The sequence below is a fragment of the Rosa chinensis genome, chromosome 6, assembly GCF_002994745.2.
Source record: "Rosa chinensis cultivar Old Blush chromosome 6, RchiOBHm-V2, whole genome shotgun sequence".
NCBI classification, from domain to species: Eukaryota; Viridiplantae; Streptophyta; class Magnoliopsida; order Rosales; family Rosaceae; genus Rosa; species Rosa chinensis.
This window is the reverse complement of record NC_037093.1, coordinates 48,252,160-48,319,922: the sequence shown is the minus strand read 5'-3', so window position 1 is coordinate 48,319,922 and position 67,763 is coordinate 48,252,160. Positions and strand designations below refer to the sequence as shown.

The 67,763-nt window shown below is 36.8% G+C and overlaps 8 protein-coding genes across 25 annotated transcripts; 5 read left to right on the top strand and 3 right to left on the bottom strand.

Annotated features, from left to right (window-relative positions):
* Window positions 1-8,835: 8,835 nt before the first annotated feature.
* LOC112170492 lies at window positions 8,836-16,950 on the top strand. 4 transcript variants are annotated; one of them, XM_024307799.2, is made up of 18 exons: window positions 8,836-9,013; window positions 9,262-9,352; window positions 9,551-9,656; window positions 9,939-10,027; window positions 10,192-10,345; window positions 10,519-10,657; window positions 10,829-10,922; window positions 11,323-11,460; window positions 12,311-12,411; window positions 12,810-12,923; window positions 13,020-13,243; window positions 13,954-14,012; window positions 14,082-14,267; window positions 14,356-14,479; window positions 14,844-14,899; window positions 15,390-15,535; window positions 15,681-15,851; window positions 16,419-16,950. In XM_024307799.2, the coding sequence occupies exons 2-18, from the start codon at window positions 9,292-9,294 to the stop codon at window positions 16,719-16,721; spliced, it is 2,265 nt and encodes a 754-aa protein (XP_024163567.1). In that variant the 5' UTR covers window positions 8,836-9,013; window positions 9,262-9,291; the 3' UTR covers window positions 16,722-16,950. The 4 variants fall into 4 exon arrangements, with proteins under 4 accessions (XP_024163567.1, XP_024163569.1, XP_024163570.1 ...); XM_024307801.2 differs by lacking the exon at window positions 8,836-9,013 and having other exon boundaries at window positions 9,317-9,352; window positions 9,551-9,634; XM_024307802.2 differs by lacking the exon at window positions 8,836-9,013 and having other exon boundaries at window positions 9,317-9,352; window positions 9,551-9,652; window positions 10,217-10,345.
* A 510-nt stretch (window positions 16,951-17,460) lies between these two features.
* LOC112170494 (probable serine/threonine-protein kinase PBL26) lies at window positions 17,461-19,960 on the top strand. The gene is made up of 5 exons (XM_024307805.2): window positions 17,461-17,931; window positions 18,219-18,430; window positions 18,543-18,732; window positions 18,919-19,310; window positions 19,417-19,960. Exons 1-5 carry the CDS (start codon window positions 17,805-17,807, stop codon window positions 19,792-19,794), a joined length of 1,299 nt encoding a protein of 432 aa, XP_024163573.1. The 5' UTR covers window positions 17,461-17,804; the 3' UTR covers window positions 19,795-19,960.
* A 1,048-nt stretch (window positions 19,961-21,008) lies between these two features.
* Window positions 21,009-24,832, top strand: LOC112170493 (uncharacterized vacuolar membrane protein YML018C). 2 transcript variants are annotated; one of them, XM_024307804.2, is made up of 4 exons: window positions 21,009-21,125; window positions 21,351-22,031; window positions 22,124-22,547; window positions 24,334-24,832. In XM_024307804.2, exons 2-4 carry the CDS (start codon window positions 21,465-21,467, stop codon window positions 24,654-24,656), a joined length of 1,314 nt encoding a protein of 437 aa, XP_024163572.1. In that variant the 5' UTR covers window positions 21,009-21,125; window positions 21,351-21,464; the 3' UTR covers window positions 24,657-24,832. The 2 variants fall into 2 exon arrangements, with proteins under 2 accessions (XP_024163572.1, XP_024163571.1); XM_024307803.2 differs by having other exon boundaries at window positions 21,041-21,247.
* Window positions 24,833-25,893: 1,061 nt separating this feature from the next.
* On the bottom strand, window positions 25,894-33,229 carry LOC112169634. 9 transcript variants are annotated; one of them, XR_005801229.1, is made up of 10 exons: window positions 32,788-33,204; window positions 32,577-32,630; window positions 31,398-31,448; window positions 31,022-31,078; window positions 30,849-30,908; window positions 29,641-29,688; window positions 28,766-28,944; window positions 28,083-28,299; window positions 26,905-26,983; window positions 26,674-26,698 (listed from the first exon to the last, which is right to left on the bottom strand). XR_005801229.1 is itself a non-coding variant. In XM_024306696.2 (9 exons), exons 1-9 carry the CDS (start codon window positions 32,843-32,845, stop codon window positions 26,448-26,450), a joined length of 570 nt encoding a protein of 189 aa, XP_024162464.1. In that variant the 5' UTR covers window positions 32,846-33,229; the 3' UTR covers window positions 25,894-26,447. The 9 variants fall into 9 exon arrangements, 4 of the variants coding, with proteins under 4 accessions (XP_024162464.1, XP_024162465.1, XP_040363755.1 ...); XM_024306696.2 differs by lacking the exons at window positions 28,083-28,299; window positions 28,766-28,944 and adding an exon at window positions 25,894-26,549 and having other exon boundaries at window positions 26,645-26,698; window positions 26,898-26,983; window positions 32,788-33,229; XM_024306697.2 differs by lacking the exons at window positions 28,083-28,299; window positions 28,766-28,944 and adding an exon at window positions 25,894-26,549 and having other exon boundaries at window positions 26,645-26,698; window positions 32,788-33,222.
* A 9,324-nt stretch (window positions 33,230-42,553) lies between these two features.
* Window positions 42,554-43,603, bottom strand: LOC112171471. Its single transcript, XM_024308652.1, has 4 exons — window positions 43,379-43,603; window positions 43,173-43,297; window positions 42,793-43,067; window positions 42,554-42,750 (listed from the first exon to the last, which is right to left on the bottom strand). The coding sequence occupies exons 1-4, from the start codon at window positions 43,601-43,603 to the stop codon at window positions 42,554-42,556; spliced, it is 822 nt and encodes a 273-aa protein (XP_024164420.1).
* A 5,087-nt stretch (window positions 43,604-48,690) lies between these two features.
* On the bottom strand, window positions 48,691-51,141 carry LOC112173890 (desumoylating isopeptidase 1). 2 transcript variants are annotated; one of them, XM_024311572.2, is made up of 5 exons: window positions 51,066-51,141; window positions 50,307-50,384; window positions 50,099-50,196; window positions 49,683-49,999; window positions 48,691-49,384 (listed from the first exon to the last, which is right to left on the bottom strand). In XM_024311572.2, exons 2-5 carry the CDS (start codon window positions 50,313-50,315, stop codon window positions 48,996-48,998), a joined length of 813 nt encoding a protein of 270 aa, XP_024167340.1. In that variant the 5' UTR covers window positions 50,316-50,384; window positions 51,066-51,141; the 3' UTR covers window positions 48,691-48,995. The 2 variants fall into 2 exon arrangements, with proteins under 2 accessions (XP_024167340.1, XP_024167341.1); XM_024311573.2 differs by lacking the exon at window positions 51,066-51,141 and adding an exon at window positions 50,798-51,041.
* A 1,748-nt stretch (window positions 51,142-52,889) lies between these two features.
* On the top strand, window positions 52,890-59,533 carry LOC112173453 (transcriptional corepressor LEUNIG_HOMOLOG). 4 transcript variants are annotated; one of them, XM_024311080.2, is made up of 20 exons: window positions 52,890-53,070; window positions 53,187-53,257; window positions 53,580-53,648; window positions 53,805-53,902; window positions 54,110-54,219; window positions 54,330-54,604; window positions 54,707-54,782; window positions 54,905-55,016; window positions 55,121-55,170; window positions 55,259-55,504; window positions 56,006-56,083; window positions 56,326-56,547; window positions 56,921-57,062; window positions 57,163-57,272; window positions 57,842-57,991; window positions 58,199-58,354; window positions 58,441-58,557; window positions 58,691-58,888; window positions 59,048-59,146; window positions 59,205-59,533. In XM_024311080.2, the coding sequence occupies exons 3-20, from the start codon at window positions 53,617-53,619 to the stop codon at window positions 59,247-59,249; spliced, it is 2,316 nt and encodes a 771-aa protein (XP_024166848.1). In that variant the 5' UTR covers window positions 52,890-53,070; window positions 53,187-53,257; window positions 53,580-53,616; the 3' UTR covers window positions 59,250-59,533. The 4 variants fall into 4 exon arrangements, with proteins under 4 accessions (XP_024166848.1, XP_024166846.1, XP_024166849.1 ...); XM_024311078.2 differs by having other exon boundaries at window positions 59,048-59,533; XM_024311081.2 differs by having other exon boundaries at window positions 52,890-53,075; window positions 59,048-59,533.
* Window positions 59,534-63,242: 3,709 nt separating this feature from the next.
* LOC112173625 (E3 ubiquitin-protein ligase PRT1) lies at window positions 63,243-66,426 on the top strand. 2 transcript variants are annotated; one of them, XM_024311310.2, is made up of 7 exons: window positions 63,247-63,445; window positions 63,537-63,565; window positions 63,660-63,839; window positions 64,041-64,388; window positions 64,495-64,683; window positions 65,126-65,205; window positions 65,871-66,426. In XM_024311310.2, the coding sequence occupies exons 1-7, from the start codon at window positions 63,372-63,374 to the stop codon at window positions 66,060-66,062; spliced, it is 1,092 nt and encodes a 363-aa protein (XP_024167078.1). In that variant the 5' UTR covers window positions 63,247-63,371; the 3' UTR covers window positions 66,063-66,426. The 2 variants fall into 2 exon arrangements, with proteins under 2 accessions (XP_040365676.1, XP_024167078.1); XM_040509742.1 differs by lacking the exon at window positions 64,495-64,683 and having other exon boundaries at window positions 63,243-63,445.
* The last annotated feature ends 1,337 nt before the right edge of the window (window positions 66,427-67,763 follow it).

The window sequence follows — 67,763 nt, the reverse complement described above, 5'->3', positions numbered from 1 at the left end:
ATCACATGCTAGTACATCTTAATTAAGTTTAACCCTAAAACCCATTTTTAATTATCTCATGTTTGCATTGACCGCTTATTTTGCAATCCAAAAACTATTTATTTGTCTACAAACCAAGCATGTGACATTAGTTTTATAGAGCATTTTTAGCAATACTAGCCATTTTCAATCAAAGTTTAGCTAAAATAGCTAAACAGTTATTTTAAATAGCTAATCAATTATAAAATACTTTTGCTCATTTATCTATATTTTAACTAGTTTTGAATTTATATTATTTATTAAATAAAGAAAATATTATTTTAATGTACGTATATTACACATATTAAATTCTTAAAAGAGTTGTTTTAAAATAACAAAAATAATAGAGGGTCTCTATACTCAGGAGGGAGATAGCTAAATGTTAAAATTGATTGAGAGCTATTTAGAGTATCTTTAGAGCATCTTTAGCAGACTCTCTATTGTGGCTCCTTAGCTATTTTGGAGAGCATGTTTAGCTTTTGATCTATTTTAGCAGCTGCACCAGACTCCTAAGTGGCTCTCTATTATAACTTTTAGCTATCTCGCTCCTAAATATAGAGAGCGGGATGAGGCTCTCTATAATTTAAAACATTCATTTTAAGTTATTTTATGTAATTTATAAATACATTAAAACTATTTAATATTCATTTAAAAAATAATATAAATTCAAAACTAGCTAAAATAGAGAGCATTGATACAGACGTAATTCTAAAGTGGCTAGCTAAAATGACTTTTTAGCTACTTTAGCTAAAATTTGACTTTAAAATGGCTAGCATTGCTAAAGATGCTCTTAGCAGACTCTGTATCTAGACTCCTTAGCTATTTTAGAGAGCATGTTTAGCTTTTAAAACCTCGCACATTAGCTAAACCTTGCACATCAGCTCTATTTGACATTCCTCATTAGTCTTAGTTATATATAGTCCATCGTCCTTAGCAGCTCAGTTGGACGTTTTAGGGTAGTAGTCTGGAACAAATAATGAACTGGCAGGCCAGAACACCACGTAGTTACCATGTTTGGCTTGGTTATCTGATTCCCAACTTAATTCACACAAGATTTATGCATCATACCAACTCCTAGCCTAATCCACGGTGTAAGCCTCCCCACCCTTGACCAACGTGACACCGAAATCAATTTGAGAACAATCTGTGCATTTGCAATGGACCTTCAATTTGTGCCCTCTACTGAACTCATTCTGAATGCGAACACTTATCAAAAACACCACAATGAAAGCAAAAACACATTGCGCCAAAACAAGTGTTGAAAGTGAAAGAAAGAAAGGGCGTGGTTGAAAAAGCAGATTCTCATGGTTATCAAAATATGAGTGTGTATGCTTCTAGTTTGAAACTTTATAGTCAGCATTCAATTGTGACATTAATATTGCATAATCTGAGGTCAGAGGATCAATCAAACACTTAAATTGCCAAACTTGTAAAGGTAATATATGCAGAAAAAAATAGAAATGAATCCTTTTATAGAAAGAGATAGATGTAGGAAAAAAAAAGATAATAAAATTAATTATAACAAATACTAAAAACTCATATAAAATTTACAATACCAAATCGTACTTTGTAACACTGTACGTCTGATAATTATTAATTGATTAAGGTGCATTTAACTGGAATCCGCCTCTTTTTTTTGGGGTCAGGTATCAGGCTAGAAATGCATTTCAGTAACCACAAGAAGAAAAATTGTTGCGTTATCTTCTTAACCCATAACTAAGACTAGGTTTGGGGTTTAGTAATATTCATTTTTCATTTTGTTGGAGAGCTTAAGGTTACTTTCTCTCAAGTGGTAGGAGAGAAAGCAATATATAACAGTTCGAGTTTTCTCAAATCCATTAAATAGATATAATTTGACACCTTCCATTTGTTGCATTTAGCCGATGTTTTAAGCAATATAGCCGAGCTTGTTACATTTGAACACAATGTTTTAGGCCAAACTTGTTCTTTTATTTCTTCATAAATATAGAAATTTTACTTCTTCCTTTACAATCGATCTTTAAACATATATTAAGACACAAGAAGTGCAAATTATAATACTACCACCCTTTCAATATCACCATCATGTTTCCCATGGATGAATACGCTCGTCACGATTCTCAGGAACGTTTTTGAGGTAAATCCCATCCTCTTTCGCAATCCAAAAGCATGTTTTCCAGTTGCATCTAGTCCGAAGCCACATATGTTTACTCTCCTTCCAAAACACATCAAACAAAGCGTGTTGTTTGTCTGCATGGAAGTTGCAAGTGAAACGCGTTGTCCCGGGCAAGTTGACATGGAAATGCCAGTTGAAGTCACCGCTAAGATAAAGAGTATGGGTGCCCAAATCGTCGAGGTCGGACCAACAGTAGACCAACAATGCTCTTTGTCTACTGAAACCATTAACGACGTGCACATGCCAGTTGGTGAAATCAAGACCGGGCTATTTGGCAAAGGATCCTGGGCATATACTCAGGGTTAAAGCTACACACAAATAGAAAACGACAATGCCTTTGAGAGCTCTCATTCTTGTTTCTGAGGAGCTAGCTAGCTGACTTGATAAGATATGAATTTGATTTCAATTCCATGATTTTTTTTTATAGGCAAATTCTGATGATGTATTATCTGGCGCCCAAGGAAAAACCTTATAGTACATTAATGTACCGATACATCAAATTCTGATGGTTTGGATTGTTTATAGTACATTAATGTACCGATACATCAAGTAAACTAGTTCAATACAGAGGTAGACTAGCTCAGTACATGGGTAGACATGCATGGAGTTAGTCTACCCTTGTACCGAGCTAGTCTACCTCTGTATTGAACCTAGTCTACTTGATGTATCGGTACATTAATGTACTGAAGTATTTTCCATTGTTTTTAATTAATGAAAGGTTATTAATGCTTTTCACTCCCTTAAAAGGAGATAATTGTTTAACAAGAAAAATCTAATCTAGTACACAAGAGAACATTGGTGTAATGTGTGATTTAGTTTTGACTAGCAACGGTGCCCCCGCTTTGCCACGAACTTTGTAGTTGCTAACAAATTACAACCATGAAATACATAACTGATATTGACTTCATTCTAAATGAAAGTGGGAAATAAAGGAATACAAAGTTGGCTATTCTCAAAAAAAGCACTGAAGGTTATATATATATACACACACATACAGTCTTTCTCTGCTAAAGAGGTCCTTAGATATTAATATCTAAGGATTTCTTTGATAGACCCACTTTTCGATTGCATATCCACATCTCGACTGTTTAATTTTTAGGTCCTAATGTATAGATCACTTATGCAAATTTTCAGCCAAATTGATGATCGTTAAGATATCAAACTAGATTAAATCAATGAACACACAAAATCTATTCAACCTGAACCATTCGTGTTCATAATTGTAAATTGCAGTTTTGAATGCTTTAATGATTATCAATTTGGCTGAAAATTTGCAGAGATGATCTGCTCATATATATACCTAAAAACTGAATGGTCGAGATATGGATATGAAATCGAAAAGTGGGTCTCTCAAGGAAATCTTTAGATATTAATATCTAAGGACCACCTTAGCAGAGAAGGTCCTTACACACACACACACACATATCCTATCCAGAGCAGAGCTCCGCTTTGAAATTAACTTGTGAAGTTCAAGTTTTCGGTCACTTTTCGGTCACATATCCACATCTCGACCGTTCAGTTTTTAGGTACTAATGTATAGATCATCTCTGCAAAGTTTCAGCCAAATTGATGATCGTTAAGATATCTAACTCGGTTAAACCAATGGAAGGACTGAATCTGTCAACCTAAAACAGACTAGCTTTAAATCAGTTATCAATGCCTTAACGATCATCATTTTGGCTGAAAATTTGCAGAGACGATCTATACACTAGTACCTAAAAACTGAACGGTCAAGATGTGGATATGCAACCGAAAAGTGACCCAAAACTCGAACTTCACAAGTTAATTTTCAAAGCGCAGCTCCGCTCTGGATAGGATCTGTATGTGTGTGTATATATATATATATATATATATATATATATATATATATATATATAGACACACACACACATACATATATCCACTTTTCGATCACATATCCACATCTCAACTATTCAGTTTTTAGGTTTATATGAGTGGATCAATTATGCAAATTTTCAGCCAAATTGATAATCGTTAAGACATTCAAAACTGTTATTTACAATTATAAACATGAACGATTCAAGTTGGACAAATTCGGTTCGTCCATTGATTTAATATAGTTTGATACCTTAACGATCATCAATTTGGCTGAAAATTTGCATAAGTGATCGATACATTAGGACCTAAAAACTGAACGGTTGAGATGCCAAAATGCAATCGAAAAGTGAGTCTCAAAAGGAATCCCTTAAAATGACCAACAAAAGAGATACCTTAGTGGAAAGGCCATATATATATATATATATATATATATATATATATATATATATATTGGTTCAAAGCACTGTTGAAATTGAATTAAAAGCTATGAATCTTAATGATAGTTATTTTACGTCCTGTATCTCAATTTATCAGTTTACTAGTCATTTGGATGGTAAACAACAATTACTTTTACTTTTTACTTTGTTTCGATATTTTTAGTGGCCCTAAATGTTGATTTTTGTTCGGGTCAAAATTTGAGAAAATTTTCTTCTGGAAAGTCGTAGAGGACGTTAAACTGAGTCCGTGCATATATGGTACGTAAAAATCGGAGTTTGTATGCGAAAGTTATGGATGAAATATGCAAAGTTATTGTTCATGGTAAGTTTCTATATAAATGGAAAGTTACTGTGGTAGGTTTACATTTCCAGAAACCTACCCACTCGGTAACTCTCTCTCTCTCTCTCTCTCTCTCTCTCCGTTCCCGAGCTTTCTCTCTCTTTCCTCTACAACTCCGGCGTTCTCCCAAGTCCGGCCACCTGGGAGCGAGCTGCGGCTATCATTCTCTTCCTCTCCTCTTCTTGGACTCGCCTACGGTGGTAGCTCGCCGAGTCTTAGCCGGAAAACGAAGAACCAAGCTCAACGCCGGTATCTTCCAATTCCGGCCACCTCCGGTGATAAACCTTAGTCCATTGGAAGCGCCTTGAGACGTAGATGATGCTCTCCAAGTATTTGGCAGCGATTTGAAGCGTGGAGGAAGAATCGAAGGTTTAAATTTTTATCTCATTGTTCATAATCTGGGTTTACTGTGTTCATAATTGTTGAGGTAGTTCTAGTTATTTTCTGGCTTGGCGGTAGTTGAGAGAAGTGTTTAGGAGGTTGAGATGGAGCTGCTGCCAAAATTTAGTGGCCATCAGAGGTGGTGGCCGGCGGCGCGTAGAACAGTGATTTAACTTCTATTTTTAGCTAGTAAAATCCTATATTTAATGTAGAGGTTATATATGTGAATTTGGTGAAGATTGGATAAGTTTTCAATAGATTATGAATTTTTGAAAATTTATAATTTCGATTATCAATTTTCGAGAATCCGACCGTCGGATATCTCTCGGTTCTACCTTGGAACCTTTAAATTAACGAATTGGCATTAGTGGTAAAATGTGGGTTGAATCCGAGAAGAAGTGGAAATATGATTTATGAGGATTTGATTTTGGGAATCATATTTAATTGTGGAATAGTTATTCACGGAATATAAATATGTACATGGCGACATACCGAGCTATTGCTCAACGAATGAACTCGTATGCGTGATCGCCTAAATAGTACTGTGAGTGGACTTTTATTTTCAAAGAATGATGCATGCATTTATTTGTTTTTCCGAAATAATAATTTGTTTATCTTTTTACTTTTTCGAGCATAAGATTTTACTTGGAATTATAATTTTGGCGTTATTTTTTTCCATATGAATTTTGAATACGAATTTTATTATGCTCCAATTTGGAGTTATGATTTATTTTTGGGAATATGATTTAATTTTCGGAGATTAATTATGATTTATCTCAATTTTGTTTCGGAAATGGATTTTGAGCCTTCGATAGTTTGTCTCCAATATATGTTTTCAATTGAACTCATGATTTATGTGATTCTTGACGAACCATTTTCCGAGATGATTTCTGGAATTTAGTAATATATTATATTCGTCGACTTTGAGATTTCTGCCATATTATCGTACTTGAGGTTTTTGGAAGGATTGTTATATTTATTATTTATCGCCTACGTGATTATGTTTTCGAGGATATTTTGGTGTGCGGGGTCATGTCACTAGAATATATTTATTTTCTAGTGAGAAATGTGGGGAAGCCTTATGGATTTATGGATTTACTAGTTTTCGATTGTTTTCCTCACCATACTCGGGTCGTTCGGTTAGTGTCTCCTCCTCACTTACTTTGTGTTTGTGAGTGGCAATCAAGGATTCTCCTCCTCACGTGAGTGGTAGTCCAGATTATTAGTTCTCCTCCTCACACAATCTATGTGTGAGTGGCAGTTGAGGGTAGGTAGAGCCTAAGGGGCTCCTTTACCCGTATGGTGATTCCTTCTTCCCCATATCCTATTATTACTTGACTAGCTGGGCTAGTCCGATTTCTCTTAACCAACAGGGCTGGTATGTTTTCACGAGATTTAGAATTTAAAGAAATTTGTTTTATAAACGTTGCATGCATCGAAGTTTTATAAGTTTAAATACATGGGAAAGTATTCAAGTTTGCTTCTTTTAAATTATCTTGATTATTTATTTTTGTCCACTCACACTAACGTGTTTTTCAATATTTTCCCCTGGGCCCTTCAGTTTCAAATGTCCAGTTTGCAAGCTAGATTAGTTGAGGTCGGACGTACATAGAGTTGATGCATAGTTGTCACTGCTTCTGCATTGTAGGATCTGTCGATCCTTCACCCTCTTTATTTTTATTTCTATTATACTTTTTGTTTTAGAATTGCTTTGATAACCTGTGGGATTAATATTATTAATGAAAAATTGAGAGTAAGGGCATCCAAATCCGCTTTTGTAATTGGGGCAGTACGTTCGTCACCCATGGATAATCGAGGTAAATAAGAGAGACATGAAAGACCTGCTCTGATACCACCTGACGCAGTCGGAAGTAACCCTAGGTTTACAAGCAATAAACCTAAAATAGAAATTCTAGAGTCCACCAGAGATAAAAGACAAAACTCTCAATTTTGATTGATAATATGATAAAAGATAGTTCTACAGCCATTTAAGGTTGCTTATATATGGGAAAAGAAACCCTAGGGAGACTAACATTGAAACTCTAAAGCCCACGGATTAAAACAAAACAAATCCAAAATAAACTAGAAAACCTAAAATAAAAAGAATGTAAAACTAGCATAAAAATATTAAATCACAAATCGGATAATTAAGACGATACATTTTGGCCTAAATCTGATAGGGCTCACTAAAGTGAGTCTTGAAGATCTCGTCGTTTCCATTCTGGAAAGGTATCATGCGTCTTAAACGGACATTCTGACCAAAAGTTGATCAAATCTGATTGTGAATCAAAACCTGTCTTTTTGTAGGAGTAACCAGAAAAGTCCAAAACCAAATCTTCTTGAATATTCCGGCGGCTAGTAATCTCATTACACATGAGTTACCTATTTTCCAATCACTCTTCTTGATTCTCCGCCGCTTATTTACTTTTATGGTTTTTCGGCTAAACTGAGTCCATTCTCGTCCTACATCAATTAAGTTGAGATTTGTGTATTGTGAATTGGAAGATGTTGTGATTTGAGGAGCATGGTTGCTCTAGGAGAAAAGGATGGATTGCTTAGAAGTGTGAATGTCTTTCCACAGGTTTTGGGTATGTAGTCCATTTTTAGGGGAAGTTCCGTCAAATTTTTGGTAGAATTTCTTCTAAGGTGGGCCTGGTAGAGCCATTTCGAATTTTAGGGTGAAATCCGGGGCGGATCCTGTCAAGTTAAGTATTCTACTTTTGGAAAGTATGAATGTTGTTTGGAGAAGCGCAAATAGCTTATTAGTCTGGGAAGCCTTCTCAGCTTGAGGGTATGATTTGCAAAAGCATTAAGAAAAGCTACATTGGCTTCAATCTAGACATATGCACACAACTAAGTGAAAAACGAAGATGAAAATAATACGAGTAGTGTGGTCTACAATGTTCAGAAGCTGGGAAAGAGGGATAAATCACTTATGCCATTCTAACAATTCAAAAGACCCCTGGCCCTTTTTGCAATGTTCAAGCAGTACTTAATGATGTCTTATAGTTTCTTAACTCGAAATCCATCTCCATCTATCTAGGTCTCATAAATATGAGAAGATATAACAATCTAAAGTCTTGTGACAATTTAGTTAAAGCAAGGGCGATGGCAGCATGTTAAAACTGTTTCCAATTAGTTGTCCATTTCAATTCCCAGAGCTAGCACACTAGCTCGAATATTGGTTAACCTAGCACCTTAGCTTGTTCTTCCAACCTCGCCCATCAAAGCTACATATAACCACAACCTTACCTATCCTTCTTAGGCAATACCACTTGCTGAGAACCTGAACTTGAGAGGCTCCTTGCCACTTGAGATGAGAAGGTAAAAGAAGCATTTCCTACCCTAACCTGCCCTTGACCATGCACAACATTCTATACATCTACATTTGATAACTACATGCATGATTGATTAACTTGTGTTATTGCGTACACTTGTACTTGATAACTACATAGCTAACTTGCGAGCTTCAATTCGCTCAATGCTACCGAAAAATTGAAAAATACGCCAACCAAAGAGAGCTTCTTGCTAGTTTAAGCAAATTGAACCAGTGACATATAATATTGAATGGAGATGGAGAATTGGAGATGGCGTAAGTAACTGAAAAGAAATAAATCAGGGTCTAAAAAGGAAAGAAGTTAAAAAAAATAGGGGTCTCAAAATAATTTTGCAAACACAATAGAATCTCATTATAACCCCAAAAATTGAATCCAACGCCTAAACCCGGAAAGCGTTAAACCCTAAACCCCAGAAGCAAAACCCGCCGGAAAAAAGCTTCGTTCTTCGCTCTTCAAATTTCTATCTGAAGTATCTGATCGTATAATCCAGGGCTTCAACAAGAGGGTAGCTTCTTCAATTCCAATTCCATTTCTTCAAAATTTGATAAACTATTCATTTTCCTTATCACATGTTCTTAGCTCAAATCCATCGAATTTTACTCTGCCATTTACTTTATCATACTCTAGAGGTTTCTGTAATGAGTGCGAAATGTTGGGTTTAGTTTAATTTTCAATTCTACCATGTTTTTTGGTTTCAGAACAAAGATATGCAATTTCTGAAATTTTGAACTCCATTCAATCTTTTTCTTTCAGAATTGAGACTTCACATGTTTGGGTAAGCAAATGGCTCTGAGATATCGGCGTTTCAGAGAAATCTCAAGACTTTTGCCGCAAATTCACTCCGGTAAGCTCACTCTTTGTCTTCTGTGAACTTGAGGTTGTTTAGCTCTAAGCTTGTTATAGCATAATGTTAAATGTGTTCAATTCCAGTTTGTTATTAAAGGAAAGTTATTTCAACCTGGAAGCAGTTAATCTTGTGATTAGAAGTAAATGAGTCCATTCGAGGTGTTGAAAGATCATATTGTTGATACCCTTTGTTCAGGTGATTGTTATATACAATGTAGATCAGCCACCAAATTAGCAGCATTGTCCATCATTCCTCATGTATATGCTTGGGAGAGAAATGGTACGAGGATGCCACAGAGTAGGTATCATGCGCCGCTTTAATTAATACCCATTTCTTTTTCACTTCATTTTAAATTATTAGTCCAATGTTTATGCGTATGTGTGATTCCGTTTTGTTGTACTGATGGAAGTTTTCATAGAGTTCACCATTGGTTTTGTTATGTCTTTATCTCGATGGTTATGGGCCCTTGTCCATTTGGTTTGATTGATATCTATGTGGGTCAAATTATTGCTTGCCTCAGTTCAAGTTTTTGTCTGTCGTTTTTGGCTCTCGTTGTCTTTGTAATTGGAGCTTTATCTTCTAGGTTCTCAACCACTTCAGAAATTTCATACAACTCTACCCAGGAGCTCGATCTTTTGTCCTTCATTAAATCGTCATTGGATGAGCGTGAAGGTACTCAAATTACTTGGACATTTCTTCTTTCTTTGCTAGGTGCTGGTGATTATATGGTTTCCTGGGTAGAAATTGTCATTTCTTGTTTAAGTAACTCCTTGTTTCATTATGCTGTTGTTATTGTTCTTTGTCCCTTATGTACTTTCTGTATTAATAATGTACAGGCCCATGCCATTGTTGGTTGAATAGGTCCAAAGGTAACAGAGATTTCCTTGGAAGAGATGGAACTTTCTTGGTTCTTGCTGGTTGGTGTGAAACTTTCTTAACAACTTGTGAATCTGTTGTGATGTTAGAAAAAGTGAAGTCACTTCAACACAGGTATCAAAATCTCAAAATATGATTAAAGTTTCTTCCACTTAGAACCTGATAGTTAGTTGGAATATGTTGTTATTCTTTGATATATGTTTCTCTTTGTTAATCTTGATGAGTTGGGTTGGGTGGGTATTCATACTAAAGCTCTCTCTCATATCTACCTGTGTGCTTTATTGTAGGTATCCTCAGCTCCATGTCATGGGTTTTCTGTCAGGCAGTTCAGTTAGTTTAGCAGCTGCTCGAAGCCACCTAATCCAATATGTAGTGAAGGAAAATGTCACTTTTCCTGTCATTTTGTCTAACAGGACCTTCCCTGAGGTAAGGTAAAGATCCTTGGTTCAGCTTGTGAAAAGACATAAAAAACTATATATCCATGACTTTTTAAATAGTCATTTACTTGATTACAGTCTTAAGCATCTGTAACAGAAGTAATTGGATCCTTTTTCTTAATGTTACTATATGAGTTATTAATTAATTTGATGTATTTAGATGGACAATGGGGCCTGCTACATTTTATTCAAAGATTTTGAAAGTCCAGTGTTTTACCATGAGAAGGACCTTGATCTCAGAATTCTTAACAAAGGTATGCATGTTATCCCTGCATGACATGGTTAGAAGTTGTTTGTAACAATTAATTTTCTTCCCAGCTGTCTATATCTCTATTGCTTCTACCTCTCTTCCCCTTCTTGATTAGACTCTGGAGGGAGATAGATCATCATTATTAACATTGTAAACAAATTGCCTATTTAAGATTTTCTTTTACCCTTTTATCATTGTTACCTGTTTCTTAGTAGGTTAGTCGACCAAATTCTTACACTTCAATGACTTTTACTTTCATTGATATATCTTGCATAATGGATACATACATATACATCTATAGTATCTGCACACCAGTAATTCCATATACCTATTCCATGTTTCATATGAACAAATTTGCATGGGTAGACTTATCTCTTGTTAAATTTTAATGCTCTTCTTTGCAGCTGTTGAGGAATTTCATGTGCAAGATGATGGGAGAGCCAGGTCCAGAGATAACTTGAAAAGCACTTGGGTGAAGCAATTTGAGATTATCAAGGAGCCATATGTCTATGCTGTGAGGAATTTACTCTTTAACTTCCCAGGTATAGGCTCCCTCTGCTTCATTGACTTGCTGCATAATATATGCATTGGTATTGTAGAAGTGGTCTGCTAGAATATTGTCCAAATTGCTTGATTTCTTTTAAAAATTTGCTATAGTATACTTTAAGTTTTTAACTAAGAGATGGTTTCTGAGGTTTTGATGACTTTGTAAATTCCTTTGTAGGATATACAAAAATAAAGGAAATTTTTCTAATCATCCTAAAGAATCTAATCTTCAACTGGGCCTTTGTTTTAAAGATCTTTCACTACTCGAATAACCTGTTGTTGATATATAAATATTTCTTCTCCATAAAGTCTTAGGAAAATGATTCTACTAATGAGTAGGTAGTCTTAGCCTTTTGATGTGTAATGTTTTGGAAAATAACTTACAAATGCATAATCTAAAGCTCTTGATCTGGAAAGTCAAAGTCCAGCGTCAATTGGCACCACGTCTATTCTGTACATTGTTTCATGAAGTACCATCGATAAGAGCCATTAGATTATTATAACTATGTTGATGCCTTGATGGAAATGCATGCGAGCCTCCCTAAAGTTCAGTCATTCCTGTGCTTAGTTGTATAAGCATCCATGTGAGTGTGCAAACACTAAAATACCTCCCTTCTACTACATTTTTTCACTTTTGAGAAAGAACATGTATGACTTGGAGTTCTGGAAATGCAGATGCGTGCTTGAGCAGAGTAATACAATTGCTGAAGATCTGATTAGAACAAATGGATTTGTATATGTTGCTTGTCATATGTATCTGCACCCATGCACATTTCTAGTATGATCACAAATTGCATTGTCTGATTGGGAATAGTAAATTAATTTTCTGAAAACTGTTGATTACAGGGTGTGTCTCTGCAGATGAAAGTGGGAACCGTCTCTTCCTTTCTGACAGCAGCCACCACCGGATTATTGTATTTGATGGAAACGGAAACATTCTGGACTGTGTATGTACGAAATTTTAGTAACTGATATGTGGTTTGCTTTTGTAAATATTCATAACTTCAGTATCAATTAATGTAAAGACTCAGTCAAAAGATTTGAGCAACTCTGAATTAAGAATCTATCACGAATATAAGCTTCTCATCTCTCAAGAATAAAAGAACGGTAGTTTTCCTTGTCCAAATTGAACTGATTGCCTTTGGGATCATATTTTGATTTCCTAGAATTGGCCTCATCTGGTTCTACTCGGACAGTAATGGCTAAGAAATATTCTTAGAACAGTTGGTTTCTTTCCATATAGGGTTAAATTGCCTCTTTATTGGTTTTCTGGCTATAGTGTCTTTGTTGATAATTTGAAGCAAATGTTCAAGCCTTGGTGTAAATTTACTCTGTTTCTGTGCAGATTGGTTCCTCCCCAGGTTTCGAAGATGGAAACTTTGAATCTGCCAAGATGGTGCGCCCTGCATCCTCAATTTATGATGCTGCTGAGGATTCCCTATATTTTGTTGATTCAGAGGTATGAATTGATTTGTGAATCATAATGTGTTTTATGACCCTGTCACCATAGGTTTTGACTTACCATTTTTATGTGTGCGGCTTTCTATCTACTAAGAATCATGCCATCAGGAAAGCTGATTTGGGTAAGCGGGTACTAGAAACTCTTTATCCGAATTATGACGCCAGTAAGAAAAGTAACTCAATTTGGACCAGAATCATGATCAAGCTGGGTTTGAGAAGCAATGATAAGCGGTCTGAAGAATTTGATATACAAGCCCTAATGTTTCCTTGGCACCTGATGAAATCCAGTGAAGATAGTTTTTTCATTATAAACCGAAGGTAAAACATACACCTGTATTCTTGTTATCTCTTCACAAAAATTGATGGTAGCTTATCTGTATTTGTTTTGACCAGTACTCCAGTTGAGTATTCCACTTATATGAGAAACTTTTCATGTCATATTAGGGACTCTATTTCAGTGCTTATGGTTAGTACCTTGGAGATGGATTAAGTAACTTATCATGCAAAACCTAAAGCACAAGCATATGCTCATGACCTGATAGTGAAACAGAGCTATTTCTCATTTGAACTTTCTGTAGTTATTAATGTGATTGATTGACTTGATGTGGATTATTTGAATTGACTTACCAAGCAAAACCTAAATACATGTGCTCCATATGTATGCCATGCCAGATAATGAAATGAAGCCATTTCTCATATCAACTTTATATAGGTATTGAGGTGATTGATTGACTTGATGTGGATTCATATGAATCAACTTACCATGCAAAACCTAAAGAACATGTGTAAAAACTGTATATATATGCCATGACCAGATAGTGAAATGAACACATTTCTCATTTCAACTTTATATAGGTATTGATGAGATTGATTGACTTGATGTGGATTATTTTGAATTTACCTACCATGCAAAACCTAAATCACTTGCATATGCTCATGAATATATGTAATGGCCTGTTAGTGAACAAAGCTATTTCTCATTTCAACTTTATATAGGTATTGATAAGATCAATTGACTTGATTTTCAGCTTTGAAACTTTATGGATTCTAAACTTGGCTTCAGGAGAGATAGAACAAGTTGTCAAAGGTATGGCATTTTACTGTTTGCTAATTTATTTTACTCCATGTAGCTGAGTGTAACATCAAGATGTAATAGGGTTCCCAAAGATTTTGGATGTCTGTGGGCCGCAGATCATGGAGAAAGTATCCCTGTTGAAACAGATGCCACATGATTGGTTGCAACAGCAGACTAATGCTGTCTGTTCACCAAAGAGGCTCCCATATGCTAGTCTTATATCTTCATTGACGACCTTGCAGAATCACGTTATCCTTTGTGACATGGGTATGTTTATGCCGTTTGCGAGTCATTCCTTGAATATTTTGTCTATAGAAGTCAATTACTCATTTCATTTCAATGCCTGTAATTGAAGTTGGACAGCAGATTTTGAAACTAAGTGAAGAATCTGGAGTATGTTCGGCGTTCCAATTTTCGAATTTTGGAATCCTTGGACTGCCGTATTGGCTGGCTTCCTCCTTGGAGAGAGTTTATGCAGCGTATGTTTACAAAAAAAAATATATGCTAATAGTTCCTCCTGTCTTTTCACCCCCTCCTCCCCTCTTTCTCCACTTGCAATTGCATATGCTACTTTTATTAAAAATATATGTGTGCATTCTCACTTCTACCTTTAACTTTTGTCTTTAGAATCTTTTATAATTTTGATATATCATTAGTTTTGACTTAGAAGCGCAAGTAATAAAAACATAGAAGAAGAATTAAAAAGGAGAATTGCAAGTGAAGAAACGGGAGTGCAAAAATCAGTTTCCTTATCTTATCATATCACTTTTTGGCTAATGTTACAACAGTTTCCCAATTTCTTTTCTATTAATTCATAATTTTATTTTGGGTCTCATTATACAGGGTTGGTGGGCATCAAAAAGAGATTGATCATCAGGAATGTTTCAGTTTGTTACCAGGTATTTTTCTTACTCTTTGAGACTTGAATATGCTTGGTTTGTGTAATCCTTCATATTTAATTCACTATTCAATGTGACATTATGCTTCTATTTTCTTCACTTTTTCGACTGGGACCTGGATTTTATTACCTTGCAATACTGTTTAAATAATTTCATACCTGAGTGAAAAAGTAATATTTGCCAAAAGTGTTCATTTCAATTTGGTCGAACGTTGCCCAAATTTCTTGACTTAGCTCCCTGTCTTATAATTGACTTCAAGTCAACACCCTAAGACTCAAAGAAAAAATTGATTTGAGCATGCACATGAACAGTGGTCTCCTGTCATTGCGAACAATATCCCTTGCCAATCTACTTCTCAAGTACAGTGTGCTGTTTATGTTAACTATGCTAAGACTGAAAGAAAAGATTGATATGCTGTTTCTGTTAGGTATGCAGCCAAGTCTATTAAAAAGCTTTCTTTGATCCTAGCATTTTTTCATCTGTGTAACAGGTAGAATTGGTATACAATTAAATGTTGAAATCCCTGTGGGTACTGAGCTTGTAGAACAGTTACAAGAGGGTTGTATATGGCGTCAGGCAAGGGGTGCTGCCACTGAAGTATTAGGGGCAGAGGATGCAGGAGGATCTTCAGAGAAGGTAGTGGCAGAGCTTAATAATAATCATTATTTTCATTTTTGGTGTGGTTGGGGGTGTTTGTTGCAGATTAGTTATCATGATTATACTAAGCATTCTACTTCTATGCTTTTAGTAACTTTAGATTTTTTCTGTTTGGTGTTTGCAGGTTGGTGCTGCCCAACAATGGTATGATGAATTGGATAATCTTGCATTTTCACTATCAACACCTGAATCAGAGTTGAATGTTGAAGATGATTGTACAACTTCCGACATAGGATTTCAAGATGAGAGAGTTCACATTGATTGTGCTGTCAATACAAGTCCCGGTACAAGTGAGGTGTGCACTTCCACTGCATATAACCTTCTATTTCACTATACTTTTCCTATTTGTTTTTGTTTTTGTTTTTATTTTTATTTTTATTTTTTTGTGGGTGGGGGCCGAGTTTCATATCTGAAAATGTTCTTAATTTGAGGTAAAATAGACGGTGAAAGTGCTCTCCTTTAGTTGTTATTTGTTAGTTTGATCACATTAAACTTTTCTGAATATTACATAAAGTACCTGGATATCCCTGTGTGGACAGGCACTTCTCCAGGGGTTTATCATTATCCAAACGTGTTGCTTACCTGCAAAAGTTTCTTATATCATGAAGATAACTGTCTTCGAAGTTTTCTTCTTACTAATACCTTCTTAAAGATGAATAAGACCCCATGATATATTTATATAGCAGTACAACTCTACTTGAAATTAAATTGCTTGCTGAGATCTAGAAATATTTGGAGCAAACTGCAAAGTATTGTGTAAAAACTCTGCAGTATTTACACGCTTCCCTGGTAGTATAACCGCATTTGTTCAGGCATAATGGTGCCAATTTTGCCATAATATCTTCATTTTGCCAACATGCAGGTCATTGTTTATGCAGCATTGTATTTAAAACTTCGAAAGCACGAATTATTAGAGGATGATCAGGAGAAATGTGCAGCAAGGATAGCAGCTATTTTGAACTCGGATAGGAGTGGAAAGATGGGAAGAGATTCATTCATCCAATTCTTGTTAAACTCAAATAGAGATTTGAGGGACCTCATCTTCATGAAACCTCTCCATGTGAGGGTGAAATTGGATTGCCTTGATCACCCAAAGGCAGCTAATGGAAAAGACATTATCCTAACAGACTCCAACATTGAGGTCAATGTAGTGCTCAGCTCATAATATTCGATTCATCGTGGATACTACCTTTGGAATTTATTTTGAAATATCAAGCAAGAGTGCCTTCGGTAGTTTGCACAGACGTGATATTTTATTTCTTTTAGTTGGCATCTTCAAGGCAGGCCAAGAAAAAGAAAACTAAATTGGAGTTTATAAATCTCTACTCTAGTCATGCATTGCTAAGAAAATATACATATTGTGCTTTAAAGCAATAATATGTCATTTTAAATTATAGATGTTAATTTAAAAATGTCTTTTTAAGTTGTTATGTGTAACTCTAAATAATGTAGATTCAATACTACTTAAAATAGAAAGTACCGGTGTAAAAGTATTTTGACTAAAATTAGACTAATTAATATTGCTAAAGATGCTCGTCTGATGTAGTTGCAAAAATTAATCAAAGAAACTAAACACTCTCTCTAAAATATCTATATATGATATATTTAGCTAACTCGGATTTTCTTTTCAATTCCGTGCTTTATGCAGAAAAGGAAAAGTGGTGAATGATTATTGGATTTATCAAAAATTATGATTTGATGTTTACTCTAAAAGTTGAGAATAGCATGTAGTACTTGAGCTCCACAATTTTCTCTTCAATTTAAGACAATTTGACAACCTCTTTCTCTCCATGCTTTGCGGACACACCAAAAGATGTTAACCCATTTTGGTTTCTTGCTGACCTACACTTTCCCCACTTTTCCAGGAAAAAGACCACAACGTTGTTTGGTGCATGCCTGTCATGGAACCTCTTGTTGATTCTCTTCTCTTGGCTAGTTTCATCTCAATTTTAACTTTTCAGCTGGTTTCTACAAACAACTAAAACTAGGCTGTACATTTTTCTTCTTCTTTTTATATCACATGTTTAAAAACCCTGGTTCTATTCCATATTCTACCCCAAGTTTTCCAAATTTCTTTCTTTGATCGATTCATTTTTTCTTCTAGGAGGATCGATTTTGATCTTCAGAGTCGGGGAAGGATCCATACATTGAAGTAGTTGGGAAAACCATCTACTTCATTGTTGGGATCAAAGCTTACACTTATCTTATATACAAAGTTTTGCAAGGATTTGAACAAGTAGTATATGACATGAGTTGCTTTTCGTGCTTTTCATCTCATGAAAAGAAAGCATCTGCCAAAAGATCAAATAGTGGGAAGAGAGAACAACTTTTGACTCCTTCCGAAAGGGAACCGACTAATAATGTAGCACCTGCTGGTAAGTTCATTTTTCGGCTTCCTAATGGTCATGTACGTAAGCACTATATATGATTGTTTTTGCATGTGACCGATTCCCCGACATGCATGATAAATCTTTTTGGACCTAATCGTTATCTATTGGTTGCATATATTTCTTCTGTGTTCCATATGAGTCTTGTTTTTCCAATTGGGCAATTGCTTTTCAGTTAATTAGTTTAAAGTATATATCTGTAATGTCCTGGAAATTAAGAGTTTGCTGCATTATTGATGCTTTTTAATTTGATTCTTCATTCTATATATGAACAGAAGTGCCTAAACAAGCACCGGCTGCTGAGCAAACCACAGACAATAAGAATGCCAATGCAAATGCCAATAAAGATGGGGGTCATAATATTGCTGCACAAACTTTCACCTTCCGGGAACTGGCAACAGCAACAAAGAACTTCCGACAAGAATGTCTGATAGGCGAGGGCGGATTTGGAAGAGTTTATAAGGGGAAGCTTGAAACAACAGAACAGGTAGGCAAAATGCATAGCTTTTGAGCCGTTTATATATCCTCTTCATTATTGCAATCAAATTTACTTGCAACATTGAGCGGTGATCGATACTTTCTGCTTTCTTTTGGTTCAGATTGTAGCTGTGAAGCAACTTGATAGGAATGGCTTGCAAGGCAATAGAGAGTTCCTTGTTGAGGTGTTGATGTTGAGCCTCTTACACCATGACAATTTAGTGAATCTTATCGGATATTGCGCTGATGGTGATCAGAGACTTCTGGTGTATGAATACATGCCTTTGGGATCTTTGGAAGACCATTTATTAGGTACTATTCTCGTTTTGTGTAAATTGCTTTTCTCCCCCTCTTAGACTAATACAGTAATAATAGAAACTTGAAAAAGCAGATGGAAATGAATTGAAATACTCTAGTTATTATATGCATGTGTAAATTTTATATCCAATAACTACACTACTGATGTCTGACACATCATGTTGTAATGTGGATATACAGACCTCCCATCAGAGCAAAAGCCATTAGATTGGTTCAAGAGAATGAAGATAGCTCTAGGAGCTGCCAAGGGTCTAGAATACTTGCACGATAAGGCGAATCCTCCTGTTATTTACCGCGATTTAAAATCTTCAAACATCTTATTAGATGGCCATTTCAATGCAAAACTCTCTGATTTCGGGCTAGCTAAGCTTGGACCGGTTGGAGACAAGACACATGTATCTTCAAGAATAATGGGCACGTACGGGTATTGTGCCCCAGAGTACCAAAGAACAGGCCAACTGACTGTTAAGTCGGATGTGTACAGTTTTGGAGTTGTGTTGTTAGAACTGATCACCGGAAGAAGAGCAATTGACACCACAAGGCCAACAAGGGAGCAAAATCTAGTGACTTGGGTAAGCTTTGTATCTATAACCCCATAGACCATTTGGCACTTCATGCAAGACACTCATGCATAGAATTTAGCATATGCTGACATCTTTATTTTTGGTGTTTTAACAGGCAGAGCCAGTATTTAAGGATCCTCATAAGTTTCCGGAATTAGCTGATCCACTTCTTCAAGGAGACTATCCGGTAAGAGCATTGAATCAAGCAGTTGCAGTTGCAGCAATGTGTCTTCATGACGAAGCCCCGGCTCGCCCCTTAATGAGTGATGTGGTCAGTGCTCTCAGTTTCCTTGGGACTGATGATGACGAAAGTGTTCCCGGCTCGCCTCTACAATCTGATGATGAAGAAATGTCCAACGTAGAAGATGAGAATCCAAAGGATGAAGAAACTGTAAGGGAACGCGAACGAGCTGTGGCAGAAGCCATAGAATGGGGCTCAACGTCAAGGAGCAATGCAGCCACGTCAAAGTTGGAAAGTACTGCTTCATTGTAAAATTGGAAAGTACTGCTCCATACTAAATTTTATGTCCCTATGATTCTGTTCCTTGTGTACGAGCTGGCCACGTCAAATTGTGTCCATACTAAATTTTATGTCCTTGTATTGATCAGTGATTGCATTCCTGCAAGATGAATCGATGAAGCTAATATTTATGGACCAAGAAAATGTGATGGAACTGGTTTCAAATCTTTTTTTTTTCTTTTTCTTTTTGTTGAAAAAAAAAAACTGGTTTCAAATACCTAGATGATCTTCATGTGTACATCGACATTGCGGAAGTTTGCTGAACTAAGAGAGACCATATGTATTTCACACTTATGACTCGCAAGACATCATTGACAATGATAAGCTCTTGAGTATGTTGTTCATCATTCAATAACCACTTGCTTCTAAGTTTTCTAAAAGCCTGAATAATTTCAATTAGTTAAAAATTGCCTCATAAAATGAACTGTTCCTGCTATTTCAATCAAGATTAATGAGAGTATGCATGCCTCATATATATGCTTCATCCTCACCATGGCAAGTACAACAGCTAAGTGCATTGGTTAGCTTCCTTCACATGAATTTTCAATTGGAGGTCAGGGTACATAGTAGAGGGGAAAAGGCTACAGTAACCAAATTTGACTGAAAATGGCCCAAACGGCTTCTCATATTTGCCTGACACTACGATGAGGTAGAAGACAGCACTAAGAGCTAGTCATATATAGTCCAATACCTTACTTATGATGAAGGCATGCAGTTGGTGTTCTAAGCAGAATAAAAAGGCTTTTTTTTTTTGGTCTGAGAATAAAAAGGCTAGGATCAAGTAATTTTTAGCCTTTCCATTTGGATGGAGTTGGCAGTTCAAACAAGGATTTAGTAAAGAGTAACAAGATTCCCATCACGTTCTTTACAAACTTGAAACTTTAGTTTATGTATACGGATTGAGTACTTGGGAATTCATTTGCTTTCTCCTAGATTCCACATCCTCAACATAAATTATATATCTCAATTATTCTCATTATACATTTTAGATTTAAAATTACTTTATTTAAATAGATTCATAAAGTTAAAAATAAAATGTCTAAAATTAAGAATTGTCATCGAACTTTCATCAATAGATTAAGTCTCAATCTTTGAAGACTATATTTCGTTGGCAAAAAATTGTCTTAATTTTTTACTTAATTTTTCCGATATTATTTATATATACAAAAAAATTACATCATAACTAACCGTGCTAATATGATATGTACCCGCCACCACTTTCTAATTTCGTTCGACCCGTAAAGAATATTTGTTAACCCTTTTCTCTCTCTCTCTCTCTGAATCTAACACGACTCTTATGCCAGGTACGTTTTCAACACGGTGAATCGGAGATGGGTTCGTCTCAGTTTGAACACTTTGTCCATGCAAATTCAATAGTTTTTCCCTTCTGGGTTCAATCTAATACGATTCCAATGCGCTAATAACGGTATAGGATTTACATGCATAAGATATTGGGTGTGAATGATTCAATCGTTATTGTACTAAAGTATGTTGCTTTTTCAATCTTTGGTGGGTTTCTGTGGTTTCAGGTTATATATGGGTTTGGTGGTGAAATGGGCATTGGTTATAAACAGAGTGTTTGCTTTGTAAAGGTTGTGAATATAAAGAGCTGATTTTGATTGGATTTGGCTCATTGAGTAGATATGAAAAGTGAAGGTTTGAAGTGGGTTTTAGGTTTGATATACATATTTGCTGTTGCATCTATTTGGATAGCTGCTAGTTTTGTCGTACAGTCGGTTGTGGATGCCGGTGTGTCCCCTTTTCTTATTACCTACATATGCAATTCATTGTTTGTGATCTACATTCCCTTGGTTGAAGCCGGGCGCTATTTGGAGGATTCGTTCGGAGGGTTTTGGTTTTGGAAAAGTAAGGAGAGTAGTCCTTTGCGAGAGTTGGTGGAGTCGGAGCAATCCACTCTTCTTGGAGACGGTGATGCTGTTGCGAAAACTGATGATGCTTCTGTGCATGTAGAAGAGGGAGAAATTGGCGGGCATGGAAAAGTTATTGATGGAGAAGTGAAAGTTGTGGCGTATGAGCCTATTAGGATATCAGCGAATCTGTCTGAAATCGATGAAGTTGCTGATAAGCAAGTGGATGAAAAAGGGCGTTGGACACGTACTCGAGTGGCAAAAGTTAGCCTATTGATTTCCCCATTTTGGTTTTTCGCACAGCTCACTTTCAATTTGTCATTGAAGTATACTACAGTCACAGTAAGCATTTTGTAAACTTGTCTTGCTTCTTCAGTTTATTGTTCTGTTTGAGCATTCTGGTCTGATTGGTTCGTGGTTCTTGTTGCTTGCAGTCAAATACCATCTTAAGCAGTGCATCCAGCCTGTTCACCTTTTTGGTCTCTCTTGCATTCTTAGGTGAGAACTTCACTTTGGTGAAGCTTTTCAGTGTTCTTCTTTGCATGGGAGGAACGATAATTGTCAGCCTCGGTGACTCACGAACTACTCTAAGTGCAATTGCTTCAAACCCTCTACTGGGAGACATACTTGCTCTTGTCTCAGCAGCTTTGTATTCTGTGTATATTACCCTCATTCGCAAGAAGTTACCTGATGAGGATGATGAGAAAAGTGGTCGTGCTAGTATGGCTCAGTTTCTCGGATTTTTAGGGCTTTCTAACCTTTTAATATTTCTTCCAGTTGCCCTTGTACTGCATTTCTCAAAGTTGGAACCCTTTTATATGCTGACCTGGAAGCAGCTTGGTCTCATTGTTGGTAAAGGTTCGTAATCTACTTTTATGTCATATGCCTTATGACTTGGGGATACCTGTACTAATGAATGCCTTTGTTTTTCCTAATTATTTAGACATGGGGTCTTAGACAAGTAATGCTACAGATGTTGATATGAATTCCTAAGTTTTGTTACCAAGTCTCCTTATGTTCATTTGGTCTCAATAAACCTTTAGCAACTAAGATATTGCAATGCATCTGCCTTATAAAGATTGGAAAACTATATTGCCTCTGCCCTCTAGTATCATTGATTCTCTACATCAATATGCTTATGTTTGTTCTGTTGTACATGCAAAGATATGATGTGCTTTTTTTTTTGGGATGAATAAACCATCTATTTCCAGTCTACTTATGTGACTGTTGGTACTTGTTTACCTGAGTTCATAGCATCTAACATCCTTTTAGGACGATACTTCACTTATTACTTTAATCAGAACCAGAAGCACAAAGTAAGTTGATATTAATTAGAGACTTAGTCTTTTGGATCAACTGATTTATGTCCAGCAATTTGATAAGGTCCTGCATCTATTGGTTTTCTCTTGTTATATCATGGGTTATAGATAGAGCTAGGGACATTGAATTTACTGTTTGGCTACAACTTTGTTTTACTTTGTTGTCAAGTTGTTAAATCAAGCATAATCTCTTAAATTGACAAGGTTTTAATAGACTTTGGTTGAATAAGCAATTGTATTGTGATTTTTTATTGGATCTGGTGCTGATGCTCTTGTCTATAGGGTTTTCATTTGCCAATAGAGATTATTTGGAGTTGAGATTCTGGCATTTGCCTTTTTCCCTTGCGGTTTAGATGCATTTAGATTTTCCCACATTTAAATTTTTACATGAAAGTGTCAAGATGTATGGTATCCAACTATTTAAATATAGAAAGGTATAGGTATATTCTATGGTCAATGCAGCAGCCATCAGCTATCAACTTGAGTTGAATAAGCAATTGTACATTTCCACTTGTAATGAGTTTTTTTGATTTGGTGTGAAAGGCAAAAAATTAGTCTGGCCTTTACTGATGTTCTTACTGCTTTATGGTGGCCTTACTATATGTTGGAAAAAGATTTTTTTTAAAATTTAGATTCTGGCCGTAGCCTTTTTTTCCAAGGTTTATGCATTCAGATGATCCTACATTTCAGATGTTTAAGTCAAACTGTCAAATTGAATTCTAAAACTACCAGTTTGTGTCACTTACGAACTGTTAACATACCTACTCAGTAGGACTATTTCAATGAGGCGCAATACTGATTTTTTGCCCTATTGCATGCTTTTTTAACCCTCTTAGTTGGGCGAGTTACAAGTATAGTTGGCTTGAGAGTTGAGACACAAAGGAATTCAGCTAGAGCCTATCATCTATCTCTTATCATGGGATGTAATCTCTAAGTACCTAGCATTCACTGAATAAAATATCAGACGACTTTCGTCCCACCAACATTTCATTTTCTTCACTATGCTACTGTGAATATATGGATCGTTGGTAGTTGGTACTAATTTCCTTGTTCTGTTCGTATATATTCGTCACTTCATACTTTCATAGCTTCTAGTACCCTTTCAAGGATTGAATCATTAGTTACTTTATTCAGCCACAAGCTACTAAGCTGCTGTAATTAGAGCCTAAAGACAAGCATTGTATAACTTCCTAAGTTGGTTCTGTCATTTACATGTTGAAATTAAACTAGCATACTGAAATCGTATGAGGTTTATTATTGTCTTCTTATTTCATATTTAACCAATACTAGATTACATGGTTATTTTTTTTCTTCCATGTGTTTAGGTTTGCTGGATAACGTTCTGAGCGATTACTTATGGGCCAAGGCTGTTCTTCTAACAACAACCACAGTAGCAACAGCTGGTCTATCAATACAAGTTCCGTTGGCAGCAATTGTAGACTCCGTGACTGGCCATGCTCCTCATTTTGCTGATTACTTTGGAGCTGTGGCTGTTATGATTGGATTTGTTGGCATTAATATTCCTTCTGATGCTTTTAAGAGGTCGGAAGGAGCTACACTAGAATTAGAGAATGGAAATAATAGAAATAGTAGCTCAATTAGTGAACCTGGTGGTTCATCAGGTCCAGATTCAACTGCCCATTCATAGCACGCCTTTGTTCTGTGCATGTATTATTAGAGTAATGCTACAAAAGTCAATATCAGATTATATAATTTTCATATCCAGTGCTTCTTATGCACTAAACGGTCTAAACCTATTAGCAACTAGAATATTGCCATGTATCACTAATTACTTCATTTAGAACTGGAGGCACAATTTAGTCTTGATATGGTCTTTGTATAGAATTATTATGACGTCTTGCATCTATTGCTGGGCTCATCCTATGAGATAGAAATTGGTAGCCAAAATTAGGGCTACTTTGCAATTTCTTTGCTTTCACAAAATCAGTTTTTATTTTATTTTATTTTTATAAATTTATTTTATTTTTTTAATTTCAGGTTTTGATCTGCCCTAATTTAGGGGTAATTTATGAAATCAACTGTTTAAATTATGAAAATATAAAGTGAAATATGCAATTTGTGTCAAAATGGTGCTGTCTTTGTTTTCGTTTTTTCTCCAGAGGCACTAGGCAGCACTAGGATTATTAATACCTCTCTATCAGCTTCCTGATGAATAAAGGCTTAGATTCTCTTAAAATCACTACAAGATTCACACCCGATTCCTCCTTTAGTTCTATTAAAGGAACTACTAAAATTGATCACATTGATTTATGCTTTATTGTCATTTTTATCCATTACTCTCAGTATCAGATGGACATGTTCTTATATTCTCTTTTTCTGAAAAACATGCCTCGTAGAAAAACCAGAAAGCAAGTAAAGAAGAAATCACTCGAGTCCACCGAGAGGAAAATGAATTAAGTCAGCCAAATAGGTGAGGGTGGATTAAGGGGTAGGAAGATAAAGATCATGTAGATTAAGGGGTAGGAAGATAAAGATCATGTAGATTAAGGGGTCAGAAGATAAAGATCATGTAGGATACTGATATCTTGCTGGTAAAGTCACATATACGTCCTCTAAAAAAATGGTGAAGCCCTTGGCTTCCCAGAAGTAATGATTGAGGGTTTTGTAAGTTCTGGATTTTGAAGCAAAGTTTTGTGTGCATCTCAGGCTTTGAAAGATCATCACCGTATACTAGAGTTCCAAATCTCCTATATATGCATTACTATATGAATTTATTACGTGTAACACTGTTTAACTCGAGATCTGAAAATTGGATACACAGACAGTGATATGCACGCTTAATTTATAAGAGCAACTCCAATAGTTAGTTATCGTAATTCCTATGCCATTTTGGAGAGATTTTTAAGAAAATGTAGTCTCTAACAAGGGCTGTTTGTTTTATACAAGACAAATGAACTAGTCAAATGTGGTTAAGAGGGGAGAAACAATGAAGCCTCTGTTCTGAAACGTAGAATCTCAAAGTAGTGACTTCATATCTCAGCATGAGCGCGTGGGTTGCAATCTTCACTACCATCTCAGAGATAAGTACAGGGTGTTGCAAAATGCATCGGTTAAATTCTTCACCATCTGCTTACATCGGTTCTACAAAAGTCTGTTACATTCCACTAATAGGGACACTAAAATTACTAACAGCAAAATCTTAACAAAAAACTCAAAAAGAGTTAGAAGCCAGCATGAGAAATTTTCCAAAATCATGGTGTTAAAAAAATTCGCTTACATCTAATAGATATGAAAATGTGGTTGGGTGCATCTTCAGCTCAAAGCAGGTTGTATTGGCTTATTCTAATATCCCGCTTTTAGTACAAGTATTATATCCCCATCTCTGTGGTAAAAATAGGTGCAGCTCAATGTAGATAGAAAAGAATAAATAGTTCAACACGTGTGTTCGACATTAAACCAGAGAATAATACTGGTTGTCTTAACAAGATGTTTTATAACAATGCAACATAATAGACACTGGTCTGTAGAAGTTTTGAACCACCGAAGTCTCAATCCTAACCCAAAACAAAATGATTCGCATCTGTCATCATAAAAGAACCCATTTAAAATGAAAATTGAACTGGTGTAATCCAAAAATCATACATTATGAACAGAATCAAAAGTGGAGATCATCACGTTAATGTTGCTAGTGCACTCTATGCATCTGGCCCCATTTGTCTTAGCAATAACCTGTTGAGTTCAGAGACAAAAGGAGTTGGATTGAGCTATATAGGAAGAACTGGGTAGGAAACATGTACTAGGAAACTGAGAACAGTTCTGCACCTCCTGCGTTGAACTGTCTGGGTCTCTTGGACTTACAAACTCATTGACTCTAAATTTGAAACCATCCTAAAAGAGAATTCAATTGACTGGAATCATGAATACATTCCTCAAACCTCATTAGAATGTAGTCAACCACAAAAATCCTTGACGCCCCAGCGACTTCTTCACCTTCGGCAGCCCAGGAAAACACATCTAAAAATAAAAACAGAAAAGAGGAAATAAAAATGGTTGTCCAAAAACAGCAACTAAAGATCACTCTTTGGTTTTGTTTCATTCAAGTGTCATCATATCCTACATATTGCAGAAACTATTAGAAATGTAATTTGGATACATAAAACCATACTGCTTTGAATGCAACAAACAACTTGTTGAGAAGCCACACTCTTGCACCTTCAGTAGCCTAGAGGAACACATTTTACACTACAAACTATCAGATGTGCAATATCAACCTGGGATACATAAATGACTGCTTTGAGTGCGACGAAAAACCTGTTGGCATGCCACAAGTGAGGATGCAGACTTTATACCAGGGAAAGGGATTTATATTTTTAATCAAAAAAAGAAAAACAGAAAAAACTGAAGGGTTTGATCTTTGGTAAGGCGGCCTGAACTATATATTCACAAAAAAAGAAACAAGACTAGAAAGCACTTACAGACCTCTCAAACCTAGAATTTGGAACATAGGATTAACTTAAAAGCAACCGATATAGGCACGTGGTTTGTGCCCAAATTAGTAAACAACCTGAAAGCTTAAAAGGGTTGAAGTCAGCCCCCTGTCTGAGGAGGCAAAAACACAAGGAGGCGGGGGGATAAAGAAAGACAGACAGAAGAGTAAAAGCATTATTTGTAGACCATAGTGTAGATGTGCTACAGAAGTCTGTATCTGAACAAAGTAACAATACATATGATATACTCCACTTTTTGTAAGGAACCATCGTATGTATTCACCATCTACAGGCTTGTAATATTTCTTCGAACACTACACATGGAATTTTTTTTTTTTTTTAAATCTAGCATACCTCGAATCCAATTAATATATATTGTCGGTAAAGGTAGTAAAACTGAACGCTGCACTCCTAATTGTCCTGGATCCTAGCTAGGTTTCAGGCGGCCACTTCCCTAATTTGTTTCTTTGGAGTTATTAGGCTTCTTTGGAGGAAGAATGAGGGCAGCTTGAAGTAGTGTTTCTTCATGAGCAAGCTGTATCTCATGTGAAAAATCTTTTCCTCAAGCTAATGTGAGGCACTTCCGTCTATATCTTATTTTGATCATTGTCCTCTCCTTTCCGTACCTTTTAGGTTGGAGCAATGTGGATGCAACATAATCGCTTTGGAGGTGTAATTCTAAATATCCAAGTTATGTGACTTCTGTGTAGCTCAAAGTCGGATCCATAAATGGCGAACTCAGAGCCTCTCTCCCTGGAACAATGTCTTGCTCTTCTGATGCTGATTTCAATTGCTAGTGCAAATTTGTAACCGTTGATTTGTAAAGCCTTTAATTCAGGTGACCTAAACAATCAGACAAAAGAAATGGTGATCTGAAGTTTAAGCAGAGAAAGTCAGCTAACTATATGTCAAGATGATAAGCATATCAAACTATCCAAGACGTAAATCCTTTTAGGAAGAATAACAAAACCTGCAGGAAACTCTTTGAACCAGTGCCTTGAAAATGCCATGAAAGAATCTTTATTGAAAAAACACTATGGGAAATGGGGGATTCAAAGGATAAGCTTGTTTGTTTCTAAGATTGAAGCACGGCGTTAAAGTTAGAAAAAAAAAACAAAGATTTTAGATCCCTAGCATTATCATTACACACATCACAATAGACAGTCATCATTGTCTGATTATTGCATCTTTATATGCGACCAGAATTTTTGTGAAAGCTTCCAGTTTTCACTATATGTATATACACACACACAGAGACACGCACACATATACTGATTTTCAGAATCTAGGACTTCAACATCAGCAATACCTGGGCACAGAGATGATTTCAATACAGATGAACATATTTCTTACAGTAGGTAAGCACCCATGGCATACCCATCAATGAGAAATGCCCATCAATCACCATGCCCATGAGGTTTGGTCAGGGAAGGAGAGTGGAGATTTTTGGAAATCTTCATTACATAACATATATGTGAGTGATTGTACCTGCATCCAGTACATGTTGCATCAGTGTTCTTGAAGGCTGGCATCATTATAAGTGATCAAGCATGCAACTTTTTCCTTTAAGAAACAAAAGTACAAAACCTTTCTCACATTCTAAAGAATCCATACACATCTACAGAAAAGTCTCTTAGCGAGGCAATAATGACCAATATGAACCTGCTTTAGAAGCATTGCTCGAGTAAGTTCTATTTCCAAATTAAGAATTCAACACCGATAGAACAAAATGGTATCTTCAAAAACTAAAAGTCCATATTAACTGTCAGCTAAGATCATCACAAACAAGGTAGAACAAATTGATATCTTCAAAAACTAAAATAAATAAACTACTGTGTGACATTAAAAATAAAAAGAATTGGCCGGTCTGATCTTCAAAAACCAAATATTTCATCTAGCTACCAAAAAAAAAAAAAAGGGATACTGCAACTTAGCTGCTTAAGGACAAGTTGGAGTTGGAATTGCACACACAACGAATAAGTCAGAGTTTAGTGTTTATTAAACATAAGAAGCTGCAATGCAAAATGATCTACGATACAAACTGATCCAAATGTTTGACAAAGTGTCTTCTTATTACATTATTAAAAGTCAACAACTCGTTTTTCTTAAGAACGGACTGCCCAAGTAAATCCAAGATAACTTTACTTGTTTACTCGCAAACTTTAAAACAAAAGGCATGCATACCATCTTGAGAAGGAGGACAGGCAATCTTTGATTCTTTCAACCTGGGGCCTGTTTTGCGGTCAAAAGTCAGATACAGAACAATGATAATAACATTTAACAAAAAGTAACAAACTAAATAAACGGACAAATGACGATGATGTAAAAACCGGAAAAAAAAAATAAATAAATAAAATACAGTACAGTACAGTACAGTGAACATGACATTAATAATAAAGATTCCAACAGTGCCATATGTGAAAAAAATGGAAGAAAAAAAAGTAAACAGAAGTTACAGGTGCAATGAGATAATGTAGGATATCAAATGAATATAATGGAGGAATTATCTTCAACAACTATGACTACTATTTAATCTGAGGAATGCATCATGCACAAACCAATATGGCTTGCCAAGAGAAATTCTCTCCACACACACATAGATCCAAAAATGTGGGCATCATCTAATAATACAAATAAATTACTATCAGTATAGAAGCCAGATATTCAACATAGTCTGGCTCAAAGAGCATAGAAAAAGGTTAAAAACATACCGAATGAAGCCACAAACTCAAAGGAGTGGCAGGTATCAGCCTAGGGTAAATGAAAATGACTGGTCGTAGAAAGGTAGGGAAAGAGAGTAGAGTTGGGATAGAGATTGCCGGGTGGGCATGCAGAATTATTTAAACGATTTTACTCATCTTCCTATTTAAACCGTCAATCCAATTTTTTTTTTTTTTTGGGCAAATGTGGTTAAACTTCTTTTAATAAGACAATCTTACGTTGGAAAGCAGAGGGGTCCACATCAGCGCACAACGTTGCTATGAATGGTCCTCTAGCAAAACCAAGAATTTCAAGAAATTGCAAAGCTTGGGGAATTTTAAATGGAAATAACATAGTAAAAGTGCCGGTGATTTAACTGCAACTTGCCGTAATTTTTCTAGCAAATCTGAAATTTCTGGTAAGGGTACTATGTCAGGTTTATGAAACTGCAAGAAGGTCTAGTCATGTGAAAAGAAAATTACTCTGTTAAATATATATATATATATATATATATATATAAACTATAGCATTCTACATGAACCATACATGGTGAATGGCTGGTGAAGTTATCTTCAATCACAAAATTGATCGCATGGTATTACAATACAACACACACACACACAAGAATATAAAAAAATATAAAAAATTTCAAAACAACCCGAAGAAATTCCAAGACATTTTGCGGCACAAACCTGGAAACAACGTTTTGTCAGGAACAAAGGCATTGAATTTTGATGCTCCGCGGAAGTTATCTTCAATCACAAAATAGACCGACATTGTATTTCAATACCAAAAGAATATTAAGCCCAACGAAATTCCGAGACGATATTCTTCACAAACGTTAAAATGAAAGGCAAACTCTTACCAGGAGAAAAAGGGTCAGGGGCGCTGATAGTAAAACCACAAGGACGTTTGCTGCTAACTGTTTGTGATTATATTGTCAGATAAGATATTAGATTGTGACACGCACTATGTTTGCAAAGAAGAATTTAAATAAAATAAAATAAATTTAAACACCCTAAGGGTAATCATGTAGGTTCAGTGGTAGGGGTTCTCTTATAATAGATTATTGTTGATGTCCTTCGTAAAGCTTAATTTAAATTAGCTTAAAAGTCTAAGGGTAATCATGTAGGTTCAGTGGTAGGGGTTCTCTTATAATAGTATAGATAAAATCAACAATCCTTTGGTCCTTCAAAAAATCCAAGATACACACAAACTCTAAAACAATAATAAAAGCATACCTTCATAAAGACGACGACGTATGTCCAGCAATTTTTTGTAGTTCTTGGTACCTGTTTCACAGTTACAATGTCAACCCGAAATAACAACAAAAACACCATAAAACTTAAAACTAGAAAAATAATAAACGGACTAATGGACAAAGATGTCAAAAACACAGACCGATGCAGTTAAAATAAAAAGAGAAACTGGTTCTTGAAAAGAAAAGAAAAAAAACACACACAGAGAGACAAAAGCAGAGGGGTTGCCTGTGCAATCAGCTGTTAGATCCCATCAACAATTAGTTTCTTCATTCATTCGATGTAGGGAATAAAAATTACTTCAATGGGGCAGAAACTATCTTCAAAGCTATATTGTCGAATGCATCATGCAGAAAAATATGGTGGTACCAAGATTATCTTCAGATACAAATTGATAAAAGAATCCTCTTTTTACGATTTAATTTTGAAAACAAGTCAAGGAGAGATAATCTTCCTCATAGAGCATATAACTTATCAAAAGCATACAAAATGGAGCATCAAACTCAAAAGGAGAAGCTGCAGATGCAATTGTAGAATAGCTATGCAGGAGAAGGGTAAAAGATCACCGGTGGGGGCCGGGGGAATACCTACTTATATTTTCCTCCCATTTATTATTTAATATTTTAATTGATCCAAGTTCTAATCTTTTTTTTTTTTTTTTAACATTGCAAAGATATTCTCATATTAAAATTCTGTAAACTCTGAATAGAGGGTCAGACCAAAAAAATTTAACAACAACAACAATAACAATAATAAATAAATAAAGAACCAATCCACTGGAATTCTCCATAACTTAATTTTAAGTATAAGCTAACTCAGTTCAATTAGTGCACAGCCTGAGAAATTAGACTCACAATTGTCACACATAACAGTGGAGTAGTTTGAAGGTTTTTATTTTTAATCTGTGACTATAACTAACATTAAGCTAAGTCAGTTCAACAAATGAATCTGTGCATTAAATATAATTGCAGATGAGATGCCATTGACAGACAGAAATGAGATGTATGATGCAATAGACAGTAATGACATGTACATAAACTTCACGCATAGACCAAAATGAATTCAAACACTAGAAACTAGGTATAGCTATATCAATTACATGAAGGGCAGGGCACCAAATTGATCACACCCAAGTGCAAAAACATAAAATCAAAATCTTACCCGGTTCAAAAGGGTTACCGCCTTCAAGTTGCGGGTATATAACAGTCGGAGCACCTAAGTAAATCAATATCAGACCTCATCACATATTGTATAGTATCTCATAAATAAGCTAATACTTGCAGCAAACTCCGAAAGAAAGAAAAAATAAGCTCATGAATCCCAGATCATCTTTCTCACACAATAATATCCTACCAAATTCAGAAAATCTTACCAAGCGCAGGTGATCCTTTCTTCTTTCTTGATCGAGATGATCCGCGCGCCCAACTCATGATTGCCCAAATTTGGGGATTCTTTTCTCTCGGATCCAGGAGTAGGTGGCATAATTTCCATCTAAAGGATAACCAAAGAAAACAAAGGCCCAGCCCAGATCTGTTTTAATCTATTTTATACCCCCCGCTTTATATTTCCAAAAACAATACAACTCGGAGGTCACGGTGGCAAATGCACGACGGCTTCCTCTTTTAGCAGCCTGTAAACGTTTAAACTACGCTGACTGACGTTCTGTACTTAGCACTAGTAGAAGGCCTTCCTTCACGCAGCTCTAATCCATGGTTTTTACACATTTAGAGATTGAGGGTGACTCCAAAATTTCAATCAATGCTATTTCTGATACTATACAAGTTCTTTGGCGTCTCAAATCCATTATAAATGATATCAAGCAATTAACCATATATGCAGCTACATATCACAACTATCAAACATGTCTAGAGAGAAATAAACTTTTTGGCAGATGCTAGCTATTGCCAAAACAGGCCATCAATGCCCTGTGCAAGATTGGAACCAGTCTCTGTAAGCAAATTAACACTGCTTATGGAACAAGACATTGTTTAGAACTTGTGTTCTACATATATATATATATATATTTAATATATGAAATTAATCTAAGTTTAGACTATAGTATAAAGCTTATGATATACTTCATATTAAGACAAGCTTATCTGTTGTTTGAATTTAAATCCGGTTGTAGTTAGACAAGCAGTTAAGGCTGATAGGCAGTTAAGGTATTGCAGCAGTTTCTTTATGGATTGAACTGTTTTGCAACGTTGCTATATATGTATGTCAGATTTGTCCCTTCTGATGCACGAGTTGTTCTTGTTTTAGTCCCATATACTAAGAGAACATAAGGGTGAAATCAGGAGAAGGCTATCATGGACAGTGGGAGTGCATCTAGTAAGTTTTCTAAGTTCATGTTCTTATGTTTTGTTTTCTGCAGATTAGGGATTGATATGCTGTCTTCAATCCCAGTTCCATTATATATTTTGTTAATTTGCAGTAAGTCTGTTAACATGATTTGATCTAGTATAGGTTCTTAATTATGTGTTTGTAATTGCTTAAGCATACTGTATCTAACAATTGGTATCAGAGCCACCATACATAGATCATTTACATGTTAAAGTAATTAACTGCATTGAAATTTTGAATTCTGGAAATTTCAATTACCTTAATCCGCATCAAGTAATTCATAAAACTTTATCTGTATATTCATGATCATGATATACTCTTTTAGAAACTTATATTAATTTCATTTTATATGTCCTTATACATTGATTCGACAAAATATGTGTGGATCATATGTTCATGACAGAAAAATGTCAAATATTTGAAGATCCATATTCAAGTTCATATTAGATTCATATCATAGGTATATGTATATATATATATATTCATGTATCATTAAGATTATGTGATAATTGGTGTATGAATATGCTGATCTGATGACTGATATGAAGATAAATGCATCAAGTGCTGCCAAAGTGGCCTAAGAATGTATTAAATAGAATTATTTACATCATTCTGTTGATCTTTAAGAACATATATGCTGTCAAAGTGGCTTTATGTCAAAAGAGAAAAAGGATGTCAATGTTCTATTGTTAAAGTTGCAGGTTTTGAAACTTAAAATTAATTTGTACTTGTTTCCAAAGAAACACAGTTACATACATTTGGTTTTAAATCTGTTAAATATATATTAAGTGAATGAATATTCAAATATCAACAGAGATTAGTACACCACAAAGGTTGTCAAAGTCTTGAAATTGATAAAGCTTCATATTGCTGCATATATATGCTACATTATATATTTTTGGGACATTCAGTTTATTCGGGTATTGAGTTACGCTAGATTTATCTGTTTGATCATTTCACATGCAGCTATGCACTTTCCAATGAGCATCAATCAGATTGAGCTTATGAATGGCTCAAACTTTAAGAAATGGAAAGGTGACATAGAACTGAATCTGGGAATTTTGGATTATGACCATGTATTGAAGGAAGATCCACCAGCTGCATTAACTGAGAGTTCTAGCAGAGATGCAAGGGAGAAACATGACAAATGGTTCAAGCATAATAAGATGGCATTGATCATGATCAAGAAAAGCATGCATGAGAATGTAAAGGGCAGTATACCTGATTCAGAATTGGCCAAAGAGTTCTTTAATTCCATTGCAGAGAAGTTTAAAATTTCTGATAAGGCTGAAGTGCAGAATTTGGTGAGGTCTCTTGCAAGGATGAAATACAATGGAAAGACTAGTGTGAGAGAGTACATAATGAAAGGTTTTGATATTGCTGCAAGACTGAGAGCACTGAATATGGCAATTGATGATTCATTCCTTGTGTACATGATTCTGGACTCACTCCCAAATGAATACTGTGATGCCCCGGAAATTCGTATTTATTTTCCGAGGATTTTCCAGAATTAATTTTATGTTTATTGGACGGTTTCGTGGCTCGTGGATGGAGCGGAAGTGTTTCGGACGAATTTCTATTCGGAAAGTGTGACTTTAGGGGTGGCACAAAGGTTGACTTTTTATTCGTTGGGATTCTCCAAAAACATTCTTCATAAAAGTTGTAGAGTGCGTCGATACGAGTTCGTGGACATGTGAAACGCGGAAATCGGAGTTCGTATGAGAAAATTATGGCCATTGGAAGGAATTTCCATTTTGATATAAATAGAAGTTTCCCGAAGGAGAAACTTACTATTTTCATTTGTTTCCTTTTCCGGAAACCATTCCTTTCTCTCTCTTCTCTCTCGGCTGCACCTTCAGAATCGAAATTATCCGGCTGACCTGACCCGACTTTTCCGGCGAACTGCGGCGGTCTCCGGCGACGAAACTTTCCAGATCAGTTCGTCTCCTTCGTCTGGTCATCCCTGTGGTGTCCTCTAGCACCGATTCTCGGTGGTGGCAGCGCAGTTGGACTATTTCAGACCCGGTCGGAAATCCTTGTTCTAACGTCGACGAGGCTTCGAGTCTTCTTGGTTGAGTTCAGAGCAGCCTCCTTGATCGATCCTTGGTGGTTGTTTGGATCGATTCACGTGAAACTTTGATCAACTCGGATTGGATTACTGTTCACGGCTTGTGAGGTAGTTTTTGGCCCTTTACGCTTGTTTTCTGACTTCGAGCTAGTTAGGAAAGTTCACAAGCATGCTTAGATGAAGCTTTTTGATGTTGGGAGTTTTGTGAAATATTGAGTTTTGGTCGGCGGCGGTGCGCCACCGTCTGTGGCGGCGTTCCGGCCACTTAAGGAACTGTTTTTGGTATTATATATGTTCTACTCGTTGATACGAGCGTTTCGATATATAATATGCAAGTTTTGGAGTTCGTTTGGAATTGTTATGATTTTTGCAGTTTCATACCGATCGATTTATTCTATCCGTGAGGATTTGAGCGTCTGATCGACTTGTGGTTTGGTCACATCGATCGTGGACGTATTCCGGAGACTTTGGGAGGTCTCGGATGTGGTTTTGCCTCGATTGGCGCCACTTTGGGGATTTTAGTTCAAAACAGGGGTTTCGAACTTAAATCAAATGTGAATCATCACTAAGTTGGAACTGTATGTGATTAGGTACTTGACGAAGTTTTCTGGACGGTTATTTTGTGGATTGCAGCTTGGTGCTTTATTGAAGACGCAGCGGGATTTCGAGGTGAGTAATCTCACGAAGTTCATTCACGAACGGGTTGACCTTATTGTTTTGAGAGTTATTTAGTTAACTGCAAACTATAGTTGGTATTAGTGGCCTTCCTGAGTGAATGACCACTTATATATATATTTACGTGGAATATGTATATTCTTGTGGGTTGATGAGTGAATTGAAGCAATAGGTATTGATGGGTTTCATTCTATTGTTTGGGGGCTTGACTTTTCGGGAAACATTTTGTGGGAATTGGGAATTTCTATTGTTTTGAAAAGTGTCAAGATTTGGTGTGAGTTGCTTTGATGTGATTTGAATGTTTTGATCTAACGACCGGGGGTCGGAAGATCTGAGAGTCACAGGTTGTGATTTCTCCTTTCAGTTTGATTTAACGTTTTGATCCGACGACCGGTGGTCTGAGGATGTGAGAGTCACAGGTTGTGATTTCTCCTTTTGGTTTGATTTAAGGTTTTGATCTGACGACCGGGGAGGTCTGATGATTGGAGGTCACGGGGTGACATCTCCTTTTGTGTGAGTTGAGTAACTTTTGGGTTCTGAGTGACCATTTTGAAAGGTTTTGATTTGACGACCGGGGAGGTCTGAGGATTTGGGGTTGCTGGGAGTAACTTAAGGCATATATATCGGGACTTCACGCCTTTGGCCGGGTTTGTGGATACGATCAGTTAGAGCTCTAGTTTGTTGCCATAGTACATCATGGGGGGTAGCGGGGAGCTATCTGATGCTCATGAGTACATGTTTTAAAAGGGAGTTTCGGGGATTCTTTCTTTTAAATGTCCTGGGAGGACTTGTTTATCATATTTAATTGTCAGAGTTTCAATTATTATGATTTTGTCACGGGGTGACTTGTGCTGATTTGGGAATGTGTTTTAAAAGGGAGTTTCGGGGATTCTTTCTTTTAAATGTCCTAGGAGGACTTGTTTATCATATTTAATTGTCAGAGTTTCAATTATTATGATTTTATCACGGGGTGACTTGTGTTGATTTGGGAATGTGTTTTAAAAGGGAGTTTCGGGGATTCTTTCTTTTAAATGACCTGGGAGGACTTGTTTTTCATATTTAATTGTCAGAGTTTCAATTTATATGATTTGGTCACGGTGTGACCTTTATTGTTTCTTTTGGGAAAAGAATGTACTGTTTTGGGAAAACATGGTGTGTGTTTCTTTTTACGAGTTGATGGGTTTCCTCGTTAGGCGAGTTGTGCATGTGTGGTTTTGAGTTACTCATACGGGCTTGCAAAAGCTTACCGGGTTTGTTGTGTGGCAACCCGGTACACCATTCAAACGGTGTAGGGGTTAATCCTGCAGGTCAGGGTAATCGTGGCTGAAGCTGAGGTAGTGCCTTTGCAGCTTTACGGTAGGATGCCAATTTTGTAACTTTACCGTTATTTGGACTTCCGTTGTAGTGAGCTCTGAGGAACATTTACGTTTTATCTTGTTGTTGACAATTTAATTCGTAAGCTTGTGTAATATATAACTCTTTGGAGCAAGTGTATATTAACTTTGAGGGTTCAGGGCATCAATATGTGTGTAAGTTAAGGGAAAAAGATTTCAGGTATTTTGTATTGATGACTGAACGTTCACGCATATATAATTATGGGGTTATATATATCGATTTTCATGTGTGAAAAATCAGGGGCGTGACAAATACTCTCAACTCAAGACCTTGTACAAGACTCAGAAGGAAAAATGGAGCATCAATGAGTTGATCTCACTATGTGTGGAGGTTAATTGAATATGAAATACATAAGCAAGAAGGACAAGAAGTGGCTGTAAATCTCATGTCCAAAATCAAGTACAAGAAGAAATTTGGCAATAGCAAGAACTTCAAACCTGGAACCACTGTAAGCACCTCTAAATCCATTATGAAATCTGATCGTGATAAAATGAAAAACAAACCTGCAGGTGGCATTAAGTGTTTCTTTTGCAAGAAACTTGGTCACTTTAAGAAAGATTGTGAAGGTTTCAAAGCTTGGCTGAAAAAGAAAGTTAGTTTTCTTTCAAAGTCTATTTTTAATTCTGAGTCAAATGCTTTTGTAAATGACAACTCTTGGTGGTTTGACACTGGTTCCCCTATTCATATTGTCAATTCATTACAGGGATTGTCAGAGATTTCAATCCCAAGAAGGAATGAGACAAGGGTGTGTACTGGAAATGGCCAAAGAATGGTTGTGAAGGCTGTAGGGATTGTCAAACTCAAGTTTAGGAATAATTATGTATTAGTATTGAACAATGTGTACTGTATTCCAAGTATTAGTAGGAACTTAATTTCTGGTTCTCAATTTGTAGCAAACAATGGTTTCAGCTTTTCAAGTAATAATAAAGTTATGAATTTCTATCATGGTTCAAATTGTTTTGGAGATGCTGTTTTGGTAAATTGTTATTGGTGTGCAAATTGTGAAAATATTTAGGCTGAAACTGATGACAGCAAGAAAAATTTTCTTTTAAGCAAATCAGGTTCAAAAAGAAAATTTTGTGATGCATCATCTTTCATGTGGCATAGAAGATTAGGTCATATCTCAAAACAACGATTGCAAGAACTTGTGAAACAAGGTATTTTACCTGCCTTGGACTTTACAGATTTTGAAACATGTATTGATTGCTTCAAAGGCAAGATGACAAATGCTAGGAAAACAGGTTCAAAGAGAAGTGAACAAATGCTTGATTTAATTCACACAAATATTTGTGGTCCTTTTCCAGTTAGTACAATATGTGGGAATTGTTATTTCATCACTTTCATTGATGATTTTTCAAGATTTTGTTACATTTACTTAATTTCAGTAAAGTCACAAGCTTTGAAAATTTTCAAAATCTATAAGGCTGAGGTTGAAAAACAAACTGGAAAATCAATTAAGTGTATTAGATTAGATAAGGGAGGTGAATACTTTGGCAGGTATACAGAACAAGGACAACACAAGGGTCATTTTGCATTGCACTTGCAGGAATCTGGAATAGTGGCTCAATACACTACTCCATATAACCCACAACATAATGGAGTATCAGAAAGGAGGAATAGAACCTTGATTAGCATGGTGAGAAGCATGATTGTAAGGTCTGCACTACCAAAATTTCTGTGGGGAGAAGCTTTGAAAACAGCAAATTATATTTGCAATAGAACTCCAAGCAAGGTTGTGCTGAAAATTCCTTTTGAATTATGGTGTGGTTACAAGCCTAGTTTAAATCATTTCCATGTGTGGGGCTGTAATGTAGAAGTGAGAGTCCATAATGTGGCAGATGGAAAGCTTGATTCTCAATCTGTAAGTGGTTATTTCATTGGCTATTGTGAACAATCAAAAGGTTTCAAATTTAATTGCCCAAACAAAAGCCCAAGGATTGTGAAGTCACATAGAGCCACATTTTATGATGAATTGTTTGATAACAATGCAAGAAAAGATGCAGAAAAAGAAATGGTAGCAATGTAGAACAACAATAAAGCCTTTGAAGAATGGTTTGTGTACCAAGATTGCAGTGCCTCATCAATCCTAAACCAGGACTGCAACAACAATGAAGAAGGTTACAATCATAAACCAAGTACTCTAGGTAATCTCACTTCTCTCAACCTCTCTCAACAGCCAAAGACCTCACAAGCATTCCTCTCAAAGTAAAATCTCTTAGGGCACCATCTCTTAGGTAATCTCACTCCTCTCAAACCCTCAGTCGTCCCCTCTCAACAGAGAGCCCCAATTACACCCAACAAAGACCTCACAAGCATTCTTCTCTTAGGTAACCTTCTTCATTAGTCGATTGCAGTGCCTCACTCAATTCACCATGCAAAAACGCGCTTTTGACATCAAGTTGAAACACGGTCCAACCCTTTTGAGCAGCCAAAGCTATCACCATTCTTATCGTATCCCACCGAGCCACAGGAGCATAAACTTCATTGTAGTAAATGCCGTGTTCTTGAGCATAACCTTTAGCTACTAGGCGCGCTTTACATTTATCAAGCTCTCCCCTTTCATTGAACTTTGTCTTAAACACCCACTTCACACCAATTTTCTTTGCCCCTGTAGGTAGAGCCATAAGTTTCCATGTATCATTCTTGACTATAAACTCTATCTGCAGGTCCATTGCTTTCCTCCATTTGGCACTCTTAGCTGCTTCCTCATAGCTAGTAGGATCTGCATTAGAGATGAATAAAGCTAAGTTTTCAAGGTCTTCAATTAAATGCTCCACATTTTCTTCCTCTGAGAGTCCCTCCCCGCTTTCATAATCCACCATCCAAACTGGAGTTCTTCTGATCCTTTCTTCTCAGACTGGTTCTTCTTATGAGCTTGAAGCAGATCCATCCGATAATCTTCTAGTGTTTACTACTTCCTCACTGCTACCATCCACTTCATCTTCTTATGTCTCATCTGCCCCACTATCATTTTCGACTTCCTCATCATCTCCCCATGTCAATACATCAAGCTTTACTTCTTCTCGTTTCTTCCCCAGTCCCAACTTTTGTTTTCCTCAAATACAACATCTCTACTAGTCACTACTCGTTCCGTAATGGGGTCGAAGAGTCGATCTATAGGCCTTCGACTCTTCGCTGACTCCGAGTAACACAGCCTTAAAACTCTTGTCTTCAAGTTTTGTTCTCCTAGCAACCGGAATATGCACATGAAAAATACAACCAAAGACCCTAAAGTAATCAACATTAGGTCTCAAGCCACTCCAACACTCTTTAGGAGTCTTCTCCTTCACAGCTACAGTAGGACTTCGATTCAAGTTGTGCACGGACCACCTCACTGCCTCTGGTCAAAAATCCTTGGGCATCTTCTTCTCTGTTAACAAACATCTCACCATGTTCATGATAGTACAGTTCTTTCGCTCTGCTACTCCGTCTTGCTGGGGTGTATAGGCAGTTAGTTGTAAGCTGTCTCTTGATGCCCTAACTTGCACAAAACTCATTGAATTCGTTTGAGGTGAATTCACCACCTTTATTTGTTCTAAGACAACGAATATAACACCCTAGCTCCTTTTCAACCATACTCTTGAAAACTTTGAACAAAAGAAATGCTTCACATTTTTCAGTAAGAAAATAGGCCCAAATTTTCCTACTATGATCATCAATAAGACTCATCATGTACCTTTTTCCACCATTTGAAATAGGTGTTATTGGGCCACACAGGTCAGCATGTACAAGTTGAAGTCTTTCTGTAGCTCTCCACCGACTCTTCCTTGGAATAGCATCACGGTGTTGTTTGCCAACCATCCAGCTTGAGCACACCTTGCTAGCAGTTTTGAGTTTAGGCAGTCCATCTACTAGTTTCTTATATTGCAAGGTTCGAAGATTTTTATAGCTCAGATGACCAAATCTTTGGTGCCACAGCTCCATGATGTCATCAGTTGTGGCATTGAGGCAGGCAGGCTGTTGGGTTGCTACGAGGGCAAGCACCACAAACATGCGATTAGCTGTCATCTTTGTTTCCATGATAAGGCCTCGTCTCTTATGATAAAACTTGTAAGCTCCATCTCGGATCAAGATAGCTAGCTTATCCTGTAATTGTCCAATGCTGAATAGCAAGGGCGGAACCATAGTCAGGCCCGAGGGGGTCCGGACCCCTCCCATAATTGCATAATCAACTGATATGGCTTACAAATCTATACAACTGTGCATTGATTCGATCGCTTGGACCCCCCTATTTCTATAACTAATAGGCACATCACTCTGTTAGCACATAATAATGAACACGTTTTGGTCAATTTGTTATTGAATTTGATTGGTCTTCCAACAAAATTTAACAGTAATTAATCTGCATTACCAATTTATAATAAATAGTTATGGATTTATTACTTAGAAATATAAGGTTTCATAGAAAAACTATGATTATTAGGGAAAAGTATCATATTTAAACATTGAAATTACTATTTCTGATTCGTTAACATTTCTAGGTTTTTGATTCAATTTCATTAATTTTGAAAATGAAAATGTCTTCCATAATTAATAAGATTATAGAAACAAAAAAAATTATATTTTTGGAAATTCAATTAGAATATTAGATTTAACACGGTTACTTGGACCCCACCCCCCCCTCCCCCCCCCCCCCCCCCCCCCCCCCCCCCAAAGTTTAAATTCTAGTTCCGCCCCTGCTGAATAGATTGTTTGTCAGATCAGGGATATAATACACATCGGACACCACTTGCTTCACATCTCCAATTTGCAATTTCACACTTCCCTTTCCCATTACAGGCATTCTCATGTTATTTCCAAGTTTAACCGAGTGTCTATAGCTCTCATCTAACTCAGCAAACCATTGCTTATTCTCTGTCATATGATTACTACAACTAGAGTCAAGAAATCACACACCTTCTCTACTTGCATTGTTGTTTTCAACGTAGGCCATTAGAAGCAATTCTTCTTCTTCATCTAGCTCGGCATAGTTGGTTGCTTTCTCCCATTTAGGACAATCGTGCTGGAAATGCCCTAATTGATGGCATTTGAAGCACTCGATCATTTCCTTGTTGAAGGCTCTACCTCTGCCTCTTCCTCTTGCTGCACCATTTCGTCTCATAGCTCCTTGTCCTCTTCCTCGGTTGCCAGCTTCATATGTGACTTTAAGTGCTTGCTCATCCCCTCCATCCCTTCGAAAATTTTGTTCATGTACTAACAAAGAGCTTCGTAGTTCATCAACAGAGAGTCTATTAATGTCCTTAGACTATTCTATCGAGCAAACTATATAGTTGAACCTCTCCGTGAGCGTTCTCAAAATCTTCTCAACTATCTTTACATCCGGCATGTCTTCTCCATAATTCCTCATCTCATTGGCCATAGTCATGACCCTGCCAAAGTAGTCAGCTACTGTTTCTCCCAACTTCATCTCCAAAACTTCAAAGTCCCTATGAAGGATCTAAAGTTGTGCTCTCTGAACCCAAGCATTTCCCTGGTATCTGACCTTCATACAATCCCATATATGCTTGGATGTTTCCTTCTGTTGCAAGGTCTTTAGTATGCTCTTGTCAATGGACTGAAGCAGGTAGTTTCTCACCTTCAAATCCTTTAGCTTCATATCATTAAGAACTTTTCTCTGACCCGCAGTCACAGCTTCTCCTTCAGCAGGTTCTCTGTATCCCGTCTCTATTAGGTTCCAGTACTCCTTGGACCTTAAGAGATTCTCCATGAGCAAGCTCCAATACTCATAATCTCCATCAAACTTGGGGATACTCAACAAATTTTGCCCTTCGTTGGACACTTTCTCTCTCAAACTCTCTTTCTACACTCACAGTGTTTCTCTCCTTTCAGTTTCAGGCCCCTTTCGGAGCTTTGATACCAAATGTTGAAGAATCAAAACTCACAGAAGCTCAAAGTAGACTCAACAATGATTGAATGATTCTCATAATTGAATAACAAACAAACTGGCTTAAATAGACATTACACGTACATGGAATTCAAAAGCATAACCACATCTCAACAACCCTGAGATTGTGGTAAACCAACTAAGGACTCGGTCTAATTAAAACAAACTCGACTAACTCTCTAACTCTCCTGAAACATAGGAGTTTATTTGACTTAACAAAAACAGACCTTGACTAACAAGAACTTCTAACCACTTCAAACATATCTCAACAAACTTATCAGTCACCTCCAGAGCTTCAGACCCACTAATTGTTGGCCAAGAACAATAGGCATATCATATTATCAATACCATAGATCATTTAAGATCAATAACAATACCAGAGCTGTTAGAATTAATGCTTTCATGCTCCATCTACGAATATTCCCTAAAATGCGTTCGCGAAGTGAGTTTGCTGTGAATGTTCGCTAAAGTGCGTTCGCGAGAATGAAGTCACCGTAGGGAAAAGTCATAAGTGAGTTCGCGAATAATAGTTCGCGGAATAACTAAGTCTGTTCGCTAAAGGTTGAGTCCATCGCTGTCGCGAAACTTGTTGCGGTGAAAGATATTTTATAGCCACTTGCATTACTTTTGCTCCACTCAAATTTAAGCTAGATATTTTGTATCTAAAGTACTTTTAATCTAGTTTAATATGCTTTCATCTTAGATATTTTGTAGGTTAATCTTGTAAAAGAAATAGTTGATGTAAAAGAAATGAACAAGTTCAGAAACTCAAGTACACAAGTTTGATGGTTAAGTTGATATGTTCATGCTTCATTTGCTACTGCAAATTAATCAAATCAACAAAGTTGTGGTTTCGATTATATTTTGTTCAAATACAAAGTAGAAGCAACTATCAAAACTATAACAACAAGAGGAGACTCTCCCCCAAAATTCACATGAAAGGATCTTCGTTAAACATAAATTTTGGAAAATGGATAATTCAAAGGACAAATCTGTTTCTAGTCTACGCATGGGCTCAGAAGTCATAGTCAACGAGCATGTTTGCCAAGTCATCGATATTGGTGGCAGTAGGCTTAAAAAAGGCCAGAGAACCAACACCATCATCATATAGTTCTTCACTATCTAGCAACTCACCATTGTAAGGCTCACCAAAAGACAAAACTCTTACTATAGTAACATCAGGTATCCAATCTACTGCGAGGATAGTCATACTGAATCTTTGTTGAAACCTTTCAATCATCTTATCTTTGACCCAATCTTCAATTGAAAGATTATAGCCGAGATTTTTGCTTATGATGAAATACAACTGGCCCAATAGGCGTTCCAGTACATCATAATGGCTTCCAATGATTTTCAATACATGACTTTTGCTTTCAATCTGTACATCCCTTTTCTTCTTATTGGAAATCTTAGCCGCTTTAAGATGACCCCCATAATAAGGGTCAACACATGCAACTAAGGCCCCACCCTTTTGAAGAATCTCGTAGTATTCCTTTGTTGCAGTATCTCTATCAGTTTGACACATGGAGATGTAAACGCCTGCATATACGCATCCACTGCCACTTCCCTTGAGTGCCCCAACAGGTAATCGTTGACAAGATCTCGTATCTGAAGAGTACATCATAGGATAACTATGCACATATCCGAATACATTCACATTAGCTCCAAATTTTTCATCCTTTCTCTTTTTCTCCTTCAAATATTCATTGCTATTTTTTTTTTATCACAAAGAGATTGTAACTTTTCTTTGCTCTTGCTTTGACATGCCTTTTCAAACTGTCACCTTTATCTGCATCACCCGCAGTTGTTGCTAATAGTCGCCGGCTGATTATGTGCAACTTGCATTTATCTCCGTCCACGACTTGTCCGAGATTGTACTCCAATGATGATGTACATCTACCATCTCCAATTGTGTAAATGGCATTTCGACTCACAATTGTCGCAATACACGTTCCATGCTTCCTTTCTTTAGTATGCTTTTCTTTCTCCATGTCGCAAAGGACCCTATACACTTCACAGTTCTGTTAGAATTAATGTTTTCCGGCTCCATCTGCTAATGTTTGCTAAAGTGCGTTTGCGAAGTGAGATCACTGTAAATGTTCGCTAAAGTGCGTTCACGAGATGAGATCACTGCGAGGAAAATGAGGAAGCAAGTTCGCTGAGAAGTAGTGTTCGTGAATAATAGTTCGTGGAATAACTAAGTCTGTTCGCTAAAGGTCAAGTCCGTTCGCTGTAGCAAAACTTGTTGTGGTGAAAGTCTTAGCTACGGTGAAAGATATTTTACAGCCACTTGCAATACTGTTTGCTCCACTTAAATTTAAGCTAGATATTTTGTATCTAAAGTACTTTTAATCTAGTTTAATATGCTTTCATCTTAGATATTTTGTAGGTTAATCTTGTAAAAGAAATAGTTGATGTAAAAGAAATGAACAAGTTCAGAAACTCAAGTACACAAGTTTGATGGTTAAGTTGATCTGTTCATGCTTCATTTGCTACTGCAAATTAATCAAATCAACAAAGTTGTGGTTTCTATTATATTTTGTTCAAATACAAGTAGAAGCAACTATCAAAAATATACCAACATGGTATCAGAGCTCTGTTGATCAATATCAACTGGGTTGTATCAACTAAAAAGAACAAGCCTAGTTTGAGGCCTTGCCGTCGCTGGAGTTGGGATTTCCAGTCGAGTCCAATCTATCCTAACTTTGCTGCTTCGATCCGCCGTGCACGATGCAAATCGTCGTGAGCAACCACCGTAGGGAGGACCGGGATGAGGAGGCGAAGAGGTTTGTGTTGGTTTCAGAGCCGAAGGTCACCGGAGATAGGTGGAAAAGCTAGGTCGGATCCACGGGTTAGGGTGGGGTCGAGTGAAAAGAAGAGGGAGAACAGAGCTTCCGAAAATTTCTGGAAACTGACAAAAAAGGAAAGTGATTTCCTTTTTCTGAAAATCCCTATTTATAGTAAATTTTCGAAAATAGTAGGTTTTTCCGCTAATCATAACTTTCTCATATGAACTCCAATTTCCGCGCTCCACATGTCTACGAACTCATAATGATGCGCACTACAACTTTTGTAAAGGAAGTTTTTGGAGAAACCCAATGAATAAAATGTCAACCCTTTGACCCCTCGAAAATGAAACTTTTCGAGTAAGTATTCATCCGAAATACTTCACTTCATCCTCGAATTACGTACTCATACCAACAACCACTGAAATAATTTCAGAAAATCTTCAGAGAATAATAACGAATTTCTGGGGTATTACAAAGGGTGTGATTGAGACCTACAAGAACTTTTCCAGTGTTGAAAGCTTGTATCACCATTTCAATAACCTCATCAGAGCACATATATTAGTATTTCTGATAGAACATAGCAGGGAAGCCATCAAAACCAGTTGCTTTAAGGGCCCCAATATTGAATAGAGCAGACTTTATCTCAAGACCTGTGATTTCTCTATTCATCCACTGAATATCACTGTTCTCCAAACTAGGGAAAAGATAAGGAATAACAAACCTTGAATCCTGCACACCTGGAAGGAAAATAAACTCTCAAAGAAGCTAGCAGTTATATCCTTCATATCTTTGAGATTCCTACACAAATTCCCATGAACATCAAGAAACCTTCAATTTTATTTCTTGTTCTTCTAATTGATGGTAGACATATGAAAAAATTTAGTGTTTTTATCCCCATCTTGCAGCCATTTAACCCTTGACTTTTGCTGCCAATACAAAGCCTCCTGCTCGCGAATGATGTTATACTCTCTAATAAGCTCTTGTTCCAAATTCAACAAGAAGGGGTTATTATTCCTAAATAGACTTTTTTGGATTACAGAGATTCTGGCTAGGAGTCTTTTTTTTTTCCTAAAAATATTGCCAAAAGTATATGAGTTCCACTCCTTTTAAATCCTGAGCAAAGAGTAGACTTTATCTTGGATTCTACCATCATATCTTTGCCAATGTTCCCGCACAAAATTATTATAGTTATCATGACTCACCCACATTGCTTGAAACCTGAATGGTTTAATAGCATCTGTAGATAGAACGCATGAACTTGAGTAGAGAAGAAGGGGGCAGTGATCTGACTTCATTCTTGGAAGATGTTTAATAAAGGCTTCAAGGAAAGCAAGCCACCAAAGATCATTACATAAACCCCTATCAAGACGCTCTTTAACTGGTTTGTCAGTCCAAGTGTAGTCAGGTCCCTGGTAGCCCAAATCAATTAAACCATAGTTATCAACCCATTTTTTCATTTCACCAATTTTTCCAGCAATAGAACCACCATTTTTTGTCAGCACTACAATACAGTTCATTATAGTCACCAATGATAAGCCAAGGTAAAGTACAATTTCGAGAGAAATTAATCATATAATCCCACAAAGAACTTCTGATCGAATTAGTGGGACCAACATAAATTGCTGTCAAAATCCAATCCTGAGCTTCATCAACAGAAACTATAAATTTTTATTTATTAGATTAGAAAAATTATATTTTTATTTATACTATAAATTTTCATGAGTCGAGTTTTAACAAACATCAGAGCTTTAACAAGCTCGAGCTACTCATGAGCTAGACGAGCCGTATATATCCTTGTTCAAGCTCGCTTTGTTTTTTTGCCGAGCCTAATATTGAGCTCAAACTTAGCTCATTTATCTTACGAACACGAGCCGAATGAGCCAAAATCGAGCCGAATACGAGTCGAACAACAAGCTGTATCGAGCCTATTTACAGCCCTATCTCCCATATCTGGCGTGAGGCTAGCAGATGCGTTGGCTCATCATGATAATTAATTTCCTCAGCTGCTTGGTAATTTAATTTAGTTTCTGGAATTTTAGCAAACAGGTAATATAGCAACGTAAAAACCTCGTCTACCAACCGATTCAATCAATAAGATACTGCCACACACATACCTTGCAATTACGCAAATGAGTACTTTCATTATTGAGCCGCTTGAGATAATTAAATCATATTATTAATCAATTATGCAGGATGAGGAAATATATCCTCAAGAATCCCACATAACTTGAGACCTAACATCAAAGCCTCTAATCAGCCTGGTATAAGGGACTGTCGCTTCTTTAAAATACAAACATTCAAAAGGTGGTAGGAGAAGCAATCGATACCAATACAGATCAGAAGCAAATCGAATCACATCTTCCGTCAAATAGGTGAAGTCAAACCACAAGTCTGAAAAGACAGAAATATTGTCCATACAAACTCTTTTAACTCTGTGACATTGGTGTACTTGCATGACCATATCTCTCCATAACTTTTCTCGTTGCCAGTGCTGCAGCCTCACTTGCACGCAATGTTCCACTTGCCATGAGTGCAGCAAATTCAGCTGCAATCTCTTCTTGTACCTTACTTCGAGCATCCCCAAGAGGATCTACAACCCCATTGCCAGGTTTAAGAGAACTCCCTGACTTTTTATTCTCCTCCGGCTTGGTGAGCTGCCCTCCAGATTTTGATTCATCAGCAGTCACATTGTTAGAATTACTCAAAGGTTTCGGCACATTAGCTGTTGGCTGGACTACAGAAGGAGGCCTGAATTGTGGAGCTTGAGGAGCAGCACCACTTTTCAAAGTCATTTCCAAATTTTGAATCATAGGCACTGTAAAACAACGTCAAAAAACAATGAGTTATGCACAGAAAACTTGGTTGCATTATTACCTGTTCACCCATATTAACAATCCACACAATTTCATATTCAAATTTATTTTTTATCTGGAATTATCTGTTTCTGGAATGAATCTAAACCAAACACACCAAACAGGAATTATAAACTGAACTACTTTAACAAGATATTAACTTGGATGCATCAGAACCATAATAACCACAGGCCTCTTAAAACAAAAGGAACTCCACAAGAAAGACACAATAAATCTTAGACCGGCTATCAAAAAACTTACATATAAGAGCTCCCATTGGACTGCCCATAACTTCATTAGGAAGCTGCAGAATATAGTCGGGTATGGTTGCACCAACCAAAAACTGAGCAACCTCATTGCTAAAGTTATTGCAATTGTGAGTTAGAAGACTATAGGTCTCAGCAGTATATCGGGGACTGATCTCCTGTAAATACGACTCAAAAACATCCTTGGGGACATGTGTTTCACCTAATTCTACCACCCGAATTGGTGTCCCATATGGTGTCGATCCAGCAGGAGCGTGTTGTATGCCTCCCCCAAAATAGTACTCGTTACCGTAAACTGAGACTCCTGTATGCCTGCAATTGAGAACGCAAATAGAGAATTAAACCTCTACACGACTTGCTAAACAACATACTCCACATTTGTGCAGTACTCCATCAGAAAAACACACTTACCATATGCCCTCAATGGCCTTCCCTATGAATGCCATAGACATCTGTCTAGCTAGACCTTGGCTTAGATCATATACATTCAAAGTAACCCTATGACCCTCCTGCACAAAGTTCAAACGCATCAGTTCAGAAACTGCAATGCACCCCCGTAAGTATATCTGGGCAAGGAAAGTAAGTAAATAACACTCAGATAGATAGTAATAATGCATACCTCTGCCATCTGTCCCGCAGTTCAGTATCCAAATGCTCAGTAAAAGAACGCAGGAGTCGTTATACTAATCAAGAGTACCTATTCAAATCACAATCCAAATTGATCAGAACTGTGGGTAAGAAAGGATCACAATACAACAATCATCCCAAACACGACATAGAGAATTCCCAATTCGGAAAAATCAGTTCTCATCATCCAAAGTACACAAACACCATTCCTACAAGATCATCTAATCAGCTAATCTTATACCACAAAACAATTTAATACATGCGGCAATCCTAGACTCCAGACTTCATGGAACTTGTAGCATATGCACCCAAAAAAAAAAAAAAATTCTATTCAGAAAGCATTTTTCTCTGCTAAAACAACATCCAAACTAAGTTCCACTTCATTATGTAATATCATAACGCAAAGCACAACCAATAATTGCAACTGCATTCCGAGAAATTAATCAATTCCTACACAATCAGCCCTTCAGATCCTGAGTTTACCTTCGTAAACGTCAAATTTCAGAACCCAAAAACGAATAAACAATACGAGCGGGATCCAAACCAAATCAAATACAAAAATCCCAATTCCAAACCAAAATCCTGCAGACAATCCTAGGACCCCAACAACTCGGAATCTTCTACAATCTGAGAAAGCTGGAGCATTACGAAACCAAATTGGAATCGAATTCCCGAAAGAAAGAAGCCAATAAATTAGGTTTTGAATTGTGACATTGACCAAGACATTGAGAAAGAGAGAGAGAGAGAGTACCTGAGCGTGAAGCAACGAGGAAAGTCTCTCAATGTCTTCTTCCCCAAAAATAAAGCGGGGGGGTTGGGTCGGTTGCTTCCATTAAATAGTTGCACCAAGTGGGCAACAGTTTGACCCAAGCTTGGATTCCAACGCCTTCTAGAATGTGCCTTCCACTTGGATGTCGACACGTGTGTCTTGGCGAAATTTATTTCCTTTTTCGGCGCGACCTTTCGTTTTCGTCTTCCCGCTGAGGGAATATTTTTTTTATTTTTCTTTTTCCCACGCGGGCCCTTGAAGAATCATAGATTCTCTTTTTGGCTTTTCGCTTTGGAGAATGATGTATTTGTCACGCTTCATTCTCCATGTTCATTGTTAAGCTCTAGAACTGTAAAACATTTTCTTCTCAAAAAAAAAAAAAAAAAAAAACTGTCAAGCATTTCGATCAGAATAAACCAGTCTTTCTATTAGTTAATGCTGGGGTTATTACTACATTTTTATTTTTAAGGAAAGGAAATTAATTTGATATGAATTTTCGGTAAAGGAGTTTAATTCAATTTTATTTTTAAGGAAAGAAGTTTAAGTCATTCATACACTTCCCAAGAAAACAGTAGGTTGCTTTTCAATTAAGTAAATATCTTCAGTTACAAATTAAATTTGAGCTCTCCTAAAGGTGAACTAGAGAGTTATTCAAAAAAAAAAAAAAAAAAAAAAAAAGGGAAGAAGTTTTCCTAAGCACACAGGTGGTACGAATAAAACACTGGAAAATTCTTAGGTAGAGGCTTCCCCACCACGTAGATATAGGGTAAGCCAATCAGACATCATAATTTTTTTCAGTTTTTCGAAACTACCCCTGCTTTTTAAAAGTGCAATACCCAAAAGAGCCTTCCTGTTGGGGGTTGATTGGTCAGCCACTCAGCCCTATATCCACATGGGGAAGGTTGCCCCACGCAAGTCTCTCTCATAAAATACCACACTCTAGCGAATAAATAAAGGTCACTTATTGTCCGGCGGCTTGTAGGTGTCAATTGTATGGACCATAAAAGGACGATGATCATGATTAAAAGATTGGATACGAGGACCAAATGCCAATCCAAACATCCAATAAGGTCTAATACTTGAACCAGATCATTACCGAGCCACTTAGAAATAAAAAGAGGGTAGTAAAGACACTATTTGTACGAGAATTTTTCATCTTTTTAAAGTCTGGTTGGGTAAAATAATTAGGTTTTTCATTATGGATTTATTGATATAATTTATGGATTTATTGATAGAACTAGACATTAACGTTCTTTTAAATAAAATTTATTGTTTACAGCATCTTTCAACCGTTAAACACTTTCAACTGATAAAAAAAACTTTTAAATCTTATTGAATCATCAATGCAAAAATTTCAAGTTAAAACTCTTTGTGTGAGCATTCAATTGACTACTCGACAGTACCCTACTTTCAAGTCTTAATTCGATCATTTCTTTTCTTTTATCTCATCTTTCTTTATTCAGTATAACTTTCACTATATGTGCATGTCATACATACATGCATAATAAGAAATGAATACAACTTACGCCTCCGCTTTTTTTTTTTTTTAATATACAAGTAGTTCTAGCGCCGTCGCCGTATATCAGTAATCAATCAGACCGTTCTATTTCACACAACAGAAGCCAAAGGACCAAGTCTGCGTCCGAACTGGAACCCTACACACATGTTGACATGACATTTTTGGGCCAAACGGCATCCCCCCAATAACGGACTCACGCAAACATGACACCCGAACCTCAGCTTCGGCTCCAAACGTCCTCATCAACCCCTCTCAATAATATCTTCCTTTGCGATTCCTACTCCACTTTTTCTCTTTCACTGTTCAAAACCTCTCCAGCTCCTTTCTCTCTCTCTCTCTCTCTAGTCTCTACTTCAGTTACACTCAACACCACTCCATTATTTCTCTCCGCTCCAAAAGCCATTGCAGCCATAATTCTCCACACTCCTCTCTCTCTCTCTCCCTCTCTCTCTCAGGTGAATTGAGCAAGTAAGGTCTCGGATCATTTCCACTCCTCTGCAATTTCCAATTTTTTTTTTTTTTTTGGAGATGTTTCTTCAGCTGAGCTCTGCTGAATTTTTTGGTGTTCGTTTTGGTTGATGCAGTTTTGGCGCTAGGGTTTATGAGGTGGAGATCGCGCCGGACGGCACTGTAGAGGCGTTGATCCGTTTCACTGGTAAGGTTTGAGCTGAATTGCGATGACAAGTGTTGGAATTTTGCGATTTTGTTTTTATTTTGGCTCAGTGAGGAACTCGATTATGAGGATGAAAGGGAGAAATGTTTTACAAGTTGTGCATTATGTGATTTTTAGCTGCTTGAAGAATTTCAGTGTAGTTCATGATGATAATTTGGAGATGGAGTCGTAAATGAGGCAATGATTGTGAAAATTTATCAAGTAAAAAATATGAATTTTTATGGTTTTGGTGATAAGGAGTGATTTTGTAGCTGTTCTAGTTGAATATCTGTGGATGAGGGGATCTGACGATACATAATTGCAGATCAAAACAGTGATTGCACCAAGTGAAAAGGAGGAACATGGCGCAGAGTAATTGGGAAGCTGATAAGATGTAAGTTTTGGATTACTTGGGTTTCTATATTCAATGATTGGTCTGCATGTGATTTCTTTATTTGTTGTTGGGTGTTGTTCTTTTCCTTTTTGTGCTCTGGATCGATTATCTGTTTGATATTTACCTTCTTTGACTTTTTTTTTTTTTTTGCTACAGGCTTGATGTTTATATTCATGATTATTTGTTGAAAAGGAAATTGACTGCTTCTGCAAATACATTTATGACTGAAGGGAAGGTTGCTACAGATCCAGTAGGTAATGCTGTCAGCTTTTGAGAATTTCTTAATTCATTAGTAATAATTAGTGTAACTGATTATCACTTTTGAGTTGTTCTCCTTTTGTTGTCATATTGACAAAACTCTACATGTGGTATGTGTTTGCATAATGTTGTTTTAAATGACGTCATGGTATGTGTTAAGTGAATTTCTCGAGAGTAAACATGTTTTAGATTTGGATATGCAGCAATTGATGCACCAGGAGGATTCCTCTTTGAATGGTGGTCTGTTTTCTGGGACATATTCATAGCAAGGACAAATGAGAAGCACTCAGAGGCTGCTGCATCTTACATTGAGGTTTGCTCATTATGTTATATTTAGATTTCTTTCTCAGCAATATTTTCTTCCGAAATAAAAGACTGTTTGGGTGCTTATCTTTCTCTTTGAATTTGTTTCACTAAATTAAGGCACAGCAAATTAAGACGAGGGAGCAACAACAGTTGCAAATGCAGCAGATGCAGATATTGCAGCAGCGTAATGCTCAGTTACAGCGTAGAGATCCAAATGCTTTAAATGCTATAAACTCTGAAGGGGTAATGGGGCAACCTTCAGCCAGTGTGCTAGCCATGAAAATGTATGAAGAACGCATGAAACATCCTCACTCGATGGATGCTGAAGCATCCCCAGGTCTTACTGATGCCAATAGGATTGCCCTTCTCAAATCAGCTACAAATGCACAAGGGTACATCTCTTTACTCTTCATCATTACTTGAGCTTCATTTTTTCTTCTTCATTTCTTTTCTCTGGCCAGAATGTGTCATTCGTCTATTTGGTCCTCATTCAGCCAGTTGACACAAACCAATTCCGGAAACATGTCTGCTGCTTTGCAGCAAATGCAAGCACGCAATCCTTTGACCACTGTAAGTACTCAGACTATAACCTTTATGCTACATGTATTTTCATTATCTAAATCTATTAGATTTAGTTGCTTCTCTCTCTAGCATGCTAAGTAGTATAATACGTGGACTTGTGGAGATTGTAGGACATCAAAAGTGAAGTTAACTTAGGTACAGCTCAGAGAAGTTTGCCTATGGATCCTTCATCGATTTATGGACAAGCAATTTTACAGTCAAAATCTGGATTGGGTGGTGCAGGTAACAATAATTGATCCTATCTTTTGAGAAACAACTTCACTCATGTTGGGAATAATGGTTATTCTAAGATATTTTACATATGAATGCTTCTGTTTTCCTTTCAGGATTGAATCAAGGTGTCACAGGTCTTCCTTTGAAGGGTTGGCCTCTTACTGTAAGTTATATACGTCTCATTCTTCCTGAAGCTTCTTATATCTAGTGTAAGTTTATTCACCTCTTATTAAAACTACCACATCACACAGGGAATCGACCAATTACGACCAAACTTGGGTGTACAAGTACAGAAGTCAAATTTTCAGACCCAAAGTCAATTCCTTTTAGCACCTCAACAACAACAAGTCTTGGCACAAGCCCAGGCTCAGGCACAAAACAACCTTGGAAATTCAACAAGCTACGGAGATCTGGATCCTCGTAGGTTTTCTGGTTTGCCTAGGAGTGGCATGAATGCAAAAGATGGTCAATCTGCAATGCAGTCAAGTTCACCAAAGGTAACCTTTTGAATGTTGGAGACTAATCTTTTCAAGATTAAAAGAAGTAGCACGCATATGGATGCACAGACAGTTGAAAATTTTCACCTTTTTACGTAATTATGCTAGTCTGATACCTTTAAGGTTTTGCAATGTGATGTATTGGTCCTAAAATGAGTAAAACTTTCAATTATTGTACATCGACATGCACTGTATTCCAAAGGGCTTAAAATTAGTGCTTGTATACTGAACACTCTTTCTTTCCTTTGTTTCCACAACCCCAATATATGGAAAGAACATAGAAGACCTGTTTTGAATATTGGGTTTCTATAATTTAGAATTCTGTTAAATATATTATCACCAGAGCTCCTGCTCCATTTTCTGAAATCTTGTCTTCTATGCCCTTTCATATTTTTTCACTGATTTTGTCAGTTTTGGTTTCATGTATTGTTGGAGTTTGTTTGTTGGTATTTAGTGGTTTGAGAATGTCTTAACTTTTTCGCTTGGTTTTGGGTTCAACAGATAAAAATGCCTCAGATGCAACAGTCTTCCTCCCACTCCCAACAACATGACCAATTGCAGCAGCAGCCGTTACAACAGGTTGTGTGTTGTTATCTTTGTGTTTTTTTTTAGCTCTTCTTAGGGATACGAGGTTGGACAAGGACAGTAATTGCTATATCTCTGAGCTTACTTAATGTGAGCTGTTTGACAGAACCAAATCCATAGAGATGATGATAATTTCTGCTCCTAAGATATATATATACCTTTTCAATAAGGACATTTGTTTTACATTATTTAATTTAGCTGATCCTAGTCTATTGCTGTTATTTTTCTTTCTGCAGAATAACAGAAAAAGGAAACAACACTCTTCTTCTGGACCTGCCAACAGCAACAACACGGGAAACACTGTTGGCCGTTCCCCTGGTTCTCCAGCATCAACTCACACACCAGGTGATGGAATTAACACAGCCAGTAGTCTGCAGCATGTTAACAACATTCCGAAAAGCTTGATGATGTATGGTCCAGAAGGAACAGGAGGTCTTCCTTCATCTTCCAATTTATTGGTATGACATTAAATTAAACATATGAACTTAAGTTTCCCTTTCAGATGCTGTACGGTTGCTCTTGATATGAGAATGCATACTGGGGTTGGTTTCTAGAGTGCTGGTTTCTATATTTATACTTGTGGTTGTGGATATTCATTGTTATCCAGATAATGTATATACTACTCGAAGCTGTCAGTTTATTTAAAATTTTGTCTAGTTCTTCCCATGAAAGAATTATGCTGTCGCTGTACTTTGTACAAAGCATGGTTCTCTTGCTGAGACTTCAGTGTGTTTTTTGAGATCCAAAATTTGTAGATATCTTATATGGTGAGACAAAGAATCTGGTTAAGAATGAACAAATCTTCTCTAAGAGCATCATTTCCTAGTGCAGGAAGACATGGAACGATTTGGAGATGTTGGTACCCTAGAAGATAATGTGGAATCGTTTTTGTCACCTGATGGGGGAGATGGGAGGGATGTATATGGGACACTGAAGCAGAGTCCTAGTGAGCCCAGGAAGGAGTCTTCTAAAGGTAAGTTATTTATATTACATTGCATTTGGACTCTTGGAGAGTTAGAGAATTTTTTTTTTTTTTCACTCTCATTAAGCCGTGGCCACATTCTTCGATTCAGGTTTTACCTTTGGTGAAGTTGGTTGCGTAAGGACCAGAAGCAGCAAAGTGACCTGCTGTCACTTTTCTTCGGATGGGAAGTTGCTGGCTAGTGCTGGACATGACAAAAAGGTATACACATGTATAATACTATGTCATATAGGATCATAAATAATTTAATTTACAGAGGGTTTAAGTACCTTTTTCTTGGTAAGCATTCAAGCATGTATTATCGGTGTTTTGCGCACTCTTGATAAGCAAATTAGCAATGTTTGTACCATCAATCATACTCTTTAAATGTATCCTTGGCCTGATGCGTTCCTGTACATTATCTTGTCTTGTCTTGTGTGTGTGTGTGTTTTTTTTTTTTTTTAAATAATAATAATAACAATAATATTGACAATAATAATAATAATAAAAATAAATAAATAAATAAAATCTCATTCTCGTCAAGGGTGAGATGATCTACTGGATCCACAGGTCTCACTAGTTTCCATCAAGGTGAAAGCTCCATTGCAACTTAGCAATGTGTGCATTGACATGTTGAAGGAATGAAGAGGTGAAGCGGTAAAAGAAATTAGGAAATATTGATTACCAAGGATTCCGTAGATTATATATGTAACACTTCTATGTGTGTGAGGAAAGGTATGATTGATCTTGAGGTGTAGAGAATGACATAAATTTTTTTCTTTTGTTATCAGGTTGTCCTCTGGAACATGGATACCCTGCAGACAGAGAGCACTCCTGAAGAACACAAGTTGGTCATTACAGATGTTCGTTTTAGACCAAATTCATCTCAGCTGGCAACAGCTTCAGTTGACAAAACTGTGCGATTATGGGATGCAGCCAATGTAATTTTCTTCACTCTCTTTGAGAACCATCAGCTTTAGTTGATTGTACCTTGATCAATTATTGTATTCACCTCGTAAGAACCTCTGTTTTAATTATTTATAATTGTAGCCTCTTAGAAACCTTGTTATATAAGATATGGAGTTGCTCTAATTCATATGCATTTTCCTTATACTAGCGCTGTTAAACTATCTATCTTATTGTGGCAGCCAAACTATTGTTTGCAAGCATATACAGGGCACAGCGCACCTGTTATGTCCCTTGACTTCCACCCTAAGAAGACCGATCTATTTTGTTTCTGTGATAGCGACAATGAAATTCGTTACTGGAATATCAGTCCATTCTCCTGTACTCGTATTTCAAAGGTTTGTCATCTTCCGACATCTACCAAGATTCAGAAATTATTTATTTATGAAAAGCCAGCCTAACATTACCTTTATCATTTGGGTAGGGAGCTACTGCACAAGTTAGATTTCAACCAAGAGTGGGACAATTCCTGGCAGCAGCATCAGATAAAATTGTTTCCATCTTTGACGTCGAAACTGACAGGCAAACACACTCATTCCAGGTACCATGGATGAGAAGATAGTGTTGTGGGGTTAATTACCTATGATATTCTGATTGGTCTCTTTGTTGAGGAACAAGGGATTAGAGTAGATCTTCTTTCAGTTTATATGACTGATCATCATCCTCAATCTCAGGGGCACTCTGAAATGGTAAACTACATTTGTTGGGATGCAAATGGAGAGTTTGTGGCGTCTGTCAGTCAAAGTTTGGTGAAGATTTGGTCGTTAGCTTCAGGACAGTGTATTCAGGAGCTTGGCTCAAATGGGAACCAGTTTCACTCGTGCATTTTTCATCCAAGTTATTCAACTCTCTTGGTCATTGGAGGAATCTCGGTGAGTTCTCCTAGCAATAACATCTTAAACATATACATGCAAGTAGATGATGGCATTTGTAGTGACTGGCATTGACAATGTGGCAATCTATGTCAGCAAGCTATGCTACAATGTAAAAGGCTGATCTAACTAATAGTTGCTTTCATTCTTGTGAGGTAGTCCTTGGATCTGTGGAACATGGCTGAGAATAAGAGCATGACAATTCCGGCACATGAGAATATAATCTCAGCTCTGGCTCAGTCATCCGAAACCGGAATGGTTGCATCTGCAAGTCACGATAGCTCCGTCAAGTTATGGAAGTAAACTCCAAAAAATGGTTGCATCTGCAAGTCACGATAGCTCCGTCAAGTTATGGAAGTAAACCCAAAAGTTTTTGGGGATCTTGGAGAGGCAAAATCTGGGGGGAGAGTTGGTGGCCGAGATTTAGAATTATAAGCATTAATATTATAGCAAGTAGAGTCATAAGCTTTGACCAAAAAAAAAAAAAAAAGAGTCATAAGCAGTTCTTTCAGGTATAATATCATATACAGTAATTTCCGGCCCCTACTAGAACAATTTTCATATTAAAGTAGAATAATGTCTCTCTTCTGGGTTACTGCCCTTGTCTATTATAATTTATCAAGTTAGTAACTTCGTTGAGAAGAACATCGGTATTTTACCATTGTACTGTGAAAAACTGTTAGACATAATAACTAGTTTTACATAGTAAAATCCATTCTCTCACCGCAAGAAGCACTGAATGCAAAGCAGGAGAAGCGCACAGAGCAAAGGTATGCAATTTTAATGACCAGATTGAAAATTTACCATAAGATGGCAGCTAACCACATTACCATATCTCTAACTTTCCCACCTTCATCTCATATCTAATAGTTATATGTTACGGAAGTCACATAATAGTTTGCCAAACTTTCTAACAAACCGTTTGATGAAATGTCCGAATAGTATGTGTGCATATTGTTTTATATTATACACATTATGTATTTTTACTAACTATGGTTATATGTTTTATATTATACACATTATGTATTTTTACTAGCTATGGTTATATGTTATGGAAGTGAGTTTGTCTGTTATATGACTTATATCAATGTACGGATACATCACGTAATCAGTTTAATTCATATGTAAATTTTTTTGATAAAAGACAAGTCAACATTTTATTAAAATATGGAAACTTACATATTGTTCAAATCAGCTGCAATAGCAGCAGATAAGAAGGAAGGAGTATTAAAAAACAAAAAATCTTGACCAACACTTGCAGCATGTGCTGCTTATCACATGCGCAACATGATTGGCATCTCGTTTCACATGGACTACCTTCACAGCCCGATCTTTAGCAAGAAACACATGGCACGATATGGGCTCGGGCCATGGGCCGGGCCGGGCTTAATGTTTAAGTAAATGGGCCGGCACGAGCCTGACAAAATAATAAATGGGCCGGCCCAAGCACGGCACGAAGCACGACTAGGCCCGCTTAAAATGGGCCGGCCCGTTTGCCACCTCTACTTGGAATCACTAAGCCACGAGGTTTCCCTCTAACTAAGAAAGAGTATCTCACTGTTGTAATGCATTGCATCACCATGTCGCACCAAACTCGTGCAAACCCAAATCTGTCTAACACTTTTCGTAAAAAGGTCCACTCCATGCAATCATATGATTTGCTCAAATCAAGCTTCAAAGCCAAAACCCCTTCATCCCCATCTCGCTTGTTATGAACAAAATGTGCTATTTCATTTGCCACTAGAATGTTGTCCGTTATCAACCTCTCTAGAACAAAAGCACTTTGGAACGGAGATATAATTGAAGGTAAAAGCACCTTCAATCTATTAGCAATGACTTTTGAACATATCTTGTAGATTAATTACATTGCATAACGCAATTGGCCTTAGATCTGACATGTGTTCTGGATTAGACACTTTGGGGATCAAGCAAATATGTGTAAAGTTAATTTGCTTGAGTAACTGACTAGTATGCCAAAAATTTTGCACTACCTCCGTAATATCACTACAATAGCATCCCAGTAATGTTGAAAGAACAAGGGTGGTAATCCATCAGGCCCTAGAGATTTTGTTTGGTACATTTGAAACAAGGCACTCTTGACTTCCTCAGATGAGTACTACTCGCTTAGCTTCACATTCATCTCTCTTGTAACACGAGGTTGGATTGCTTGCAAGGTTGTTTCCATGGTCTCTATATCCAGATCAGAGGCAGTGAACATGGTCTGGAAATAAGATGAAACCACATTCTCCATACCCAAGTCATCATCACGCCAAACTCCCTCAGAGTCATACAATCCCTTAATAGTATTTTTCCTCCTCCTGTTTGAAGCTTTATGATGGAAAAATCCAGTATTCCGGTCTCCTTCCTTCAGCCATGTTATTTTGGGTCTCTGTTTCCAGAAAATCTCCTCTTGAGATAGAAGGGATTGCAAACGATCCATCAATTCTTTCTTCTCATTCTGCATCAATTTAGCGTTACCCATCTCTAATAACTCTTCTAGTCTTGCCCGGACCCCAAGCATTTGCTGCTGTCGCACCTTAAAAGTACGTCTCTGCCATTTGTCAAGGAAAATTCTCGTAAGAGAGATTTTTTTAACAACCGTACACATAGGAGCTCCAACAACATCAGTTTGCCACACTTCATGGACTAAAGGATCATAGTCAACATGCTGGCCAAAAAACTTCAAACTTGAACCTATAGTGTTTGGGGCGTTTAGCAATGGGAATAGTGCTAGCATGTAACATAATTGGTATATGGTCAGAATCACTCGGAGGGAGATGAGTGACCTTTGCATACCCATAAATATCACACCACGCCGCATACACACAGCTCGATCCAACCGCAATTGTGTATTTGAATTCCACCATGTGGATTTCGTTCCTTGGAAACCTAGGACCAGCAAGTCCCCGTACCCTAAAGCATCACGGAATCCCCGCATTTGGTGTTCCGGCTTGACTGGCCTATTGATCTTCTCCCCATTGTTGAGTATCTCATTAAAATCCCCGATGATGACCCAAGGTAACGAGTCCAAATTGCTCAAGTCTCGAAGCAACTGCCATGAACGGTCTCGTTCAGTGGTTCTTGAGTAGCAATAAAAGCCAGTTAACCGCCAACTCGGTTTACCCGACTTACCCCAGATCTCAACATCAATATGGTGTCCAGACGATGTTCGAACATGAAGATCGACCTCGTCAGTCCAGAACAAACCAAGTCCCCCAGCCTGACCCTCACTCAAGAACTCCTTCGCATGAAGAAACCCTAGGGCACGATGCAGATCTTGAAAATCTTGAATTCTACTTATCTTTGTCTCACAAAGAAAGATAATTTGGGGCCGATTTTGAGCGATGAGATCCTTCAACGCTCTAGTAGTCGTGTCATTGCAAATCCCTCTGCAATTCCAGCTAAGAATGTCCATATCCATGGTCGATTAGAACTCGCTCTCCAGAAGATCCAGAGAGTAACCCTAGTATGGCTAGGTCAGATATTACAGTGAAAAGTTAACAACTTACTGGGTCTTTGTATTACCTTTTTAATATGTGTTTCATCTAATGAATGAGATGAATTAAATAAATGTAAACCCTAAATTAATTTCATGCATTGGTATAATTATTCTACTTTTGTATCAAACTAATTTATTTGTAAACTAATCTATTTCTTTAATAAACTAAGTGTATTTGATGTATCGATATAAGTATACAAAGCTGAAACGCACTCGAATAAAAAGAAAACAAAAAAGGAAAAAAAAAAAAAGGGTGTGTCCTCAACTCGTAAGGAGATTTCCCGGTCGGTTCCAAATACTAATACTAATTTGGGAAAATTTCACAAATTGTCACTCAATTATGACTCATTCGACACTTAGGTCACTGAAGTTTCAAATATATCACTTTGGTCACTCAACTATTACACTGTCAATCACTTAAGTCACTTTGTTAATTTTTTTCATTAAAAAAATTATAAAAAATACTTTTTGGGTGACTTAAGTGATTGACAGTGTGATAGTTGAGTGACAAAAGTGATATATTTGAAACTTCAGTGACCAAAGTGTCGAATGAGTCATAGTTGAGTGACCATTTGTGGAATTCTCCCTACTAATTTTACCAGCAAAAAGAAAAAAGGTACTAATTTTACCTGTGAAAAGTAAAAAAAGTAATAATTTTACCAGTAGTAAAAAAAGTAAATTAGTAGGGTAGGCAGGTAATAACGGCATACAATGGTGTAAAAACTAAAACAGCGATGGCCCATTCAGATATCCAAACTGTGTGGGATTGCCTTTTTAGTCACAAACTTACAGCTCATGGCGGCTTTTTTTTTTTTTTTTTTTTTTTTTTTTGAGAAAACAGCTCGAGGCGGCTTTGGGTGTCAGAGAGCTTCAGATTTAGTTACGGCGATGTGACAGAACTAAAAAGGCCTCAGAATGGCTCTTCTAGAGAATTGAGAGATTCTTCTCACCAACCGCAACTAATCTCTTTCTATCACTTCTTCAATGGAAAATCATCACATCTCGTCGGAGTCGGAGGAAGAGGAATTCTCCGACCGCTTCGTCTGCTGCATGTGTCTGTAAGTTTCCCAAATCCCGCTGTCAATTGTTCGATATATATGAATCCGCTGTGTAGCTAGCTCACGCTATGGATTTGGTTTATTGGTGCAGGGAACTTCTGTACAAGCCTATAGTGCTCTGTAAGTCGGTGCTTGAATTGGTACTGGCGCATGTTGAATCACCTCTGTTAACCAATATCGGTGTGATTATGATTTTGGTTGTTGATTATTGCAGCCTGTGGGCACGTTTCGTGTTTCTGGTGCGTGCATCGATCCATGAGTGGTGAAAAGCAATCTCATTGCCCGCTTTGTAGGCATCCCTATAATCACTTTCCGACTATATGTCAATTGCTTCATTGTTTACTGCTCAACTCGTATCCTGTTGCTTATAAGAAGAGGGAATTGCAAATTCTAGGTCTGCTCTATTTGTTCTTTCTATCTTGACTAGTGTTGTAGTGCAACATTCTATTCTTCTAGTTTAAACGAAAAGATTGTTTAAGATGTTATGTTTTTCACGTTTGCTGCAAGTCATCATGTTAGTTAGTTAGTTTTCATGCACCTTGCTCAGTTCACACAAATCTCTAATTGCGTTTATTGTTACCTTCACATGTTGCAGAAGAAGAGAAGAAAACTGGCTACTTCTCACCACAGCTTGATGTTCAGGCTTGGAGCTCACAAGCTAATCAAGACTCAAATATTCCGGGCGACTCTGTAAGCAAAGAGTTGAGTGCAAGTATGCAGGAAACAGTTTTCGATTCATATAATCTAAACAATGCCATAGCGGTTTCTAGGCCTGCTGATGGTGGAGACTATGAGGGAATGGAGAATGTTACTGAGCAAGTAAAGTATCCCCTGTTATCTCAGCAGCAGAGCGGAAGTCCCAAGCAGATTTCAGTTGCAGATGTGCTTTGTGCTGCTTGCAAACAACTGCTGTTTCGTCCTGTGGTTCTTAACTGTGGCCATGGTAACTTGTGACTTAGATTTTAAAGTTTCTATTAACTCTTATCAGCTGCCAGTCCTTTGTTCTAAAAGTATAAATTATTCTAATATTCCTTATTTTGATTGCACAGTATATTGTGAAAGTTGTATCGTCAAACAAGATGAAGAGAAGATTAGATGTCAAGTTTGTCAAAGTTTCCATCCAGCCAGATATCCAAAAGTTTGTTTGGATCTGCAAAACTTTTTGATAGAACAGTTTCCTAAAGAACTTGCACATAGAAGAGATGGTGTACAGCGTAACCATGTTAATCCAACTACATGTATGTCAACTGAATGCTCAATTCCATTCTATTTATTTTGATGCAGTATAATATGATACTAAATCATTCATCATTTAAAACTGGTATGTTTTGCTACCTAATTTTTACTTGATTTATATAGCATAGGAAAATAGAGAAAGAAAATGTTCCTAGGCAAGTATGCATCCTAGACTGGTAGTTGTTAATACTTAAAAGATATAGTTGTTGGAGTAGGCTCTACTAATCTCTTTTTCTTCTCAGTTATGAGTATCACGTCAGTATGCATTATTTCACTAAGAAAGCCAAATGACAAGCTACTAAATATGATTTATGAAATTTGTTCACCTATTGAGCTGGTCTTTCACTTTTACCTACTAAATATTTCACCCGTCAATTATTTATTGATTTATGATTTTTGTCTGTCTTAGATTTTGGTATTAATGGTGTTGCCATTTACTTATAGGTGAAGGCAAAAGCAGTAAAGAAGCAGAGAAGTCATCATCGGGTTCATATCACAGAGGAGTTGGCTGTGATTATTGTGGGGTACGTATACTTCTTTACTTCTTTCTCTGCACATTGATGCTTTGAGAAAATCTTTTTTGCCTTCTCCATCTTGGATAGGTTTATGGCAGTGCAAGTAGATACTAAAGTATCAACCAGATAGGTTTGTAACTCAAATGATCAGGACCATGAAAAGTTAGGATGTAATAATAACCAGAAACAGTGCACGCTACTTATTTTTGATAGCCCTAGAAGATAGACACTTTTCCTTATTGAAGTATCTGCAAATTATGCATGATTTTTTATTTATGATGGCTTAAATAGTTGCTATATTGCCTGGTCACACTGTGTAGCTGATGATACTACTTTATTGCCTGTCCAAGTTTCCGTACTTCTATTAACCTCTGTGCTTGTGAAATTTCAGTTCTATTTCAGTTACTTGTGCATTTTCATCTAGCTTTGCTTTACATTTGGTATGAAGAGGGCTTGGAGTCAGGGTTAAAGTAATCTATAATGTTGTATGAAAGGGTCTTTATCCCAGAACCTTTATGCATAAAATCAGAGTCTGATCACTCTAATTATTAGATTAATATTTTTTTACCTGTTTGAGCCTCAATTGTAAACTTGTAATTAAAAATCTCTCCCCCTCCCTCATTACTGATATCACAATTGCACAGGATAATAACATCTTGGTTTCTTTTCAACAGATGTATCCGATAATTGGGGATAGATACCGGTGCAAAGATTGTGTGGAGAAAATCGGATTTGACCTTTGCAATGATTGTTATAATACTAGTTCCAAGCTTCCAGGTCGATTTAATCAGCAACATACAGCAGAACACCAGTTTGAGCTTATACGCAGCGACATTATTCGTGGGTCAGTTAAGGATAATGAGTGAGCGGTTAGGGGAAGCTTCTTTTGCTGTTTTACTGGCTCACATGTCAGGGATTCCAGACGAAGATGCTGGGAATAGAGAGCTCCTCCATGCTCCCTCCACGAATAGTGAAAATGATGAGGATGATCAAGATGGCTCTCAACCAAGTTTTCAGCACGGTGGCATTTGAGGCTTGTGTTTTGTTTGGCTTGTAGATGCTTCCTTATGTTGTAAATAATGTCTTTTCCCAAGATTATATCATGGCAAAGGTTTCTATGGAAGACTACTAGATTGTACAGCTTTAGAAGTTTCGTGATCTAGGATATAAATTCAGAAGATATTGATAGTGTACAAACTATTTATAAATGAGAAAATGGATGTTCTCTTATGTGCTTTATATGACAGTGTGATAAGGGTGTCTAGAATTTATTGTCCAAATCTGATAATGACACTTCAGGTTTGAAAAACTTCCATTAGATATAATATATGGCGTTTGTTACATTTCACTAGCCGTTGTAAAGATCATTCAATTTCCTCATTAGCTTTCTAATGTGTTAAGAGCATTACTTTGTTAAAAACTCTCCAGAAAAATTAGTTAAAAAGAGCTCATCGGTAGTAATTTCTTACTAATTATCACTTTCACATAGCGGTGATGTAATATCAATGAGATCGAAATCCAAACTTACCTTCTGGAATTCATAAAACCTCCTTTCATTGTTCATATTAAGGGCTAGTTTGGGATTGCTGTGACTTTTAAAAATAACTGCTGCTGTTGTGTTGTGAAAATAATCAGTTGTGAATTAAATGGGGTTCGTGTTTAGTAAATAATATATTTAAAAGTGTTGTTAGTACATAAAACAACTTCAGAGCGTGTTTTAATTGAAAGCAGCTTCTAAAAGCAACCCAAATGTTGCTTCTAAAATCTGCTTTCAGTGACCTGTAATTTTGAATTAAAGTTGCTTTTTATTTATTTACCAAACACAATAAAATCTAAAATTTTAGATAAAAGCTGATTTTTTTTAAAAGCGAAGCAATCTCAAACGGCGCCTAAGAGCCAAATTGACTATCAAAATGATAAAAGAACATAAACTCAGAGCAGTTGGTTACTAGGTGTTAAAATTGGAAAGATAAAAGGAAAAAAAAAACTCAAAAGCATAGGACAATAAAAAAAAGATATTAATTTCAGTTTACCCCCCTGAAGTTTAGGGGTGTCATCATGTTACCTCATGTACTCTCAATTTTGAATTTTTACCCCCCATGCCAAGCTTTTCTATTTTCATCTTCCATGTCCAATCTATGAATCTCTGTCCAATTTGGATGTTAAATCCTACTGATGAGGGCTGAAATGATCATTTTCAAACAAATTTGGCTCCAAAATTTGAAAATTGTGGCACAAACTTAATCTATTACATATACAAAGATTTGCCTCCAAAATTTAAGAATTTGTCAGCCAAATTCCAATACTACACATCTAGTAATTACTAAAAATCTGCAAAATATGTGAAAGAACAAATGGGAGCATATTTAGGAAAATTCTAGTACTTAAAACCTGATAAGTACAAATGGGAAGCATATATGTGAAAGAACAAATCTACAATCACACACAAACAAACATATATTTAAAAGGATGGTCTTCATATATTTCATATGATAAACTGGAGCATACATTGTCTTCAACATTAGCATCCTAATGGATGAACATCAGTACTTTACATCCATGAAACA

Excerpts from the sequence above, each read along its gene's own strand:
- LOC112170492 (XM_024307799.2), top strand. The coding sequence starts at position 9,292 with ATGGCTCTGAGATATCGGCGTTTCAGAGAAATCTCAAGACTTTTGCCG. Across the intron at positions 10,346-10,518 it reads GTGAAGTCACTTCAACACAG|GTATCCTCAGCTCCATGTCA; the intron begins GTATCAAAATCT and ends GCTTTATTGTAG. Across the intron at positions 14,013-14,081 it reads GATAGAACAAGTTGTCAAAG|GGTTCCCAAAGATTTTGGAT; the intron begins GTATGGCATTTT and ends AAGATGTAATAG.
- LOC112170494 (XM_024307805.2), top strand. The coding sequence starts at position 17,805 with ATGAGTTGCTTTTCGTGCTTTTCATCTCATGAAAAGAAAGCATCTGCC. Across the intron at positions 18,431-18,542 it reads AGCTTGAAACAACAGAACAG|ATTGTAGCTGTGAAGCAACT; the intron begins GTAGGCAAAATG and ends CTTTTGGTTCAG. Across the intron at positions 18,733-18,918 it reads TTTGGAAGACCATTTATTAG|ACCTCCCATCAGAGCAAAAG; the intron begins GTACTATTCTCG and ends GTGGATATACAG.
- LOC112170493 (XM_024307804.2), top strand. The coding sequence starts at position 21,465 with ATGAAAAGTGAAGGTTTGAAGTGGGTTTTAGGTTTGATATACATATTT. Across the intron at positions 22,032-22,123 it reads TGAAGTATACTACAGTCACA|TCAAATACCATCTTAAGCAG; the intron begins GTAAGCATTTTG and ends TGTTGCTTGCAG. Across the intron at positions 22,548-24,333 it reads TGGTCTCATTGTTGGTAAAG|GTTTGCTGGATAACGTTCTG; the intron begins GTTCGTAATCTA and ends CCATGTGTTTAG.
- LOC112169634 (XM_024306696.2), bottom strand. The coding sequence starts at position 32,845 with ATGAGTTGGGCGCGCGGATCATCTCGATCAAGAAAGAAGAAAGGATCA. Across the intron at positions 30,909-31,021 it reads CCCTGACCCTTTTTCTCCTG|ATAACTTCCGCGGAGCATCA; the intron begins GTAAGAGTTTGC and ends TTGTGATTGAAG. Across the intron at positions 26,550-26,644 it reads AGTGCACTAGCAACATTAAC|ATGCGAATCATTTTGTTTTG; the intron begins GTGATGATCTCC and ends TTATGATGACAG.
- LOC112171471 (XM_024308652.1), bottom strand. The coding sequence starts at position 43,603 with ATGGAGAATCTCTTAAGGTCCAAGGAGTACTGGAACCTAATAGAGACG. Across the intron at positions 43,298-43,378 it reads ATATATGGGATTGTATGAAG|TTGGGAGAAACAGTAGCTGA; the intron begins GTCAGATACCAG and ends TTGGAGATGAAG. Across the intron at positions 43,068-43,172 it reads TTGAGAACGCTCACGGAGAG|GGATGGAGGGGATGAGCAAG; the intron begins GTTCAACTATAT and ends AAATTTTCGAAG.
- LOC112173890 (XM_024311572.2), bottom strand. Across the intron at positions 50,000-50,098 it reads AAGGCCATTGAGGGCATATG|GCATACAGGAGTCTCAGTTT; the intron begins GTAAGTGTGTTT and ends TCTCAATTGCAG. Across the intron at positions 49,385-49,682 it reads TCCAATGGGAGCTCTTATAT|TGCCTATGATTCAAAATTTG; the intron begins GTAAGTTTTTTG and ends GTTGTTTTACAG.
- LOC112173453 (XM_024311080.2), top strand. The coding sequence starts at position 53,617 with ATGGCGCAGAGTAATTGGGAAGCTGATAAGAT. Across the intron at positions 55,505-56,005 it reads TGCAGTCAAGTTCACCAAAG|ATAAAAATGCCTCAGATGCA; the intron begins GTAACCTTTTGA and ends TGGGTTCAACAG. Across the intron at positions 56,084-56,325 it reads AGCAGCAGCCGTTACAACAG|AATAACAGAAAAAGGAAACA; the intron begins GTTGTGTGTTGT and ends TTCTTTCTGCAG.
- LOC112173625 (XM_024311310.2), top strand. The coding sequence starts at position 63,372 with ATGGAAAATCATCACATCTCGTCGGAGTCGGAGGAAGAGGAATTCTCC. Across the intron at positions 63,446-63,536 it reads TTCGTCTGCTGCATGTGTCT|GGAACTTCTGTACAAGCCTA; the intron begins GTAAGTTTCCCA and ends TTATTGGTGCAG. Across the intron at positions 64,684-65,125 it reads CCATGTTAATCCAACTACAT|GTGAAGGCAAAAGCAGTAAA; the intron begins GTATGTCAACTG and ends ATTTACTTATAG.